General features: G+C 42.9%; 8 protein-coding genes across 12 annotated transcripts; 6 read left to right on the top strand and 2 right to left on the bottom strand.

Moving 5' to 3' along the window:
* Positions 1-7,521: 7,521 nt before the first annotated feature.
* Positions 7,522-8,735, bottom strand: LOC108652300 (uncharacterized). Its single transcript, XM_018102449.3, has one exon. The coding sequence runs from the start codon at positions 8,108-8,110 to the stop codon at positions 7,763-7,765; it is 348 nt and encodes a 115-aa protein (XP_017957938.1). The 5' UTR covers positions 8,111-8,735; the 3' UTR covers positions 7,522-7,762.
* Positions 8,736-14,380: 5,645 nt separating this feature from the next.
* LOC108652491 (putative serine hydrolase) lies at positions 14,381-17,072 on the top strand. The gene is made up of 2 exons (XM_018102687.3): positions 14,381-14,666; positions 15,885-17,072. The coding sequence occupies exons 1-2, from the start codon at positions 14,589-14,591 to the stop codon at positions 16,899-16,901; spliced, it is 1,095 nt and encodes a 364-aa protein (XP_017958176.1). The 5' UTR covers positions 14,381-14,588; the 3' UTR covers positions 16,902-17,072.
* Positions 17,073-18,726: 1,654 nt separating this feature from the next.
* LOC108650821 (uncharacterized) lies at positions 18,727-20,956 on the bottom strand. The gene is made up of 3 exons (XM_018100112.3): positions 20,580-20,956; positions 20,260-20,505; positions 18,727-20,194 (listed from the first exon to the last, which is right to left on the bottom strand). The coding sequence occupies exons 1-3, from the start codon at positions 20,812-20,814 to the stop codon at positions 19,047-19,049; spliced, it is 1,629 nt and encodes a 542-aa protein (XP_017955601.2). The 5' UTR covers positions 20,815-20,956; the 3' UTR covers positions 18,727-19,046.
* A 12,458-nt stretch (positions 20,957-33,414) lies between these two features.
* LOC108650824 (putative serine hydrolase) lies at positions 33,415-34,743 on the top strand. Its single transcript, XM_018100116.3, has 2 exons — positions 33,415-33,701; positions 33,773-34,743. Exons 1-2 carry the CDS (start codon positions 33,687-33,689, stop codon positions 34,691-34,693), a joined length of 936 nt encoding a protein of 311 aa, XP_017955605.1. The 5' UTR covers positions 33,415-33,686; the 3' UTR covers positions 34,694-34,743.
* A 643-nt stretch (positions 34,744-35,386) lies between these two features.
* On the top strand, positions 35,387-36,432 carry LOC108650823 (putative serine hydrolase; the record flags this gene model as incomplete). The annotated part of the gene is made up of 1 exon (XM_018100115.3): positions 35,387-36,432. A coding segment is annotated over one exon (981 nt), but the record flags the coding sequence as incomplete, so codon positions are not given.
* Positions 36,433-36,745: 313 nt separating this feature from the next.
* Positions 36,746-38,172, top strand: LOC108650826 (serine hydrolase-like protein). 2 transcript variants are annotated; one of them, XM_089259470.1, is made up of 3 exons: positions 36,746-36,845; positions 36,926-37,006; positions 37,111-38,172. In XM_089259470.1, exons 2-3 carry the CDS (start codon positions 36,983-36,985, stop codon positions 38,113-38,115), a joined length of 1,029 nt encoding a protein of 342 aa, XP_089115596.1. In that variant the 5' UTR covers positions 36,746-36,845; positions 36,926-36,982; the 3' UTR covers positions 38,116-38,172. The 2 variants fall into 2 exon arrangements, with proteins under 2 accessions (XP_089115596.1, XP_030240179.1); XM_030384319.2 differs by having other exon boundaries at positions 36,749-36,864.
* A 227-nt stretch (positions 38,173-38,399) lies between these two features.
* Positions 38,400-39,819, top strand: LOC108650822 (putative serine hydrolase). Its single transcript, XM_018100114.3, has 2 exons — positions 38,400-38,589; positions 38,671-39,819. The coding sequence occupies exons 1-2, from the start codon at positions 38,557-38,559 to the stop codon at positions 39,676-39,678; spliced, it is 1,041 nt and encodes a 346-aa protein (XP_017955603.1). The 5' UTR covers positions 38,400-38,556; the 3' UTR covers positions 39,679-39,819.
* A 5,033-nt stretch (positions 39,820-44,852) lies between these two features.
* Positions 44,853-55,347, top strand: LOC149091395 (SEC14 domain and spectrin repeat-containing protein 1-B). 4 transcript variants are annotated; one of them, XM_089260133.1, is made up of 10 exons: positions 44,853-44,996; positions 47,036-47,262; positions 47,756-47,951; positions 48,020-48,133; positions 48,199-48,364; positions 50,120-50,878; positions 52,080-52,444; positions 52,557-53,032; positions 54,353-54,638; positions 54,732-55,347. In XM_089260133.1, exons 2-10 carry the CDS (start codon positions 47,096-47,098, stop codon positions 55,302-55,304), a joined length of 3,102 nt encoding a protein of 1,033 aa, XP_089116259.1. In that variant the 5' UTR covers positions 44,853-44,996; positions 47,036-47,095; the 3' UTR covers positions 55,305-55,347. The 4 variants fall into 4 exon arrangements, with proteins under 4 accessions (XP_089116259.1, XP_089116257.1, XP_089116258.1 ...); XM_089260131.1 differs by having other exon boundaries at positions 54,353-55,347; XM_089260132.1 differs by lacking the exon at positions 44,853-44,996 and adding an exon at positions 45,018-45,198 and having other exon boundaries at positions 54,353-55,347.
* The last annotated feature ends 2,585 nt before the right edge of the window (positions 55,348-57,932 follow it).

The following is a 57,932-nucleotide window of genomic DNA, read 5'->3' as shown; positions in this document are numbered from 1 at the left end:
ATTTACTTTGAAGAGTTGTGAATAGCTTCATATGTATATATTTATGTATGCCTGGGCCTTTCTGAGTCTGAAGAGTTACAGAGTTCGATAAAAAGTTATCGAAATCGATAAAAGTTATCGAAAAAGTTATCGAAATCGATAAAAAGTTATCGGAAAGACTACTACTAATTTAATTCAATTATCAATAAACTGATTAAATGATTGGTTGATTATTGTTATATATTCATTTAAAATATATTTAACAAGCCATAAATACGCCAGAAGACCTTAAATAAGAGAATATACCCACCGTCAAGTCTCGTAGCATTCAGCTTTTGTCATGCATCTGCCTTAACTCAAATTCAAGTTTCAAGTGTTCAGTTTCGTTTTTGTCACATTTACTTCGAAGAGTTGTTCATATGTATATATTTATGTATGCCTGGGCCTTTCTGAGTCTGAAGAGTTACAGAGTTCGATAAAAAGTTATCGAAATCGATAAAAGTTATCGAAAAAGTTATCGAAGCCGATAAAAAGTTATCGAAAAAGTTATCGAAATCGATTAAAAGTTATCGGAAAGACTACCACTAATTTACTTCAATTATCAATAAACTGATTAAATGATTGGTTGATTATTGTTATACATTCATTTAAAATATATTTAACAAGCCATAAATACGCCAGAAGACCTAAACTAAGACAATATACCCACCGTCGAGTCTCGTAGCATTCAGCTTTTGTCATGCATCTGCCTTAACTCAAATTCAAGTTTCAAGTGTTCAGTTTCGTTTTTTGTCACATTTACTTCGAAGAGTTGTGATTAGCTTCATATGTATATATTTATGTATGCCTGGGCCTTTCTAAGTCTGAAGAGTTACAGAGTTCTATAAAAAGTTATCGAAAAAGTTATCGAAACCGATAAAAAGTTATCGAAAAAGTTATCGAAATCGATAAAAGTTATCGGAAAGACTACTACTAATTTAATTCAATTATCAATAAACTGATTAAATGATTGGTTGATTATTGTTATATACTCATTTAATATAAATTTCACAAGCCATAAATACGCCAGAAGTCCTAAACTAAGAGAATATACCCACCGTCGAGTCTCGTAGCATTCAGCTTTTGTCATGCATCTGCCTTAACTCAAATTCAAGTTTCAAGTGTTCAGTTTCGTTTTTTGTCACATTTACTTCGAAGAGTTGTGAATAGCTACATATGTATATATTTATGTATGATTGGGCCTTTCTGAGTCTGAAGAGTTACAGAGTTCGATAAAAAGTTATCGAAATCGATAAAAGTTATCGAAAAAGTTATCGAAATCGATAAAAGTTATCGAAAAAGTTATCGAAATCGATTAAAAGTTATCGGAAAGACTACCACTAATTTACTTCAATTATCAATAAACTGATTAAATGATTGGTTGATTATTGTTATACATTCATTTAAAATAAATTTCACAAGCCATAAATACGCCAGAAGTCCTAAACTAAGAGAATATACCCACCGTCGAGTCTCGTAGCATTCAGCTTTTGTCATGCATCTGCCTTAACTCAAATTCAAGTTTCAAGTGTTCAGTTTCGTTTTTTGTCACATTTACTTCGAAGAGTTGTGAATAGCTTCATATGTATATATTTATGTATGCCTGGGCCTTTCTGAGTCTGAAGAGTTACAGAGTTCGATCAAAAGTTATCGAAATCGATAAAAGTTATCGAAAAAGTTATCGAAATCGATAAAAAGTTATCGGAAAGACTACTACTAATTTAATTCAATTATCAATAAACTGATTAAATGATTGGTTGATTATTGTTATATATTCATTTAAAATATATTTAACAAGCCATAAATACGCCAGAAGACCTTAAATAAGAGAATATACCCACCGTCAAGTCTCGTAGCATTCAGCTTTTGTCATGCATCTGCCTTAACTCAAATTCAAGTTTCAAGTGTTCAGTTTCGTTTTTGTCACATTTACTTCGAAGAGTTGTTCATATGTATATATTTATGTATGCCTGGGCCTTTCTGAGTCTGAAGAGTTACAGAGTTCGATAAAAAGTTATCGAAATCGATAAAAGTTATCGAAAAAGTTATCGAAGCCGATAAAAAGTTATCGAAAAAGTTATCGAAATCGATTAAAAGTTATCGGAAAGACTACCACTAATTTACTTCAATTATCAATAAACTGATTAAATGATTGGTTGATTATTGTTATACATTCATTTAAAATATATTTAACAAGCCATAAATACGCCAGAAGACCTAAACTAAGACAATATACCCACCGTCGAGTCTCGTAGCATTCAGCTTTTGTCATGCATCTGCCTTAACTCAAATTCAAGTTTCAAGTGTTCAGTTTCGTTTTTTGTCACATTTACTTCGAAGAGTTGTGATTAGCTTCATATGTATATATTTATGTATGCCTGGGCCTTTCTAAGTCTGAAGAGTTACAGAGTTCTATAAAAAGTTATCGAAAAAGTTATCGAAACCGATAAAAAGTTATCGAAAAAGTTATCGAAATCGATAAAAGTTATCGGAAAGACTACTACTAATTTAATTCAATTATCAATAAACTGATTAAATGATTGGTTGATTATTGTTATATACTCATTTAATATAAATTTCACAAGCCATAAATACGCCAGAAGTCCTAAACTAAGAGAATATACCCACCGTCGAGTCTCGTAGCATTCAGCTTTTGTCATGCATCTGCCTTAACTCAAATTCAAGTTTCAAGTGTTCAGTTTCGTTTTTTGTCACATTTACTTCGAAGAGTTGTGAATAGCTACATATGTATATATTTATGTATGATTGGGCCTTTCTGAGTCTGAAGAGTTACAGAGTTCGATAAAAAGTTATCGAAATCGATAAAAGTTATCGAAAAAGTTATCGAAATCGATAAAAGTTATCGAAAAAGTTATCGAAATCGATTAAAAGTTATCGGAAAGACTACCACTAATTTACTTCAATTATCAATAAACTGATTAAATGATTGGTTGATTATTGTTATACATTCATTTAAAATAAATTTCACAAGCCATAAATACGCCAGAAGTCCTAAACTAAGAGAATATACCCACCGTCGAGTCTCGTAGCATTCAGCTTTTGTCATGCATCTGCCTTAACTCAAATTCAAGTTTCAAGTGTTCAGTTTCGTTTTTTGTCACATTTACTTCGAAGAGTTGTGAATAGCTTCATATGTATATATTTATGTATGCCTGGGCCTTTCTGAGTCTGAAGAGTTACAGAGTTCGATCAAAAGTTATCGAAATCGATAAAAGTTATCGAAATCGATAAAAGTTATCGAAACCGATAAAAGTTATCGAAACCGATAAAAAGTTATCGAAAAAGTTATCGAAATCGATTAAAAGTTATCGGAAAGACTACCACTAATTTACTTCAATTATCAATAAACTGATTAAATGATTGGTTGATTATTGTTATACATTCATTTAAAATAAATTTCACAAGCCATAAATACGCCAGAAGTCCTAAACTAAGAGAATATACCCACCGTCGAGTCTCGTAGCATTCAGCTTTTGTCATGCATCTGCCTTAACTCAAATTCAAGTTTCAAGTGTTCAGTTTCGTTTTTTGTCACATTTACTTCGAAGAGTTGTGAATAGCTTCATATGTATATATTTATGTATGCCTGGGCCTTTCTGAGTCTGAAGAGTTACAGAGTTCGATAAAAAGTTATCGAAATCGATAAAAGTTATCGAAACCGATAAAAGTTATCGAAACCGATAAAAAGTTATCGAAAAAGTTATCGAAATCGATAAAAAGTTATCGGAAAGACTACTACTAATTTACTTCAATTATCAATAAACTGATTAAATGATTGGTTGATTATTGTTGTATATTCATTTAAAATAAATTTCACAAGCCATAAATACGCCAGAAGACCTAAACTAAGAGAATATACCCACCGTCGAGTCTCGTAGCATTCAGCTTTTGTCATGCATCTGCCTTAACTCAAATTCAAGTTTCAAGTGTTCTGTTTCGTTTTTTGTCACATTTACTTTGAAGAGTTGTGAATAGCTTCATATGTATATATTTATGTATGCCTGGGCCTTTCTGAGTCTGAAGAGTTACAGAGTTCGATAAAAAGTTATCGAAATCGATAAAAGTTATCGAAAAGTTATCGAAATCGATAAAAAGTTATCGGAAAGACTACTACTAATTTAATTCAATTATCAATAAACTGATTAAATGATTGGTTGATTATTGTTATATATTCATTTAAAATATATTTAACAAGCCATAAATACGCCAGAAGACCTAAACTAAGAGAATATACCCACCGTCGAGTCTCGTAGCATTCAGCTTTTGTCATGCATCTGCCTTAACTCAAGTTCAAGTTTCAAGTTTCAAGCAGGTAGGTAGTTATCGAAATCGATTAATGATTATTTAAATAGTTGGCGATAATTGGTTATTACTTATTTTATAGATTTACAGATTTCAAATGGTTTATGTAATGTAAGTCAGGGCTTCTGTGAGTCTGATAAAGTATTATCGAAATAGTTATCGAAATCGACTGTTTCCTATGGAACTGCATGCAAGTTTGCAGTTGAATGCCGGAAGTTAAAGTTGGAGCTAGGGGGTGGCAGAAAACAAGCAGAGAGAAAGTCAAGCAGAAGCCAAAAGGAAATGGCTGCATCGTAGTATGTGAGTGGGTGAGGGAGCGGTAAGCAGCTGCAATCTCAACTTCGCATGCATGAAAAATGCAGCTCATCTACTTAATGCGCGCGACGTGCCGTGCTGTGTTGTTAACGAGGAGGGGAAAGGGGGCGAGGGGGGGGGAGAGAGGGAGGAAGAGCTGATTCAGGATGAGTTGGGCAACCAGCTTACAAGCAAAATGAATGCTACTCACACCGCCAGCCCCCTTCTCCTGCCCAGCCCCTGTCTGACTAGCTGTTTGTTTGTTTGCTTGTGCGGATGTGATGCTGAGCATGCTCTTTTAGCTGCCTTGGCAAATTGCCGTCTAGCTGCGATAGTGTATATGTATGTGCATGTGTACGTGTATGTGTGTGCATTAACGCTTTATAAATTGTTAATTATAATGAGTCCGAAGCATGGAGTCCACCAAACAGAGCTGCTTAAGACCAACAATGTCGACATGATTTACATTAGAGCTTAGCAAATTTATGCTGATGCGAGTTATAGAAGAAGGTTATGCTATGCTCTATACATGTGTGTATCTATAGCAATATCTATATCTATCTATCTATATATATATATAAATGGTATATATCTATAGATAGGTGCTGGCAGTTTGCCTGCTTGCTCGCTGCTCGCGCTAATCCGACAGACATTTTCATTTTACACATGAACAGCAGACGCACACAACGAGAAACTGTCATTGATAAAAATGAAGCACGCGCACGTGCACACACACACACGCACACTGACACACACAAGCTGCCACGTAGCGTGTCAGACATGGCGTATGTGTAATGTGGGGCCCCTCGCTGCGCCGCACGGCAATGCATAATTAGAATTACAACAATAATAATCATGATTATAATGACAACTTGCCAGGCAAACAGCCCTCAGGCAACAACATTGTCAACATCTGTGTACGTGTGCTGGTGTCTGTCTGCGCGTGTGTGTGCGTGTGTGTGTGCGCAAATTTATATGCAGCTCAAGCAAAATATAGCTCACAACTAAAAATTTCTGTTCATTTATAATGCAAGGCAAAATGCTGCAGAATTTGCACAATATCTTCAAGTGCACAACACCCACACACCCACACACCCACACACACACAGACACATACACCCACACTCACGCTCGCTGCCACGTGCTTAAGAAGATGATGATAGATTTGCTAACAATTGCCAGACTCAGTGAACGGCGCTGCGCATTCAGCTTCATTCGCGCTCGCTCTTATCTCCTATCCTCCTATCTGCTATCTGTGCCAGCGGAACAATAGACGCCAGCCAAATGGCCGAGCCACACTCGGGCTGACACAAGGATGCTCTATACTTCCATTGAGGATGCTAACAGCCAGGCATTAGATGTACCGCAGATTTGCGACATTTACGCACTATTTGTGTGTAATGAATTTAATTAGGCGTGGCTTAAGTTGAATATAATTAAGTCCATAGAATAGTTGACTTAAATGTGCAAATTATTGGATTGGGCATAGAGGAATATAAATCCATTTATACGTAATATAATATTATTAGGCATCTTAATTAGGTGTCTATAATAAGATTATTGACATTGCTGCTGGGCAATTCCTTGAAATAGTATTGATTGTGCCTAATGTAATGTTATACGAGTCAGAGATTACTTGAAGACACCTTTTCATTGCAATAAATAGATATTATGCAAAATGTTATGAAAGTCTGAAAGCAGGTATTATTATATTAATTTAGATTATTATTGTTGTAGCAGAAGCTTTGGCTATATTTGTCATATGATGAATCTGCTTTTCATTTCCTCTCTTTTTTGTATTCTATGTATTTCATTCTCAACAATATTTATAATGATGCTGAGAAACACAGTCAAGTTATTCTACTGAAATTCACAATTAAATTAGAGAGTGCTTCACTTTTCATTTGACGACATTCAGTTGACATCATTAGCAACGCCAGCTAAGGAATTCTGAATGTGTGACAAAGTGTTTGTTGTGAGTATTTACCTAGTCTGAATTATTAATTTAGTCAAACTCAATTTTTAAAAAATATATTTTTAGCTTTTGTATGTCTCTGTTAGCGATATACTAGACATACATAAATCTAAAAAAATAAGAGAATAGAAAAACTAAAGAACTTCTGATACTAGACTAAGTAGGCATTTTAAAAATACTTTGAAAATTTGTGTACAAGTCCTTATTTTATTCGGAAGACATACATATATCGATAGATAATTCATAAATAAGTGAAATGCACTGATGGAAAATATGAAATATACATATATTATGAATATAAATATATTAGCAGACATTCTAATAAAATATGAATGTTGCAAAATATGAGTAGATAAGCTAATATTTGTATACAATAATATCGATATATATCAATTCGATTGATATGATAGCGATAGACTGAAACTATTGGTAATATTTGTAGACGAGCTGATATTAATCAATATAATAAATCAATAATTTATTTTCCACTTGTAGGTCTGTATTATTTATTAATCTATTATTTGTATACACACAAAGAGCTTACGAAAATCCAAATACCTCTAAGCGACTTTCGGGTAGAGTATTAAAAAATTACTTCAACATATTACCTGACAATGTTGTTGCCGTTTAGCTATATCCCCCCCCCCCCCCCCCCCCCTCTCTCTCTCTCTCTCTCTCTCTGCTTTTGGCTACTTTGTGATAAATTTGTAGCCATTTAATGGCTGCAGCAACTCCCACGCGATCAGCTGACAGTCGTCGCAGTCGCTAGATAATTTTTCAGGCACAGCCAGCGGCGTCTTTTCGTGCCCTCCAATTGTGGGGCTATAAGTGCTGCAGATCACAATTTGTGTGTGTTTTTTTTTTGTCTCACAAAGAAAAGGACATCAATCAAAAGGCCTGAGGTGGCGGGATTTAACTTTTATAATTTTTATTAATGGCCAAGTATGCGCTTCGATATAAAAAGAAATGCTGTTGAATGCTTATAATTAATTAAGACATATTTATGGCAGAAGACATTGGACAAATTTTGTTGTTGTTGTTGTAGTTAGATATTGCTATTGTTGTTGTTGTTGTTGTTGCTGCTGCTGCTGTTGTAGTTGGCACATTTTGTGGGCTCCTTGAGCTGTTTAGCTGGCTGTCAAGCTGGACCGCCTAATTGGGATTCAGCTTGAGTTCAGCGTTGGCCGCATTGAGGCGCGATTTGGTTGGCAAATTGCGCTCCTTCTTCTCCACGAAGATCTGATAGTGGCCCTCGCCATAGCCAAAGCTGTGCATGGTCTTCCTCATGGCATCCGGTATGAGCTTGAATCCGCCGCGTCTCTCCATCACTGGCGAGTCCTGGCAGTCCGTTTGGCCGGGCTCGCAGCGGCAGTCGGGCTGCTGGCACGCCTTGTTCTCGATGATGCAGAACAACTGCAGGCACTTGCGCATGATATAAATCATGAGGAATATTATCAAATTGGTGGCAAATAGATGCTTGCGCGGCGCCAGAAACAACATCCTGACTGGTTAGACACTGGGCACTGACTATCACAGCACGTGTGCGGTAATTCTCTCGGTGGCGTTTGCTTTCGGTGCGAGACGGCTGTCCGACGGAGGGCTAAACATGGACTGAGTGAAGGATGCAGTCCTCGCTTGGGCTTATATAGGAGCCATGCTCTTACCTACTTAGGTAATTTTCTTAGGGTGGTCAGGCAGGCGCATGCAGTCGCCGGGTACAGTCGACCGGCGTTAGTCCTTCAGATTAGGTCGGTTTGCCTGTGGGACAGCCGGACAGCCAGACAGCTAGACAGCTAACGTCTGCGCTGATGTGTTTATGAGTTTGTGGAAAATATTAACTCAGAAATTGGTTTATCGCACACAGGCAACGGCGCTTCTAGCGAAGTCTCAGCTACAGTTGGCAAACACAAAGCGGCGCACTCACACACACACTTACACGCAGACAGCTGACGGAAAAGTGAATTTCCCGTACGTCTTGATTCCTAAAAAAAACGAGAAGAAAATACTTGCATAAATTCACAAATTGAATATAAATAAATTTCCTGCAAGGAGGCGAGCGAAGGAAATCAATATCTATGCTGTGCATATGGCACGTGCCACGCCCACTGCATGATAGAGCGCCCAATCTGCAGTCAATTCAATTTGACTTTCAAATGCCATGAATATGGCAAGTGAACCAAAATATATATATATATAGAGGGAGAGAGAGAGAGAAAAAGTCGGTTGGCCATTTAGCAGCTGGCGCTTGGGCTCTTGGCTAATCAATGTGGCCAGCGCTCATTAGGACGTCAAAAAGTTGGCCACTCTTTTTGCACCTGTTCGCAAAATGTTAGTTATATATAGTCTCACCTTGCCCTCTCTCACTCGCACCCTCGCCCTGCTGCCGCTCTATCTCTCTCTCTCTCTCTATCTGCGCAAAGTTGGAAAAACTTTAAGGCGAAGCTTCGTTCGTTGCTTTTCATTTATTTGTATTTGCTTGTTTTCAATTGATTATTTTTTTATTTAATCTATGCTTTATTTGATTTTATTTTTTATTTTATTTGCAGCTTGGCCCAAACAATTCGGCTTCATTTATTGACTTAATCATTTGATTGCGTTTTTCTGCATGCGCTGATTGAATTCCTGCGCCAGTTCGTGTTCAGCCCGGGCGAGTCGAGCTAATTAGTTTAATTGATAGTTTTGGCCTGGCTGGCAGCATTCCACACTCTTTTCTTTTGGCTTAGACGGATGGGAAACTTTTGTGTGGCTAAAACGAGTGTGTGCCGAATTAGAGCCAGCTTAAAGAGCAGCTGGCTTTGCTTTAAGTTCAATGTCTGCAGGGAATCCTGCTAAGCGGATATTGCATCAGTAGCTGAGTGAAGGAATTTCTTTTTAAATTGAAGCAGCGCGCTTTATAGCCGCACATAAAGCAAATATTTCAATCTACGTTTCGCCACATTTTATTATGATTTTACGATTTTTGTTTTGATGCTCGTTAAACTCTTTCAAAAGTGTTTCATATTGGTTTTGCTACAGGTTTACAATTGAATACTTGTGAGAGGGGGAGAGGGTGAGCGAGAGAGACAGAGAGTGTGTGAGATAGAGAGACTTGTTGTGGGCAATATTTATGTGCCGCATGTGTTGGCATTTAAGATGAGTTTTTGATGAAAGTAAATATACATATGTGCATATATATATATGTATATACGATATATTGGTTTGAATGGCGGCATATAAATCGTGGCACGGCACACGGCGCACGTGCTGAGCAGTGGGTCTTGAGGAGCCCTCACGTCCTTGCACTTTTTGGCAGCTTTCATAAATATTTATGATACGGCGGCGCTCCATGCCACAGCTGTCCCTCTTTATAACACACACACACGCACACAAGCACACACACGCACAGTTATTTATAAAGATATATTTGTGTATCTGCGAGACGTAGCAACAAAAGAAAGGTGCGTTGCCTTAACCCGCGACTTGACCCAGGCTTGGCTGGGCCAACTCCAGGCCACGCAGCCCCCCGTCCCCATTATAAATTATGCATTAAAAAGTTCAGCATTCAACTTGATTTTGATTGTGTTTTCTAGCTTCGTAATTGTGGCAGTCGCGCGTGCCGCAGTAAATCTGCAACGGGTTCAGCCTCCAGCCCCAGCTCCCTGTCTCTATCATTGGCAGACAGCTCTATCTCTCTCTCTCTCTCTCTGGCTGGCTACCTGTCGCCAAAGTTGGCCATTTTAAGCACATTATCCAGCAGAGTCGACGGAGCCAAATAGAATTTACTCTCAGCGCGATTTGCATTTATTTCGTTGCGCAGCAGCCGGCCCACTTGGCTGCCAGCAAATTGTGGCCTCTAATTCTATTGAAATTGCGATTTCGCGTTGCCCAAGAAATGTGCAGTGTTTGGGGCCACAACACATAATGCGTCTGCTTACTTGGCCAACTGATGGCCGAGGCCAGACAGAGAACGAGAGAGAGCGAGAGAGTGAGAGGGGGAGACCATTAGGCAACGGTATCTCAAGCACACTGAGGATGGGCTTTTTGCAACATCAACAACAACAACAACAAGAATATCAACAACAACAGCAACAGCTATAACAACAGCATCTGCATCCATCAGACCAAACAATTTCCGTCAAATTTCCATGCGCTGACAAAAGCTTTTCACTTGAGTGCCAGACAAAAGCCGAGAGCAGGGCTAAAGGCAGTGGCAGGCCGAGCAGGCTGGCTGAGAAATGTTTGCATTACGTAGCCAGAAATTAAATGGCCAACAAGTCGCAGCTTCAATGCGCTTTCCAAGCCAGCGCAATGTGAGGCCAGGCATAAGAATCTTAACTACTTATCAGAGAAATAACTATAAGAATTTCGAGTGCAAAAACTTTGACTATAAGAATATGAATAAATAAAGAATAATAATGAATAAGGCAATATTTGGTTCGCATTAAAGTAAGGAATGAAGAATTTATTAAATTAATCCTTTAATCATTATCTGCGATGAGCAATTGGAAAAGGTTCCAGGAGACAGTCATGTACATATATGAAAAGCGGAGCATCAATAAAATAACTTCGAGAGAAACAGAAAGGATTCAGACGTAACTTAAACCTTCATAACTCAAGCGCCTTGCCCCAAAGTTCCATAACTGAGACCCCAAGCGAACCTTTAAGGTAATAATTCAACTAAAACATAGAGCAAGCCTTCATCTGTCTCTATCAGCATTCTCTTTGGTTTTTAGGCTTTGCTACCTTCTCATGCGACATCCGAATGCGAGCCTTAAGCGAGTCAATGCCTTTCTCTTTCAAGGCTCTCTGCTTGGCCCCAGCCTAAGCCCTAACCCCGTTTAATTCCAAAGTTTCCCAAAAGCCGCTTTTCATGTAACTATTCTCCAAAAACTTGTATAGATTTGAATGCAGCTTAAGCAGCTGCTGTCGGTGCCCTTGCAGTGCAGGTCTGGCCAAGCGCTTGGCTTAGCTGAGATACTAGAGGCTCGTGTTAGGCCCGCTTAATGCGCAAAGCCAGTTAGGTGTCTGCCTGGGATCTGCGCCTGCCAGCCTCTTAACAGACATATTCAAAGTCATTACTTTGCATTTTACACCTGACAACAAGGTAGCGCAAAGGCTGAGCCGCCAACAAAGGGCCCAGCTAACCATGTCTTTTGGCATGGATCCAGAAATATTTACATAAATGTGTATATGTCTGTCTATGTATGTATATATTCGTGTAGGTGCGCTGGTCGAAATGCTGCGCCAACAACATGACTGTGGCAATTGTTATCTCAGCTGGCGGCTGGAGTTCGTGACAGCGTGGACAGCCACCGAATTGAGCCACTGCCGCCAGCCAGCACCCGCTAACGGTCATTAGCCACTTGCAGCTGCAACTGGCTCTGCCGCTGCCGCTGCCGCTGCTGTCATTCAAATGTCATTAGTCCATGGACTGGGTCAAGCGTAGCTCCAGCCCCAGTCCCGTCATGGCCGGCAGGAGAGGTGGCAGGAGGCTGCAGGAGACGGCAGTCTCGTAATTTCATTTCGCCAAACGAGCGCAAATTGACGCGCGTCGCATGTGAGCAGCGCCTTGCCTTGCCACGCCTTCCCCTGGCTTGGCTTGGCTTGGCTTGCCATCTGCATTTGATTAAATGCCTCCAGTTGGCGCCTCTTAGGCTCGCTTCATTCTCTCGCTTTAATTGCAACGAAATTAAAACGCTCTGCATACTTCTCTGCATCAGATTTATGATTGCAATTCGTTATTTATCACACAGCTGCCCCACGCTGCGTTGCCAATTTCAATTTTCAATTTTCAATTTTCAATTGCAGAAAGATTTATGCTTTTCGCTTGCTGCACTAAATTTCGCTTTTCATTTTCGTTTTCCGCTCCCCGTTCTTCGCCCCACCCATTTTCATTGTCGAGTATCAAAATTCTAACCGCCGGCTGCAATTTTCCACTGTTCATTTTGATTTTGGGTGGGATTTCGGGCCCCGCAAAAACTAGTCTAACAAATTTATTGTGTAAACTGTTGTCGACATCGGCATTCGACGCATTGCTAATGGGTTTTTGAATATGTTTATACAAGTGCGGCCGTCGCGTGGATCTCGGCCAAAGAGCTCTATAAATATTTATTGATATTTTATCTCGTTTTGCTGTTTGTTGCCTTTTGCCATGCCGCAAAAACTGCACAAATGGCAAAAAGTACAAAAATGGCAAACGCAATTAAATTCAATTAAATTGATTTGAATTGCGTTTTTTATTGCCAAATATCGCATGAGATTTAATCACATTGATGCTTGCTCTCCTCTCCCTCTTTCGCTCGCTCTCTCTCTCTCTCCCTCTCTTTGTTTTTTTGTCGTCTATTCATTTGGGAGAATATTGCTAACAAATTGTTAATTGAATTCATTTGGCTGGCATTATCAGCTATATGAATTATTTTTGCGGCCATTTGGCAGGTAAAGAGCCGACAGCATAAATAATACAAATGTTAATTGAGTTTTTTTTTCGCATGGCTTTTTGTGCACTTTGATTTTTGTGATTGGCTAATTTAGTGGCAGAAAAATATAGATAAAACAGTTTTATAATAGATACACATATATGTATGTGTGCGTATTTGTATTTAGGCAAATTTGTGTAACAGTCAGTTATGTGACAAATATGATCAAGCTATTGTGATTTGTGGATGTTGTCAAGGACGTTTCTCAATCTTCAGGATCTCGGTTGAGCAAGAAGCGATAAGAGAGTTAAATATGTTTATCACATCAATGTAAGTTTATTATAACTCCATTTGCCTACATATGATAGTCGAATATTATTTTTAATTCTGCCTAAAAACGCGTAAAATGAATCGAGTGTTCATTGTTATTCATATGCCATATTTATACTCATTCAGATTCATTTTTCACAGTCTATTGGTATGTAGAGGTATCCAAGTTAAGGTTCAGGCATCCCCTGCAAAAGTAGAACTGTTCGCTTCTGGCTTCAATTTAACAATGACAGCGAGCAAACAGAGTGCGAGCGAGCAGAGCGAGAGCAATCGTAGGTTAGAGAAAGCAGAGAGAGAGTGAGAGCGAGAGAGAGTAGAGTAAGAATGAAATTCACGCTCTTACAAATGCAGCTGTATACGCTGCTGCTCTATATAATACATTCAATTTGGGAGGTATATAACATCTCTTATCAATCACCCTACCTCTAAGAGAGCCATTTTATATTTCTTAATATTGCTGCATTAATATTTTAATTTTATTTTTATATTAATATTCATATTTTTATAGAATTATAATATTATATTTATATATTGTTATATTATTCTATTAATATAATATCCTATATACTTATTCAGTTTTTATATTGACATGTTCGTTGTTGAATCAATGTCAAAACGTAAAAGTTCTCTTTAAAACGTAAAAGCTTTTATCGCAAGACTCGCTCGCTCAAGATCACACACACAGTCACACGCACACACGCATAATAGGGGCTTCTGTAGTCACAACAATAAAGTTGCCTTTGCATTTGAAGCTTTTGTGTTTGCGATCCAGCGACGGAAGATAAAGTTTTGTTGTTGAGTAAAAGCTCGTCGCTCACGCTAGCTTTAGCTTTTTAGAAAGTGTGTGATAATTGACAGCTGTTATAAACCCGCATCAATACGATCAACGATGACAATCTCTCTCTCTCTCTCTCTCGCTACTCTCACACTCTCAGCTCTTCAGGTGTTTTTCAGCTATTGATTAACTCTGCTAATGAGCCTGATTAAAGGTCAGTTCGCGCTCTTTGCTCACATTTCCGCAGAATTTAATGTGAGCGGCAAAACAAATTATGTTTTAGTTTTAGTTTTGCTGGCGAGCTGTTCGCGTTCATTGCTCTGCGCCAGACTACTACAAAAAGAAAAAACTTTTGCGCAAAACAAAATAACATTCGGCTATATTAAAACATATATGTAAAGCAAATAGAAAACATTTAGTATATGCTTTAGCGTATGCCCAGATTATATCACACTCAACGACGCGTGGGGCCAGCAATATGACAGCAGTTCCAGCGGACGCCAAGCTAATTGGACACAATGAGCAACAGCAACAGCAACAACAACCACAAGAACAGGTAATTAATTAAGCAACAACTGATTGAGTGGGGATCATAAATGGCATTGCAGTGCGGCTTATCTCAGCCAGATACAAATCCCGCTGTCTATGGCCGCAAGAGAGTCGAGAGTACCTTTGAACCGGTTCGATTGCAATTTGAACCCTCTCAGCTTATCGCCGGCGGCCACTATGTAATGTCTGCCTGATAAGAATTTGAAGCCGCACGAATCAGAAATCAATAGGAAATTAGACAGTTGCGGTAGCTGAGCGAAATTCTGAAGTTGAAATTCCGATTCCGATTCCAATTCCGATTGCGAGAGATAAGTGGAGTTGAGAGTTGCTCGGTTGCCCTTCGCTGTTATTAAGCTCATTAGAAGTTCATCAAAATGTTGGCAGGAGTGGCAGGAGCTGGCAGCGGGTCGAAGGGCGGTGCTACTTTTTGGTATAAAAACTTTTGCAGACACTGTGTCACACTTGAAAGCATTTTGCGCTAATTTTCAAGTTGAACGAGCCAAACTCTTCGGCAAAAGCAAAAGCAACAGCAACAACAACAACAATAACAAAGACAATTGAAAAGTGTCGTGAAAAGTTTTTCCTGTGGCGCAAAACTACGAAAATCCATTTGTCGACATTTAAAGTTTGCATGCGCTACAAGTCAATTGCAGACGGGGCAGATAGAGGGGATAGCTAGCTCAGCCTTCCCCTTCTCCCTCTCCCTCTCTCCATCCCTGGCTATCAGCAAAAAAAGAAGCTAGATGATAAATTGTCGGCTTGCTGCGCACTGACTGCTGGCCATCAATCTGCAGCGGTGCGCGGCTCAGTTTCTCGTGTGAACCAGACGATTGATCAAACCAATATGAGCACAATGCGCTTGAGACCGGCTAGCAAATACCCTTACACATTGTTATCATAATGATAATGTCAAAGTTCATGTATTTGTCTTGAGTGATTTGTAAGTTTTACACTCCTGATTAGATTAGGTCTAGATTAAAGTCGAACAATGGTTTAGTCAGAGCGTAACCGTTATCAATTTCTGTTTAGTTTTTCCCTCAATATTTGGTATTCCTAGCCAAACTGCCATCCTTTTGTCTCGCTGCCGCTGCGAACCCTTTTCGACTGTTTGAGCACCCTCGGGTTATTCCGTACACTATCAAGTTTTGGCATGTCAATTAGCTGTGTCTGTGTGTGTGTGTGTGTTTGTGTGCGTGTGTCTCACCTACCTCTGCTACCTTTGCAGCCGATGGACGTGCGCATCAATATGCCCTGGGGCTATGTGGTAGGCCGCTGGTATGGCAATCGACAGGTACGCCCGATACTGGCCCTGCACGGCTGGCTGGACAATTTGGGCACTTGGAATACGCTGCTGCCGCTGCTGCCCAAACACCTGGGCGTCCTCTGCATTGATCTGCCTGGCCATGGGTATTCGTCGAAGCTGCCGGAGGGGATTGCCTATCATTTTGTGGACTACCTGTGCGTGATACTGCGCATCATGGAGGAATATGGCTGGCAGAAGGTCTCGCTGATGGCCCACTCCATGAGCGCCATGCTGTGCTTCATCTTCGCCTCGCTCTACCCGCACCGCCTGGACATGCTGATCAGCATTGACATTGTGAAGACGCGCTACCGCAAGCCGCCCTCGCAAATCGATTACCTGCGCACCAACATCGAGCGCTACATGATCGAGGACGAGCGGTTCGCGAACGCCAAGCGCCAGGAGCCGCCCGCGTACACTTGGCAGGAGCTGGAGCACGTGCTGCACAAGGGCTCAGCGGGCTCGGTGCCCCTGGAGAACTGCCATCACATCCTCGACCGCAATGTGGCCAAGTCGACCAAGTATCCGGACAAATACTTCTTCTCCCGCGACGGCCGCTGCAAGTACTACTTCGAGTTCCACACCAGCCCCCCCTTCGCCGCGGAGCTGGCGCGCACCATACGCAACGTGCCCTATTGTGTGATCAAGGGCTCCGAGTCGAACTTCATTGACGACGAGAGCCAGGAGGTTATTGACATACTGCGCTCCAATAATCCACACTTTGAGCTGCACGAGGTGCAGGGCACCCACCACGTGCACCTGAACAATGCGCAGGGCGTGGCCGAGGTAATCAATCCGTTCATAATGCACCACAGACCGCCCCACCTGGAGACCTGGACGGTGGATGAGAAAGAGGAGCTGCCCGAGGTGGTGCAGCAGTTCGCCCTGGCCGTCGACGAGGCGGAGAACGTGAAGCGCCGCAAGAGAAAAAGCAACCTCTAGCTGTTGCACCCATCTCTGAGGCGAGGCGACAGTGCGAGCCGGAATCTATCTAGAAATTTAAATCAATCAAAGCGTAGTTAAGCCCAAACAGAAACAGAAAACAGAAAATCATAATTTAAGCGTCGACAAATGAATGTGAGTTAATATATATTGATTACCGCAATAAATAATGAATTTGTCTTGCCCTCCGTTGCAGTTGGCCAAATCCAGACACAATTTTATCTTAATTACTTTCGCGAAACCTGAACTTTTAAAAGCTTATCTAACGTCTGCCTGTGCTTGGGATTTCCACAGAAATTGATATATACAAATACAGCTACACATATGTATATACGGTATAGTATATTACAGAACATGCACCTTTTTTTTTCTGTTTCGCCCCCATTCGATCAATCAAGCTGGGGCTGGCATTTAATTTCGCTTTAATCTTTGGGTCGCAGTTCATTGGCCACTTCATTAGTGATAAGGGAGCAAAGGATGTGCGGCATCCACTTAAAAACAATGGCGTTGCAGAAAAACAAAAGGGGCCACCAGAGACAATGTGTGTGTGTGTGTCCCTCTCTCTCTCCCTCCCCCACTCTCTCTCTGTCGCTGTAAACATTTTGAATGTGTGCCTCGAGCCACACTAAATAGCAAAGGCAGTCGGAGCGTATCGATATTGAATGCGAACCACACCCACTCGCGTAGGTCGGCGAGGCTCGGCTTCGGGCTTCAAAAAATAAACAAATTTAACGTTTTTATTGCCATAGCACGTTGCGGCCGGGTTTTCTACGTAAATTAAATTAGGTAGGAGCCGGAAAAATTGCGGCAACAACACTCGCATTGGCTGTAGATAGATAGACAACGTTGCTGCTCCGACTGCCCCGACTGCCAGCGGCTGCAATGCGATTACGTTTTTCCGACGTAACGAAATTGATAGCAGATATAAATGTTTAATGTTTCGGCAATAAAATTGTGGCAAAAGGCTGGTGAATCACTGCGATGTGGGCGGGGCAGGGTGCCGGGCCACTCTGTCAGTTCTGTGGGCAGCAGCCCAAGTTCTGGCCGCCGGACTGATAAAACATCTTTATGATAAATTCGCTTGTGGTTAACGCGCAATTTCATTTGTTAAAAATCAATAAAAACGAAAATCATTTAGGCGAGCCGGCGAGCACTGGCCGAGCTCAACTACTTTTGGGTCGCAGCTAACCTGCACTTAAACTCTTATCATAATATTTACATTAAAATTCAGCGGGCACTTTTAGTAAATTGCATTGCATGAATTAGTCTATTGAGCGGGGTCAAATGATGCTTGAGAAATGGAGGACTTGAAGTGCCTCAGCTATGAACGTTTATGCGGGTTTTCAGCTTCATTGCATACATTAAAGACGATGGACAATATTAATGGAAGAGCAAGTTTATAGAATATATAAATTATATGTAAATAATAATAATAACATTATAATAATAAAGGTTAGATATATATTTAAATATATTTTATATATTTTTATGGTAAATATAAATATATATTTTTGTGGAATTGTATGAATAAATATTTTGTACATATATATATTCATAGCAGTATTTTGAAATATATAATTATATAAATTTTCAAATTTAGTCAAAGTAAAACAGTTTTAAGTAAAGTAAATAATAAACTCTGTAGCTCACTTAGCTTGAAAGACCTTCATATGGAACCCATTTTAGTTCTTACTTATCTCAGTTAAAAGTTAAATCCAATTCCAATTCCAACTTAAAAAAGCTGGGACAGTTTTATATTAGGAAAAAATAAATAAATAAAATTAAAAAAAAAATTATTTTTACTCTATTTTTAGCACATATTTTCGAAGACATTCAGATTTTTAAATTTATTTAACACATATAATTATTAAATGGCTGACCCCAACAGCTTTACCTTTGAACCTAGCAGACCTTGAAGCATTGACCTTTAAGTAAATATATATTTATATAGTAGTGTTAGTTTTAATTATATTCGCTAGTTAATAAAAGTTTTAAAACTTTTCTCTCTTCGATTTTTATTGCTACAACAAAATTGTATTTGCTCGATTTTTATTGCTAAGCAAAAACACATTTGTATATAATTTGTTATACGCGCATCTGCACTTGGGTAAACAATATATTGATAATACCTTAACGCTAGGAACCTCAAAACTTATTCGCTTTGTCACTGGCAGCGGCGGAGTTAATTGGAAACTGTTGAAAGACGCGCGTCTTATCCAGCTGCACGGCCTGCAGCTCGTGCGGCTGCTTGTCGTGGGCGAGAAAGTGGTTGGTGTGCCAGAACTGGGTCTGGGCAGCGGGCAGATGGAGGCGTCGCACGCCCAACAGGCGATTGCGAACATCGACGAGGCTGGCGGAGCGAGGCTGCAGCCAGAGCGTCAGCACGATGGCCAGCAAGGTGAGCAGCAGGTAGGTGAGGCTGCTGGCCAATAGCGCTGTCCACACATTGTCCACGCCCACCTCGTACTTGGTGGCCTCCATGACGGCCAGCTGCAGCACAAAGCCGACGGCGAGCGAGAGCTCGGCGTAGAGGAATGGCGAGCACTCCAGCAGCCAGTGCAGAGCCTGCGTGGACAGCATGCCGGCGCTGGCGTAGATGAGGCAGAGGAACAAATAGCAATGCTCCGATTGATCCTCATTGTAGATGCAGAGCAGGGCAGCCACCAGTGTGAGTTGAATGACGCCCATCAGCAAATACAGCAGCTTTGGGGTGTAGCGCAGCAGGAGTAGGGCGCTCAGGGCACAGCCGGCGGCGTATAGAGCGAAGGGCGTGAAGAGCTGGTAGTCTTGCATAAATCCCCGGGTGGAGGTCCACATCAGCTGCAGGTGGACGGGCGAGTGCAGCAGGCAGCCGCTCTGCAGCACCAACACAAGGCCGCCCAGCAGCAGGACAAGCCATTGGCGACTCTGCTGCAGCCGATAGTCCTGGCGGTCCACGAACTGCGCCAGCACGGCCTGGCGTGGCAGAAAGGCCAGCCGCTCCTCGTTGAGCAGATTGAAGACCAAGTCACGTGACTGCTTGTAGTTGTGCACGCCCAGATGCTGCAGCAGCTCGTTGACGAGCACGAGCAGCAGCAGCAGCAGGTTGACGCCCAGCGCGACGAGGCCGCAGCGCTGCGGCTCGAACTCGTTGAACAGGACAAAGCCGGCGGCCAGGCCGCAGGCATGCGAAGCATTGGCCATGGCAATCCTTGCCGGCCGCAGGCCCGAGGCATCGCTGCGCAGGCTCACATAGCTGAAGCCGGCCAAATAGACCACGCTCAGGCCAATAAAGCTGAAGTAGTAGCTAACCGCTGGGCAGAGGAGAGAATGTGGATAGTTAATTTCAATGTGAAACAAAGTAAACGGCCGCGCTTACCCAACTGCTTGCTGAGCAGGAAGCAGCTGCCCAGGAGCGAGCAGAGCAGCCCGTAGAAGATGATGTAGTAGTGATCAAAGCTATAGCGTTGCTTGATATGCTTGCGCACGGTCCAGCCGATAGCCAGGACCAGCACCACGATGCCAGCCATCAGGGCGTACCAGTGTGGCCACAGATTGTCGTAGACGAAGGCCGACTTCAGATAGTAGCCTAGCGAGAGGCCGCTGCCCCAGAGGCAGCACAGAACTGTGGAGCAAACACACAACGCAACAAGTCAAAACAAGCAAAGCAAAGCTCGCTCCAAGGTCAGTTCGACTTACCTAGCACATCGGGCAGCTGGAACATGCTGCGCACTGCCTGCCACAGGGAGTCAAAGGCCAACGAGCGGAGCTGCATCGATGGGCAGGGACATCTGAGCGTGTTGAGAGCGTTTCCACAAATGATATCGAATGCATTCGCCGAGGCGGGCAGAAACACTATCGGCGGCTGCTGGCAGATAGATAGCGCGATCTTGTCATTGTCGAGCAGGCTGATAAGATAAATGCCGCCGAACATGAGACGCTCTAATTAAACGACTCTCGAATCAATAAGGTCTAGCTCCACTGATGACTGTGAATCAGCAGCCAAGCAGCTAGCTGGCATTCTTTCCTCAGCTCAGTTGCAACATAAACAAAGCAACAATTGTGGCTAGAGATTTTATGAATGAGAAAGATTTAAAGAATGAGAGATTTAAATACCTAAAAAAATAAATTAATAAAAATTAAATTAAAAAAAAAAAATAATAATAATAAATAGTAATTAATAATAAATCGATAGTAATTAAATTAATTTTATAAAATAAATTAACCAAAAAATATAAATCATTAAATAATTTTGTTGTTAATATTGGTTAATTTTGATGAGCAATGATTGTTCTTTTTTTATTGTTGTTATTATCATTTCCTTTTTTAATTTAGTTCATTTCTTCATTCATCTCCTTTTTGTTTGTATTAAAAAAAATATCTATTTTTTTTATCTTAATTAATTTTATTTTTAATCTTAGCTCAATGATTTTTATTATTATTCTTTTAAACTTTAGCTGATATACTTTTATGTATATCACTTAATAAATATATTATTTATATTACCTAATTTTATTTACTGGTGAATATATACTCACTTTAATATACTCCACTTATATTATCTGTGTACATTTATAGCTTTTCATAAATTTCAAGCTCTGCCGAAAATCTCTAAAAAGAAATTACTTCCCATATTGCATATAAAAATATTGATATAAATTTTCATGCTTCTGCCTCTTCCATTCATTTGCATAAAAACAATTTACCGCATTTTGGCTATTTTCAATGTGTTAAGGATATAAAAGTTATCTCTTAATTTATAGCCATAAAATATTTATGGCCAACTGTCGATAAACTTTGAGTGAAATCAATTGAGGGCTTCGGCTCTATTCATGAAATGAATTGATTTCACTTTAAATATTGATAGAAATCTTCAGAGCAATTTCTTGCAGTCGCCAATGTATTGCATTGTGTCAGCATTTGGTTGAGGATTGCGAACGATGAAATAAATCAAATTCAATCGGAAAAGCAATTTGTACGACACTTAAAGCAAATATTTGGCTTTGGCCGGTGCAGGGCAAGGTATGCTGGCTTGCATATTTCATGGCTAATGAATTGGATCTAAGATATGCAATCAATTGAAGTAAACGACTCCAAGTACACAAATCAAAATATTTGCAACAATGAATGCGATAATTTCTAGCCAAATATTGAATTGTGACCAGAGTGATGTAGATATGCGTGCTGGGATGGGCTGCAGCCAACTAAATGGCAACTAAATGCAACATGCCACCGAGTGGCACATAAACACACACAACACTTGACACACACACACACACATGCATATCTAGCTACGCTTGCTACGTGAAGTGTTTGTGGAATTCTAGGCAGCGCCTAAAAGCATGCAACACTTTTTTCCTTCCTTTGGCCGAGGGGCTGCTAAAGAGCCAGCCGCAGCCCTTGAAGCCAAGCACTCGCTAATTAGTTGAAGTTGTTGCCAGTGTTGCCAGTAAATTGACTTTTGACGATGCGGTTGTTGCTGCAGTTGCAGTTGCCGTTGCTGTTGCTGTTGCTGTTGCAACTGCCATTGGTTCTTATGCTTATTTTGGTATTTTGCACGCATTTGCTTTTGACCTTTTTGTGCGCTTGGAGAGTTTTCTATAGACTGCAGCGAGACAGCAAGAGGGGGAGCGACTGGGACGCTTATGAATGCAGTGAAGCAAACACTAAGCTGCTTTCATACAATTTCCATTTTACATTCTCCATTTCGCTTTGGCCAGCTGAGTGAGTGTCTTAGCTTAAGAAGATTTGCGCTGTAATTACGCATTAAATAACTCAGTTGCGGGCTGAAGAATGCAGTTTAGTGCATTAATATTAGGCGTCTTATGGGCCATAAAACTAAACACATTGTGTTGCCATAACAATAAATTGTATTTAAAAACAGCAGCAGCAACAGCAGCGACAGCAACAGCAGCAACAGCAACAGCAACAACATTGTTGACTGCATTTAATTTTACTGAGGGCGGCCACTTAGTGGCTCTCGACAGGGCTTCCGCTCATTGTTGCTGTTGCTGTTGCTGTTGTGGCATAAATTAAATTAAAGCTGCACGAGGCACAGAATCAGTTGTGACCAGGCCAAGAGCGAACCAATGGCTGCCGTGCAATTACTCAGCGGAGGGCAGTGGAGGAGGAGCAGGCGCCTAAATCATGCCACACACACACACACACACACACGTCTCCTGTTTGACCTTCAGACAGTTGCAAATGTGTAAACATTTTTCAGCAGCAGCAGGGACCCACATGACAAACAGGGAGACCTATGTCACCCCCGGCTGGGCCTTTGCGTTGTCACAGATACTTTGCGCTGATTTATGCAAATTGCTTCGTTCCCGCACTGAAATCATGAAAAATCGTTAATTGCGGCAAGTGCTGGACGCTCGTTTGGCTTGAAAAACTCCTTGGCTGCATGTGTTGCATGCAACGGCAACGGCAACGAACAGCAACAGCCGCAGCACATAACAATTACGAAAAATCCTTTAACTCCCTCGCACGCTCTTTGACTCGCGTCTGACTCGCGGCAATTATGCAAATTTTAATGCCGCCTGCGCGGCGAGAGTTAATGCAACTTGCTGCATGTTTGCATTATTAAATTAATGCACTTTAAGGCATTCGCTCTTGCGTTTCACTTTATCGCTACAAATATTTTCCCATTATTTCCATCCCTCCCTCTCTCTCTCACACACACACACTCAGTTATCGCTGTCTCTCCCTCTCTGGTGCAAGCAAAGTGCATTTTAAATGCGCGCATGAAGCGAACTTTGCTGCTGAATTTTTCATGCAGCTCCTGCAGCTGGACGACTGTCTATAGTGTGAGTGTGTGTGTGTCTGTGTGTGTGTGAGAGTGTGGGCTGGGCTGATTGACATTTTCTAAAATACAAGCATATAAATTACTTTAGTTGCCAAGGTGAAAGAAAGGAATGCATTCAAATATACTATAAAGAAAATTGTGAATGCAAATTATATAAGCCAAAAGCTCAACTGCATCAATATATCAATCAGGCAACACAATTAAATGTTGAGTCAAATATCAAATGTGCAAATTGAGTAAGTTAAACAAGTAAGAAGACTCTAGTCGAGACTGCTCGACTAGGAGATACCCTGAACCCTCCAAGCTGATATTCTTATCATTCTGCATTTCTTTTATGCACGCACACATACATACACATGCATCCACCCTCACGCGCCCGCGCTCTGCTAACTGCGCAGTAAGCAGCGACTGCGCTTGGGCTGCGCTGCAGTGTGGGCAATAGTATGAGAATTTATTTGATGAATAACTTTTTTTGTAGACATGCAATCCTAATGAAATTTTCAGACCGTAATCATATGGTCAAAATGTGTGTACATTCTAAAGCACAAGTCTCTAGTACTTGAAATACGTTTTTTGCAAATTGGGGGCGAAGGGGGCGTGGTATCCAAAATCTGTTGATTACAAAATGTTTGTATTCATCATATATATATACACAGTAAATCTGAAGTCTCTATGTCTAATAGTATTCCAATGAGGCTCAAAAAACAAAATCAATTTTTCAATTATTCTCGATAAAAAAGTTATCGGATGAGTTATCGAAAAAATAAAGCAAACTCGTACTGCGTATGGTATACACGAGTATGCACAACAAATTTCAGCTCTCTAGCTCTTATATCTTCTGAGATCTCGGCGTTCATACGGACGGACGGACGGACGGACAGACGGACAGGGCTATATCGACTCAGCTCATCGTGCTGATCAAGAATATATATACTTTGTGGGGTCTGCGATGATTCCTTCTGCCTGTTACATACTTTTACACAAAAACATTATACCCTGATTTCCCATTTTCAATGGGTTCAGGGTATAAAAAGAAGAAGAACAAATTGGAAATCTATAAGAGAAAAGCAAATGCAATTCGAATGGAATTTCATATATAATTTGAAAGAGAATATGAAATGAAAAATATTAAAGTGTAAAAGAAATGAAATGGATTGCAGTTAAGGAAACCGAATTAAAGCAGAATTCAGTTGAAATAAATTGATATGGATATAAAAATAATATAAAATGAAATGGAACAACTGAAATGGAATATTTAAAATGGAATAATTACACAAATTGAGCAAAGCAATTGATAAGGCACAGATGAGAAAGGGAAATTAAATAAGACTTTATAAATCTAGAGCAGCGAAACATGAAGACGAAACGAAACAAATTAAGTGAATTGTGGAATGAAATAAAATAAATGAAAATGAAAATTTTATCATAGAACGTATGTCTTGTTAAATATACTATGTACTACAAAAAAGCCATGAAAAAAAAAATATATATATATATATTTATATTTAATAAAAATATATGTATATATGTTTATTTAATATATAAAAATATAGTACACAAATAAAAAAATTAATAAAAATAAATTTAATAATTAAATAAATAAAATTATAATAAATTAATAAGTAAAGAATTATTATAAAATGAAAATAAATATATAAAAAAAACATTTACAAAAAAAAAAAAAAAATTATATAATAAATAAAAAACCGAAGAGTTGAAATTGAAAACAAAAATCATATGATATATTGTAGTAGAATTTGAATGAAATGAAGCCAGCATATTTATTATTCACAATAAGCAATATTTTTGTTAACAATAATTGTAGTGCACATGAGTCGGGATATCAATAATATTATAGACTGAAATGCTCATAGAATTTTATGCATTGCCACATACATTGTTGATGGCCATGCTTTCGTATTAAAATATAAATAATGTGTGTGTATAAAGGCAAAATATAAATAAATTACTGTCGTCGCTTGTTTGGCTTCTGTTTGTTGGTTTTGTGCCATTTGAGTGCAACATAGAATATGAACGTTATTTGATGTTGATTTCCGACAAGGCAAACAAACAAACAACGTCCGCTGGCAATTACTTAAATTCATGGTGTTTGTCTTTTATGAAAATGATGAGGCACTCGCTCGCTGCAGCTTTATTAGCCAGCATTCAGGCAGGTGGAGCTGCAGGTGTCTCAAACAAATGGCAGCTGTAAAAGTGCGAGTGGTGCAAAAAACTACATAAAAAAGGTTATGTGGCTCGCTCACCGGAGACATGGGAAACTGAAACCCAAACCCGGAGCACGAGCCCGAAAACCGAGCCTGTACACTAAACCAAAGCTAAGCCAAAGCCCCAAGCGTTGCCAGTTTTTATGTGGCGCTATAAATAAAGCAATAACATCATTTTGAAGTATCTCATTACGTGTTACGGCGGCTATGAGTATGTCAATTTTTTACGACATTCAACCGAACACCAGCCAAAAAACCGACAAGACATTGGCAGCCAAAGAGGGAAACTTGCGAGTAGTTTCGGCCTTAAAGTATGCCACACAATTGTTAGAGTGTGGGTGTGTGTGTGTGTGTGGGTGTAAATGTGTGAATGTGTAATTGTGTGTGTATAGGCAGGCATTTATGCAAAAGTTTGCTGGCTGACCTCAAATCCTGACGCTCGGGCAATTAGTTTTTTCTCTCTGGCCAGCAGCCCAACGCCATCTGTGTGTGTGTGGGCGTGGGCGTGGCATGTGACAGCCTGAAAGCCATCAAAATGATGGCAAACTATCAAATGGCCAAGGCACACATTTGCACAGCTGCCGCAATTAGCACGTTTCGCACATTGATTTGACCCAAAGCACACACACACACACACACAAAATCACTCACACACATACACCCACACAGTGTCAATTTAAGAACTTGAGTAGATAGTGTGCTTGGGCATGAGTTATTAAAATACTTTTCCCACCATAATTATTAATTATGTAATATGCCGAAATGTGCGAACATTTGCCCAACTGCAGCCGAACTTCCCTCTTGGCCTCAAGTAGTTGGCCAAGTCAAGAGCCATTTGCACTTGTGGTTGTGCTTTTGCCTCGGCTAAGTGTCTCGAGTGCAAGGCAAGCCAAAACTTTTATTTCTTTATAAATTCCATTGTTCATGTCTTGTTTGGCCGAGTGAGCTCTGAGGATACGAACTTCAAAGTTGCAATCGGATTATTTTTGGCAGCTTTTCTGGAGGATATATAATATATACATATAAAGATATGTACAAAGTTTGCTATGTATACATATATATATTCTTTTTCAGCTGTTCCGACAGCCTCATTTGCCTCTCTGCCTATTGCCTCGCCAACTCTAAGCTCAGCTTAGACTCGGAGCTGCTAGACTATTATTTGCCAACTTTATCTAGATTGTAGTACACAAATTGTCTCTATATAGCAGCTAGGCATAGTCAGCATCATTCAAGTTAAAAATTCTCTTTTTGAAAACTTTCTCTCTCTCTCTCTTCATATCTCTCTCTCATTCATTTCCTTCATTGATTTAGTTGAGCCTCGTGCACTTTTTCATTCGCCAGCATAAATATATATTCTCTTTGCTTTTTAAATTAACTGTCCGTCGCGCCTGGCATTTGTGGGTCGCTCGACTCTCGCATTAGCATAAAATGTCAATTTTATTTATTTTATCGCATAGCACGAGCAGCCGGAAGAACAAGCGAACAGCGACTCATTTAGTTTCGTTTGCTTTGCTGGCAGCGCATTTTTCACTTGCAATTTACATTTCTATTTCTTTTATCGTGATAAGAAATGACGGTTTGTTCGCCGTATCACTCCTAAGCGGCCATCGAAGCTGGCCATAACAGTGGGAGGGAGACTGAGAGAGCGAGAGAGACAGAGCCTCTGCTTTTGGCAACTTCTTGGTGTGCATTATGGGCATGCATAACTGTTATTCGCCTGCAAATTTCAATTACGATCTTTTGCCATTTCGCAATTACCGCGAGCTCTTCGACATGGCGAAGCCATGCAGCGACAATGTCTAGACTAAATAGGGGCAGCCAGCACGTGTCTGACAGCGCCAGACACGGCCAAGATTGGCCCCCGCTCGAGCTAACTGACTGGCTGACTGACTGGCTGACTGGCTGTCAACGCGCGTCAGCGGCAGTTGCGAGCTGTTTTCCTTAAAACTGTCGCTTGAAGAAACTCTAAAGTGAGAGGAAAAAAAAAATTACAAATTGAAAACAGGCTGTCAGAGCAGAAAGAGTAAGCAAAACACAGCGGGAACTGCACCCACCCACACCCACACACACCCACACACACACACACACATACACATACATGAATGCCTTGCTAACTGACAGGACGCTGGTGGTGAAGGCTCGTAATGTCCTGGCATGCGTGCAAATGCTTCGCCACTTAGTTTTGATCAAGTTGAGAACTTTACATTTTGCACTCAAATGTTCCGACAATCAAAAGTGAAACAACTTTTTGCCTCAAGAATCTTGGCCCACTGCATTTAGTCTAACGTCTATAGGCGGCACTATGGGTGTACCCTGTAAAGAGGAGTTGCTAGACACTCTATTATATATAGAATAATCCAATGAGTGAACAAGAAAAGATATTACAGGGTATATATGCTTTGATGAAGTGTCTATTTCCTTTATCTGAGTAAAGCTGCACTTAATAAAAATACATATAGATATATATATACATATACTTTTATATATTTCCATGTCATTCGAATTTCAATAATAATCTTCTCTGCTTGGCTAAGCTGCTTAGCTAATCTGCATTGCAAGTGCATGGCAAAGTCCACTGCAAATAGAGAGCAAAGCCCGAATCGCATTTGCTTGTATGTAGGTATGTGTGCTTATAGTTAAATGGCTTGCTGGTTGGTTTATTTGTATTTGAATTTGTTTATGGGGCTCGTTCATTTCGGTTGCGGCAATTTCACGGCTCAATTCATGGCACAGAATGTTGCCAGAAATATATTTACCAAACAAATTAAAATTTACATTGATATCGGAAAGTTGTTGCAACAAATTACACGGCATTCGCCAATGGCAAACAGCAGGACAGCAAGAGAGAGCGAGACAGAGAGAGAGCAGCCAGAAACTGAATAAATACTAAAATGCAAGTGCAAATAAACAGAGCGAAGGATGCGAATGCAAATGACGGCCAACAGCAGCAGCGGAGAACAAAGAGCAGAGTCGGCAGGCGGTTAGCTAACGGAACTGCGTGTGGTGGGGCACAATTTTTAGGCACTGTACGTGCCGCGTTGCCAACTCCCGGCTTTGCTTTATTCTTACTTTATTTGATGAATTTCTTTGGCTTTCGCTGGCAGACTGGCAGGCTGGCAGACTGGCACTGTGGCACGTCGTCCGCCTGGCAAATTCCAGCAAACGGCAATCAAATTTCGCTTGGCTGCCGTTGCTGCTGCTGCTGCTGTTTAAATAAACCCAAAGCCAACTACAAAGCTTATCTGGATGAGAAACTAATGTGCACATGTCAAGCTGTCTGGCAGCTGGGATATTTATCTTGATTGCCCTTTTTCAGCTGTTGTGGCAAGTTGGGGACAACAGTGCGTATGATTTATTTGAATTGGTTAGATAAAAAGTTTAATTGGATTTCATGCAAATTGCAGCATCGCATTGCATTTATGCACTCTCGTTTAATTAAAAGCTGCTGCATTATTTGACTTTCGAGTACTTGCAAAAATTATGGTTAATTGTGTTTAGCCAGCCAAAGAGAAAGATAGAGAGAGAGAGAGAGAGCCATAGAGGAGATAATCTCTTTTCCTGGATATATATGAATATTCTGGATTTCGAATGGCATAAATTAATACGCACAAGTTGCTGGGCAACCGAATCGAAATGGCAAGCTCTAATTACGGACTGCGTTTGAGCTACTGCGACAGTTCGAAGTTCAATTACTGGCCAAAATGCCAAAAACTCACACAGACACTGGGGCACAAGCACAAATACAAATGCAGCAACTATTGTCTCTGTTTGCCTTGGAGTAAAATCAAAAATAAACTTTTCAATTACAAACTTTTTAACTACAATTTCCAATTACAAGGGATACGGCCAGTTGCATTTTGGCCCAATTCAAACACATTTGGACCAAAAACAAAACCCCTAAAAAACACAACAACAACAAAATGCAAACTATCCTCTTTTGTTGCTGTAAATTTCCCGAGTGTGTTAGCTCACTTACTGTGTAAATCGTGCTCTCTGTGGAAATTGTTGCTCGCAAAGCTGGCAACAAACACTGGGGACTAACAACAGTTAACCAAGAACGCAAATTTATGACCTGGCTAACACTAAGCATCGATACATACAACTGCCAGGCAGTAAATAGTAGTTGGAGCCGAGCAGTCACTGCCAGCTGGCGGTCAGGTGTGCTAGTCTCTGCACTTGTCTTAGCACACACACACACATACACACACAGATGCATACCAGTGGATTGCGTTTTTGTGGGTAATCGTAAATTACGATTGGCATGCGGCTCAAGTGGCCAAAATGGGAGAAATTCTTGTCCACAGACAACAAAGCAGGCAACTCTACAAAAAGTTCCGGGCACATAAATCGAACGCATTGAATTATGAAATGCTGTGCGGTTGGGGCGTGCGGCACATGGATTTACGCTTGACAAATGCTCAAATATATATGAGCGAGCATTATGACAATGCATAAATTGGCAACATTAATTATTAACTGGGCAGCGAAGCGCAACTAATAAACGAATGAACAAAACAAACGAAGCCAATCCATTGGGGAGGGCGAACAATGGAAAGCAGAGCTGAATAAAAAGAAAATAACTCAGCTCGGGCGGAATCATAAATTTTGTGGCTAATTAATTTATCGGCACTGGGATTTCCTCGGTTTGCCGCAAAATGTGGCTGGCGCGTGGCATTAAGTGGCCAAGCATTGAGTATACGCCCCGTGCCTCAGCATGAACACCAACAATAAGGGACAAACAAAAATGCCTTGCACAACTTTTGGGCGACATAATTTAATTACATGCCATACAAATTTAAGCACTCAAAAGCATTGCATACTTTTGTGCGCCGCCAATGAAATTATTGTAAGCCGTCAAAAACTGTTGCATACTTTTAGCGGCAGCCCAAAATGTTAGCAAACAAATTGCTCGAATGACAATAACATAATACATGCATTTAGGACGCATGTTTTAAATTAACACAAACACACACACACACACACTCACACACACTCACATATACGCTGCTAAAGCGCATTTTCAACATGTGTTTATGTTTATCGACAACTTCCTTTTAAATAAATTGCTGCAGTTCAGCTAAAGGCCATCAGCCATGTCGTGCGCCTGTCCGAATTGTGGTTTTTGTGCGCATTCAAATTAGAAATGCAGCCAAAAATGTAAATTTGCCTGGTTTTGTATAATTGCACGGCTCATACAATTCTAAACACACACCACACACATACACTTAGCCCACACATTCACGTGCCAAATGCATCAGGAAAGGCAACAACAAACCATAAAACGACACCACAAAACGAAACTTTTTAGCTTAAGTAATTTTCGTGTGAAAATAATTCATTAAAATTAGATTAAAACGCTGCACGGAAACCGAACAAACCGAGAAAGCGAAAAAAAAAAAAAAATGAAACGAGAAAATAAGAGAAATAGAGAAGAAACGTAAAACTCGAACGTGCTGCACATTTTGCCAAATGATTTCTTAATGCAATTTCTTCAACGTTTGTTTTGGGGCCGGTTCATGAGACCGGATGCTATTGTTGCTCTTAAAGCCCACACGCACGCACACACACACACACACACACGTACACACATACGCTCAGTTTAGCCGGAAAATTCGGGGTAGAAAAAAGCAAAAGCACATAAAGAATAATAGCAAAGGCAAGGCAAAAAGTTGTCCCATTTCGTATTGTTGTTGTTGTTGCTCTTTGTTTGGCTGATGTGCGTATCAGAAGCAGCAGGCAGCTTCCGGCGTTGTCTTTTGTTGAAACATCCACCTAGCTGAGCCCGTCTCAGCGCTCCATGCACACATACTTAGCTGGCAGGTTGAACGCGTCAGTCCATGAATTGAGCTGAGCAAAACTTGTACAGTGGCGTACAGTTGAGTGGAGTGGAGTGGAATGGAATGGAATGGAGTGGCATGGAGTGGCATGGAGTGGCGTGGAGTGAAGTGCACTATTCTATAGATCCTCGAGCATTGTTTATCTACCGTTGAGCAAAATGAAAAATAAACGCCATGAATGTGGCTCTAGGAAATGGCAAAGCTCCGGTTAACCCTTTTTTTATTTGTCACCCCCATCCATTGTAGCTACGATAAATATTTATCAAACAACTGTCATGGGGCTGGCAGCACTTAAGGTGTCAAAAAGGACACACAGGACAATATGCTATAGCCGCAAACGCAAGTAGGACACGCTCAATAATGAAAGCGAAGAGGAAAACCAAAAGCGAACAAAAATTGAAAAAAAAGAAAAGGAAAATTAATTTGCATATGTTAAGTGGCAGAAGCAATTAAAGGCGAAAGCACAACAAGGCTGAGCAGCAGCAGCACCAGCAGCAGCAGCAGCAGGAGGAGGCGGAGCAGTTGCTGTTGCCAGGACGCGGTTGATTGAGATGTGAAAAGGCGCAAACGATGCCAAACGGCACAAAGAACGTCGAGGGCCCCAAAGCTTGACTGCGCGACCCTTACGGTGGCAAAAATGGAAAATGGGAAATCATAATTGGCTTCCAAATGCTTGAGCTCAATTATGTGAGCAAATTGTGGGTGGCTGCTGTCGTTGACAGGCAAATTATGGATTCAAGGCCAACGCATAAGCATACAATATAATATGTACACACACACACACACACACACACACACACGCACGCACACACAGGCACATTTGTATAAACATATATGTATGTATGTACGTTTGCAGGGAAATCGCACTTTCACTTTGGGCTTAGGTGCCCAAGATAATTTGCATAGCATATCCAGAAGGGAAATGCCACTGGGGCATGAGCAGTGCCTTGCACTTGAGCGGAGATCACAGCCAGAGACATGATAAATTGCTCAAACACAAATTAAATATATAAATCATAGCGCTCACATACAGGAAATTCAAGCAAACGCATTCCGAATTGCGGCCAGAGTCTCCAGAGCAGTCCACATTTAGTCTAAGCTCCAGCGCTGGCACATTGCTGCGTCATTCGCTTGCAAAGGTGCTAATAGTATTAGCTGCATATTTAGTTTATAAGGCACTTGGTTAAAAAAAGAATGGCCTTACAGATAAGAGAATTTCGTCAGTGCAAAACAATGAAAATGAAATTTATGCTAAAAAAACCTCAAGGTGAAGCTAAAGTTAGCCTATGTTTGGTAATGGTTATATCAGAGAGAGAGGGGGAGAGAGAGAGAGAGAGAGAGAGAGAGAGAGAGAGAGAGAGAGAGAGAGAGAGAGAGAGAGAGAGAGAGAGAGAGAGAGAGATAAATACTCTCTCTTAAAAGAGTTCATTGAATTGCATAATATTCACCTTCACCTTCATGAGCCCCATTGACAGCATTTATCCAATAGCAATGAGCTATCAGTCAGCATCAGTTCTGCTAAAGAGCTTATCATTATAGATACCATATCATATATCGAATATGCTCATAATTATATGCTATCGATAATTATGCATGCTCAGCCCAATAAAAAGCTCAAATAAACATATACAAGTAAAGTAAATAAATAAAGATAAGTAAATTACAAAAATTCACAAATCCTAAATTGAGTCATATTTCAAGCTAATACGACTAGGCCCCATGGATAGGGTATTCTTTTGTACAAATATAGTTTTATCTACACTTATCTACATTGCCAAACTGTGAGAATAGTAGAGAGCGAAGCCTCTGCATATTTTGGACCGTCACAAGTTCAAGTTTCGAGCATTTGAAGGCCACGCCTAGGCAGAGGCTGAGCAGGAGTGGAAAGTACGTGTCGTTCAGTTGTTGCGGAACCAGCAAACCGAGTGGAGCCACGATGGACAGCAATGAGGTAAGTGAAGTGGAAAATTCGTTTCAAGAGTCACGTGCTAATCGCAGCGCATTCCGTAAACCTCCCGGCAGTTTATTGACTTTGACATAGGCGCGCCGTGGGGCCGCATCGCCTGCCGCTGGTACGGCAGCCGTCAGGTGCGTCCGCTGCTCGCCATTCACGGCTGGATGGACAATATGGGCAGCTTTGCACGTCTTGTCCCATTGCTGCCCGGCCATCTGGGCGTCCTGTGCATCGAGCTGTCTGGCCACGGCCGCTCCTCGCCGTATCCGGCTGGCATGCAGTACTCCGTCATTGAATGGACCAGCATCATTCGCTGCGTGGTGTTGCATTTCAAGTGGGAGCGCGTCTCGCTGATGGGCCACTCGTTTGGGGCCGTCGCCTGCAATCTGTATGCCTCGTTATATGGCCGGGATCACGTGGATATGCTGATTGCCATCGATCTCCTGACCATTCCCTACAAGAGCAGCAGCTTCTACATCAACTACCTGGCCAACAGTGTGGAGCGCATGCTCACGCCCACGCCAGCGCCCAAGCTTTATACGGCGGATCAGCTGAAGGACGCGCGCTGGGGCCCAGCTCCCACGATCAGCAAGGAGCAGGCTCATCTGCTGATCAATCGCAGCGTGCGGCAAGTGCCCGATCAGCCCGAAAAGTTCTTCATATTCCGCGACGCGCGCCTCATCCACTACTCGCTCTTCCCGCTCGGCGCCGGGCTGGTGAGGGAGCTGAACCGGCGCATACGCAACATACCCTACATGGTCATCAAGGCAAGCAACTCCAACTTCATCAACGACGACTGCATACCGACCTTCGCGATTCTGCGCAAACAGAATCCCGCCTTCGAGTATCATTTGGCACAGGGCTCTCACCATGTGCTCATCAGCGATCCCCGGCAGCTGGCTGCCTGGATTGTGCCATTCATAAACAAACATCGACCGGCCACTCGATGGGAGCATCCAGGCGAGCTGAATGTGATCAGCAAGCTATGAAGACTTTAAGTATTGCAGCCAGTTTCTTTCTCTTTTCGACACAAGTTCTGGGAATAAGTGATATACATACATATATTCCAATTGATATTTATATTATAGTTTACATATCCATAAATATTTTCTACCTATTTTAACAAATGTAAATCTCTTCAATCTTTGGTCTGGGTTCATATAGACTGACTTGCGGTAGGTTTTAGCATCTGTAGATTATTTAAAACAAGCTTTTGGTTTCAATTCATTCCTAGAGAGAAAGTTAGACAAGCACTTCTAAAAAGCCCCTCAAGATAAACCTCAGATGATTCCATTTCTTTTTACGTTCTTTTTGCGATCAAGTTTGAGCTTTTTGAAGCTTTCGCACTCTGCACAAGCTATGAAAAGCTTTTCATCGTCAGTATATAGCCAATCGTTTGACTCAAAGGAAGCAACCGGTTGGCGAATATATTTTGCAAAAATTGTTGAACCAATAAATATACATATTTACATTTATATATGTGTGTATGTAGCTCTGTAAATGACAGCGATAATATAGCTAGAGCTAGCAAGATAATTTGGGCAAATTTTTATTGTTGCCGAAAATTTTGTAGCAGCCGAGACAAATCAGAGATTTAATGGGAGCTTTGTCACCAAGCGACGTGAGTAAAGAAATTGAAATGAATCGTGGCAACCTACGAGCATTTCCTTTGTAACATTTGACAGTACGAGGATGTGCGCATCTGGGTTCCTTGGGGTCACATTGCGGGTCGCTGGTATGGCAATCGATCGGAGCGCCCCATCCTGGCCATCCACGGCTGGCTGGACAACCTGGGCACCTTTGACAGACTGATACCCTTGCTGCCGGACTACCTGGGCGTGCTCTGCATCGATCTGCCCGGACATGGACGTTCCTCTCGGCTGCCAGCGGGCATGCAGTACAGCACGGCTGATTATGCTTTTGTCATAGCTCGGGTCATGAAGGAGTACGGGTGGAGAAAGGTCTCGCTGCTGGGTCACTCTCTTGGCGGTGCCATTAGCTTCGTTTACACTGCACTCGCGCCGGACAGTGTCGACCTGGCCATCATAGTAGACAATCTGCTGCCATCCACGGAGTCGCCCGAGCGCCTCAAGAGATTTGCCTATTCCGTGGAAAAGCATTTAGTGGAGGATGGGGACGCAGAAGACGAGCCAAATTCCTATACGATTGACCACCTGCGAAAAGTTCTCAGCAAAGGCAGCAGGAATTCCGTTCCGCCAGAGCTCGCTCATCATTTGCTCAACCGCTGCGTGGCCCCATCGCAACTATATCCGGACAAATTCTACTTTACAAAGGATAACCGTACCAAGTTCTACAATTTCTTTCCTGCCACTGTTGCATTATTCAGTGAAATGGCAAGACGCATCAAGAACAAACCCATTCTCATCATAAAGGGATCAAAGTCAAACTATATAAGCTCAAGAGATAGCGAGGCTATCTCCATCCTGAAGAAGCAGAACCCGCTCTTCCAATTCCACGAGGTGCCAGGCACCCATCACGTGCATCTCGTTGACCCCGAGGTGGTTGCTCAGCACATAGTTCCCTTCTTGAGGACTCATCGGCCGCCCAAGGTCTCCAGCTGGTCACTGGATGGCGAGAAGTTGGGCACGACAGAGCGGGAGAACTTCTTTGCAAGAGATGTCAGCCGTCTCAGTAAGATCTAAGTCTGAGAGAATCTCAAGAATACGGCACAGTATATGCTGATAATAAAGTGAAACAATTGTGATTTAAGTAAAGATAATAAGTAAAACTTATATTGGGATATTTGTCTTGGTAACTGGATAAATAAATTTGCTGACAATTAAATGCACTACATGGTATAGCCCTATTTCAAATTTCGAATTCTTTGCAGTTACAAGATCCGTTACAAGCTTTGAAGTTACATTTTACAGCTTTCGAATAATACAAATACTTTGTAACGCAAAGTGAGCAACAGCTGATTTAGTTTGTTTATAGCATGGCAAAGTAGATCAGCTGTTGCTCGAAAAAGCTTTGCGCCACACGCGATCGAAAATAAGCTTTCGATTGGTACACAAACGACGCAAAGCTTTTGTTTTTTGTTTAGTACGCGACGAATTGTGTTGGCGAGAAGAGAAGGCGGATTAACTGTGTTGCTTTTGCAGCATTCATTAAGTGGGCATGGTACGATGTTCATTAAAAAGTACTAATTGCTCGTCGATAAGGCAATCTCGAGCCAGATAATTAGGAAAAACGTTTCGCAGCTCCGAAACAAGCAGCCAAGACATTTATAAAGAGACGGCCAAAGTTCAGGGAGCCACATGGGAACTTTGTCACTGAGCGACGTGAGTAAACACAATTAAAAGCTTCAGCCGGCTGGCTGGCAATGCAATTTACGTTGTTTATACACTGTTCAACATGAAAACGTTTCCTCTGTGACACTTGATAGTACGAGGATGTGCGCATCTGGGCCCCTTGGGGTCACATTGCGGGTCGCTGGTATGGCAATCGATCGGAGCGCCCCATCCTGGCCATCCACGGCTGGCTGGACAACCTGGGCACCTTTGACAGACTGATACCCTTGCTGCCGGACTACCTGGGCGTGCTCTGCATCGATCTGCCCGGACATGGATGCTCCTCATGGCTGCCGCCGGGCATGCACTACAGCACAATGGAGTATGTCCTCGTCATAGCTCGGGTCATGAAGGAGTACAAGTGGCAGAGGGTTTCGCTGATGGGCCACTCCCTTGGCGGCGTCTTAAGCTACATTTACACCGCACTCGCGCCACACACTGTGGACCTGGTTATCGCATTGGACATTCTCTTGCCGCCACTCGAGACGCCCATGGCCCTCAAGTATTTCGGATATGCTTTGGATAAGCATCTGGTGGAGGATGAGCGTGCGGAGGAGGATTCGCTACATGAGCCGCCGTCCTACACGCTGGCACAGCTACGCACTGTCCTCAGCAAGGGCAGCAACAATTCGGTTGCCCCAGAGTTCGCTCAGCATTTGCTGCATCGCAGCGTGGCCAAGTCGCAGCTGTATCCAGAGAAATTCTACTTTTCAAGGGATGGCCGCACCAAGTACTATAATATTCTACCGGTCAACGGTCCCCTAGCCGCCGAAATGGCTAAGCGCATCAAAAATAAACCCTACCTGGTCATCAAGGCATCCAAATCCCATCATATCAACTCAAAGGCAAACGAGGCCATCTCCATCCTAAGCAAGCAGAACCCGCACTTCGAGTACCACGAGGTGCCAGGCACGCATCATGTGCATCTGATCAGCCCCGAGCTGTGCGCCCAGTACATAGTTCCCTTCCTGAGACACCATCGTCCGCCCACGGTCTCCAGCTGGTCGGTGGATGGCGAGAAAAAGTTGAGCACAACGGAGCATCGCAGGCAGCAGGAGAACTTTTTCACGCGACACCTGAGGCGTCTCAGTAAGCTTTAAGTATTGTAATTGTAATCGACAAGTAACCTGTGCAGTATATACTGAAATTATAAAATACTCTGAGAAATTACTTGAAAGCTTTTTCTTCAAGTGTATGCCCTCAGCTGAGACGAGGGCTGCAGATATGAGGTTAAATCAAGTACCTACATCTGATAAAGGTACTCGAACAACAATACTATATAAATAGGCACGAGCTGTGATAATCATCGTCAAGAGGGCAGCTTTTTGAGTTCGTTTTGCTGTGGCATTGTAAAAGCTTGATTAGTCAGCGTTTTGGGCTAAGAATAGTCAGTTTCATTGATTTAAACGGGCATTAGATATTAACTAATTAAAATCCAGTGCTTATCGAATCCATTGTTCTTCATAGTACAGATAATAGAATAGACCCCGGGCGGTTTCCATATAAGCAGCTAGTATCAAACAGTTAGCAGAGGCCATCGCATGGGAACCATGGGAACGCTATCACTGAGCAATGTGAGTAAGGTGCACTGAACGGAACCCCAACTGTTTTGTTGGGGATGCTTAACAATTCAATTGAACTTTGGTATTCCGCAGTACGAGGATGTGAGCATCGAGACGCCCTGGGGTGAGCTCAGCGGTCGCTGGTACGGCAATCGCTCGGAGCGTCCCATACTGGCCATTCACGGCTGGATGGACAACCTGGGCAGCTTTGATAGACTGATACCCTTGCTGCCGGACTACCTGGGCGTGCTCTGCATCGATCTGGCCGGGCACGGGTGCTCTTCTTCACTGCCGCCCGGGCTGCATTACAGCGCGGACGATTGGATCCTAACCATTGCACGGGTGATGAAGGCGTACAAGTGGCAAAAAGTATCACTGATGGGCCACTCGCTTGGCGGCATACTGAGCTTTATTTTCACAGCCCTGGGGCCGCACAGGGTGGACCTGCTGATCACACTGGACGTACTGGTAGCCCCATTGGAATCTGCTGAGAGCATCAACACAATGGCCTACTTCATGGAAAAGCATCTCGTGGAGGAGGAGCGCACTGCCCTGGCTGGCATGATGGAACCGTTAACCTACTCCCTGCCTCAGCTGCGCCATATCCTTAGTAAGGGGAGCAGCAATTCGGTGCCGCCGGAGCTCACTCATCACTTGATGTACCGCACTGTGGCCAAGTCCAAGCTGTATCCGGATAAGTTCTACTTTACAAGGGATGGGCGAACTAAGTTCTATTCCCTCTTGCCCATGAATCCAGGGCTGGCAGCCGAGCTGGCACGCTGCATCAAGGACACACCCTACCTGGTCCTTAAGGGCTCCAAGTCGCACTTCATTGGACCAGGCAGCGATGAGGCAATTTCCATCCTGAAGAGTCAGAATCCGCACTTTGAAATCTACGAATTGCCTGGGGCTCACCATGTGCATATCACCTGTCCCGACCTTTGCGCCAAGCACATAGTTCCCTTCCTGAGACGCCATCGGCCGCCCAAGGTGGAAGGCTGGTCGCTGGCTGACGGAGATGCCGCCCTCAGCGCACGGGAGCACCGCGAGGCACAGGAGAGCTTCTTTGCACGGAGTCAGAAGCGACAGCATAAGCTGTAAGAGGACGCAAGGGAAATGCCCAATCGGCAACTGCGAAAAGCGGCGATAATGTGGATGATGCTAGGAGAGCACTGGAGAGTACATAAAGATGCACAGGCATGTAAGGAAACATGAACTTAAATATATAAAATACCTTATTAAGATGCCAAGCTTTTCACTTAGTTTCGCTGCATTCCTCTGTGTCCTCTACAATTTGTTGGCTTTTCACGATAAGTATCGATGTGTGTGTGTGTGTTGCAGCAAGTTTAAGCTGCTAAGCGCCTTAGAACAATTAGCCAAGTCAGCTTTGAATGGCAACGCTTTAACTTGCCCAAGTTAAACATGAAACAAGAAATGGCTGACAGCCGGCTTAACACATAAGCCCAGAGATATGAAATTTTCGAATTTTCCGAAGTCTGACAGGATAGACATTCAACAATTAACCACATAGACCTGCAGGCACTTAAATAACACGAAATGTAATCAATGGCTGGCTGATGAGCATTCGAGAATCATTTCATTGTGGCGTGACAACAAAAGCGTTGCCTACTTTTCGGCAAATATTAATTTCTCACAGCCGCAGAACATTTTCGTTGCCTTTTAGCTGCTGCATAGTAACGTAGGCTAAGAGCAGAGAGGCGCGCATATCTTACTTAATTTAAGCAACTGCGGTTATACGCTGTAAAATGAGTTTAAATTAAGGCATATTCGGGTTGGTTAATTTATATACCAAGTCAAGAGTTGTACAAATAGTTGAGAATAGTTCATGTCAAAGGCTTCCTTCCCTATCTTCTGCTTGTTTAACTAGCAAATAACTAAACTAAAGTTTAATTTAGTCAACTAGCCTTAACTGACAGAGTATTTACCATTCGCATCATTAATGTGCCTCATATGCTGCCTGGTGTCCTTGGAACATCTGCTGTGCGTGTGTGTGGCAGCGTCTGGCGCGGCAACAGCTGCCTCAATTGCTGAATTTCAAATAAGTATTTGCTTTCGCAGCGCATAATTTTCTTGTCATACATTTTGATTGCTGATATTAATATTTATGCTTAAAGTTCCGCCGTAATTGCACGGAAAATTCAATCAATTAACAGACAAATTTCTCGCATATTTTGCGTACGTTGATTAAACAACAACAATATGAAAACACTATCGATTTTACAATTTGCCAGCGTCTCTCTCTCTCTCTCTCTCTCTGTTACTCTCCCACTCTCATCGCCGCAGGAGGTCGTCGTGTGTGCCTAGCTGAAGCCATAAACGCTTAGGCATGGCACGGCATATGCCCAGATTTTTAATTTAAGGGCCCGCGGCAAGCAAACCTGACGGCTTTTATGACGAACAGCGTTTTCGTCTACATTTCGTCGAAACTCACGCAGCATTCTTTTAGGCGCGCGTGTATTATATTAAGTTTGCCAAAAAAGGAATTGAAAATTTGAGGCTCAATTTGCTAAGCGACTAAACGACAGCCAATCAGGCTTAAATCGAAAGTTCAATAGACCTTGCCTGGATTTGGCTTGCAGTAAAAGACATTTTCAAGTAGAGAAGGGATCTAAACACAGCAGGAGTGAAAGAGATGGCGAGGGAATGAGGAAGTAGCTGAGTAGAAAGCTTATTAACCCCACCTACATTATTTGAGAGAGAGATAGAGTGAGTCTACGTGTATATAGCTCTCTACACTCTAGGATTAGATTATTGCAAGTTCTACTTATTTAGCTTACTATTACAAGTCTATAATGCAGGATCTATAAAGAGTGAGGGAGATAGAGAGCTTCATAAGCAAATCTCTTTTCATTTCACAACCATATCAACTCTTTAAAGAAATTCAATTAAGCCTAGGCAAAGAGCATTAGACTTTTAGCTCTCTCATACACACACATACATACACGCACACGCATACTTGCTCGCACACGCACACTCGCTCGCACACACACGCATCGCTGCCTTGCAATGAAATGGAAAAAACCCTTAAGCCAAATGAATTATGCATGTTAAGGCCATCACATTGAGCAGCGAGCAGCAACAGCGATAGCTGGCCGCTTAATAAACTGCAACTGGAGCCGCTGCTGCTTAAAATTCTAGTTGTGCTGCTCTCGACGCAGCAATAAATCTGAAATTGCACTCAATTGCTGCAGCGCATGCAACGCAGTTGCAGTTGCAGTCAGCTTCGCTGCCAACGTCGACGTCAGCGTCGTTGTTTAAAACGTGCGCGCAATTTTCGCAATTTTCTAATAGCCGCTAACGCATTGAGCCAGAGTCGGAAACAGTTGGGCGTGCAGCGCTGCTATATTGGGGCTTGGTTATTAAAAAAAGGAGAGAAAAACTGTAAAAGGAAAGGGAAAACAAGCCGAAAAACATTTCACGTTTGCCGAGCTGCATATGGGGAGGTTTTTGTTTTGCAACTTGGCCGGAAGTGCTTTCGACGCCATTTTGCGGTCAGCTTTTATGGCCAGTATGCAGTGCAATTGAGAGTGCAATGTCGGCTACAAACTATACGCCGGGCTCCTTGAATGCCCTTTATCAGCTACGTGCCCATTTAACCCATCACGCGCTCTAACATCCATCTCCAACCAAAACGAGAAAGAAATACAAAAAATGGCAAAATAACGCGCCTATGCTAGAAAATTGCCAATAAATTGTTGCTAAGCAGCGACTGCGACTGCGGCAGAGGCAGCAGCAGAGGCAGCGACTGCGGCAGCGCTCCTGGCCATGGGCTTAGGCAACAGCTTTGGCTGCGTCACGGCCTCGTCCTTGCCGTCTGCTTGCTGACGCAGCAGCCATTTGCCATTTGCATTTTCTCGCCATCCATCGACCCACATTCCGGGCCGGCCATTAAGTCCTGCTACAATTTACTTGTGATTGACATGTTTATAAGGGTCGCACAGCAGGACCTTTGCGGCGCTGGCCGTGTGTCCTTTTTCCGTTTCCCGTTCTTCTAAGGGGATTGCTGCTCGGTTGACGCTGTTGCCATAACAAGTGAAGCCTACAAACTGGTCTTCGATGCCAGCGCCATAAATCTTTGATATTTGCACTGTCCAGAGCATACTAAATATCCTTTTGCATTTGCAAGTGCTTTATAGAGACAGCGGCGGCAAGACTTCGAATTCCACGAATCCCATACGCAAACACAATTAAAAGTTCCCACGTTTGCGGCCGCATGAATAAAACAACAAGGGAGAAATGCCAGATGAGTGAAGTTCATACAGACGATTGCATACGCTAACCATCCAAGAGAGATGATAAATGGAAGATTGAGATTGGGAATTTTAGTATGATGGTATGGTGAATGTGAGGAAAAGGGGAAAGTATATATGTTTATTATATATACATAAGTAAGAAGTACAAAGAGATTAGCAGTAATAGTAGTAGTACAGAATAATAGTAGTAGAAGTAGTAGTAGGTAGTAGCAGAAGTAGTAGTAGGTAGTAGTAGAAGTAGTAGTAGGTAGTAGTAGAAGTAGTAGAAAAATTAATAGTAGTAGTATTAGTATTAGTAGTAGCAGAAGCAGTAGTAGTAGTAGAAGTTGTAGCAGTATTAATAGTAGTAGTATTAGTAGTAGTACTAGCAGAAGAAGTAGTAGTAGTAGAAGTGGTAGAAATAATAAAAGTAGCAGTATTAGTAGTAGTAGTAGTAGAAGTAGTAGTACGTAGTAGCAGAAGTAGTAGTAGGTAGTAGTAGAAGAAGTAGAAATATTAATAGTAGTAGTATTAGTACTAGTAGTAGCAGAAGTAGTAGTAGTAGTAGAAGTTGTAGAAATATTAAAAGTAGTAGTATTAGTATTAGTAGTAGCAGAAGTAGTAGTATTAATGGTAGTGGCAATAGTAGTAGTATTAATAGAAGTAGCGGAATTAGTAGTAACAAGTAAGAAAGCTCTAGTTGAGACTGCTCGACTACGAGATCCCCTGAACCCTACAAGCAACTGATATTTCAATAATAATTAGAAAACACACACGCACACACACACACTCGCATATACAGGCGATTGCGCTTGGGTTGCATTGCAGTGTTGGCAATATAATGAAAACTTATTTAATAATTTAATTTCTAGACGTACGATCGTAATGAAACTTTCAGAACGTAATCATAATGTTAAAATGTATGTGTATACCGAAGCTCAAGTCTCTAGTATTTGATATACGACTTTTACAAAGATGAGGGTGAGGGGGTGGATTTAGGTGTGGGGGGTAAATTTTAACAAAAACCGAAATTGTATAAAATTCATCTTAATATACATTTTAAATTTGGAGACTCTAGCTTGAAAGATGTGGGAGATATAATTATTTAAGTGATCTTCGATAAGGTTTTTTATCGATAAAAAAATATCGGAATGAGTTATCGTTTTTTAGTGATAAACTCGATCTGCGCGTGATATATACGGACATTTTAAAAAAAAGTTGAAGTCTCTAGCTCTTATATCTTCTGAAATCGACGCGTTCATACATACGGACGGACGGACGGACGGAGGGACGGACGGACGGACGGACGGACGGACAGACAGACGGACAGGGCCAAATCGACTCAGCTTGTCGTCCTGATCAAGAATATATATACTTTGTGGGGTCTGCCACGCCTCCTTCTGCCTGTTACATACTTTTAACAAAACCATTATACCCTGATTTCCCATTTTCAATGGGTTCAGGGTATAAAAATAGCAAAAGTAGTAGTAGTAATGCCAGTAGCAATATTAGTAGTAGTCATGGTAGTAGTAATAGCAGTAGAACTAATAGAAGTAGCAGTAGTAATAGTAGCAGTACTAATCAAATTAGAAAGAGTAGAAGAATAGTAGTAGTTTAATTATAAAAATCTCTGATTGCCCTTTAACAGCTTTCATCAGATGTTCGCAGTGCCTTTTCCAAGCCAGCTTCATAGCTAATCTATCCTGCTCAAGCAACTTTCAGCAACTGCACACACTCCGATAACAACTGCAGCAGACAAAACGCATGTTTTGCTTTTAATTTAGCAGACAGCGAAGAAACCACAGCTTCGACTCACCTGCGAACAGGTTTTTATGTGCAGGCAGACAATAAAAATAAAAACAGAAAAACTGAGAAAAGAAAAAGGGCAATCGCAGCAGCAACTATCCAATTGATATGCAAGCGAGAGCCAAGTGAAAAACAGCTGAGCCGACACGCAACGCCCGGGGGCCAACAGTCAGCAGCCAGCAGTCAGCAGACATCCAACAAATCGCTTGCAACTCAAACTCAAACTCAAACCGGGTTGCAAAGCGCGCGACGCAGGCGCCAAGCAACCTACGAATCGACGAAGCGAACTTTTAGTTGAGCGCGCGAGCTGTTGGCCGGCGCACACAGACGACTCCAGCGAGCGAGTGAGATCTGTTACGGGTACGGCTGTGGGCACGGGGGCGCGGGGGCACGGTCTTTATTACGGGTTTGCCGTCCAGCGACGGAGCAAGTGCAATTTTGAAAGTCAATAACTCGAACGGTGCCGCAAAAAGCGCTTAACTGGAATTTAATGTCAAATTACAATTTGAGTGCCGCATAAAAAGTCCAAAGGCAAAGCAAAATAATTAATTACACCAAAATTGTAATGAAGCCAAAAGCCAAAAGCCAAACAAAAAAACAAAAAAAAAAAAAAAAAACCAAACCAAACAGAACAAAAAACATTTGTCAGCTGTTAAAACAAATTTTTTGGTCGAAATGCTAATGGGTTTCGTGTTGCTGTTGTTGTTGTTGCTGTTGTTGTTGCTGCTGCTGCCAGTTGAACTTTTCAATTAATTTAACAGCTCAAACAGAGACGTCGCTCATTTTCGCTTGGCCCGCATAGATCTTATCGCCATATCATAAAAGCAAAGTAAAAGAGTTCTTAACAAAGTTACTGAAAAACGCCACAAAACGGTTTCTCATTTGTTTTTATTTTTTTCGGTTTGTTTGTTTGTTTTGTTTTTTTTTTCTCCTGTCTATTTTAGTAGCATATTTAACTTGCCGCAAGGCCTAAAAACCGCCTGCTAAGGTGTGCCCCAAACAAAAGCGGGGCATTAAATGCCCAGCAGGGCCTAGCTAACCGTCTCTCTCTCTGCCCCTCTCTCTCTCTCTCTCTCTCTCTGCCTGTCTAGCTCTTTCTAAATTACTTCTTTATTTTTGAGTATTTTATTTCTCTTTATGAATTTTTGCCGCGTTGCTACTTTTTGCCTCTGCAAAATTATTCAATTTGTATCTGACATTTGAAACTTGAAATTCATGTTGCTGCTGGAAGTTTATATCGCTGCTGCTGCTGCTGCAATTTTCCTCTGGTTTGTTGTTGTTGTTGTTAATTGTAATTCGATGCGGAAGAAGCAGCGAGCCATAACCGCTAGTCGACTCAAAACTCTTGACAATTATATTGCTGGCAACAGGTTGGCAACTGGTGCAAATTGCCCACGGGCCGCATTGAACATTCTTGGCCATAAAACGGAGCAAGTTTTAGACTCACTTAACGCATAACTGTAAGATAGACAACGGGCTGGCCAAACAGAAAACAGGATTTCTGCACAAGTGAAAGACTACGGGAGTGTATACGTCTGTGTGTTGTGAGTGTGTGCCACGCCTCTTATCAGTCAGCAACAAATTAAGCCAAAACTGCAGCTGCCGTTTGGCCTGGCATAGAAAAAGTTTAGCGGCCTGCCCGTTGACTACAATTTGTGTCAAGTAATTTTCCAAAAAAAAAAAGAAGAGAAAAACGCAAATGGCAATGCTCTAAACAAGAGTGCGCGATTAGCAAATACCCTGTAAGAGTAGTGAAGTGAGAGAAACGAAAGGTAAAAGTGAATCGAATTTGCTTTCAGTTGAGCGGAACTAGAGTGTAGGGTATATGCCCTAACAATATACATATGCATAAGGAATGAGGAGGTATATATATGGCTAAAATACTCCTTAAAGATAGCTAAGCAACTCGCCTTTCAAGTCAAGCATATGCAAATTCCTTAGCCAGCTCTCAGCTCAAGTCAACTGAAATTCTTGCGGCGGCATTTAAAAATGTGCAGGGTATGTGGAAAATTGGTATTTTCCATTAGTGGAAAAAAAAAACAACTGGCTAGCAGGCAAAACGGGCAGCCCTGGCAGCGCTTAAACTAACATGAAAATAGTGAAAATCATGTGTGCAGTTCCAGTCTTCAGTCTGCGACTTGTCAAACGTGTTCCACAACGGCAACGGCATTGGAAATGCATTGTGCAGCAGCAGCAGCAGCAGCAACAGTTGCTGCAACAGCGCTAACTGTGACTCGTATTAATTTTCAACAACAACAACAATAATCATAAGCAGAAGTAGAAAAGTCAGCCCCAATGAAAAACAAATAGTCATACGTACAAGTTTTTGCCTCTTTGTGTTCTTTCTAAATTTGTGTTTTTCATTTATTCGAACGGACGCCCGGTCGGCCCGTTAATAGAAATGACGTTTTCTGAAAGCTGAAAGCCCTCACAATTAAAAAGTTCTTTGCGGCCGACTCATGGAGGAGGACGTCTTGAATGCGCTGCAGATGCGCTGCGCTTATCTGTGCGGCGGCTATGATCGGGACAGGCGAATCATATTCATTGTGAATGCATTCAATGATCAACAATTGTGGAATCGCCGCTGCCTGCAACTGACGCTCGACTATCTCAAGCGTTCGCTCAGGTGAGTCCGAAACAGGCCGCTCAAAGCTAATCGAACTAATTAGCATAGACCAAGTATGCAAATGGCCCGCAGATGATTTAGGCCTCGTATCAAACTCTTTTCATTAGCTCTCTGCACTGGGCGCTCCACGCCCCGATATGCTAATGCCATTTTAAGAACTTCTTAGCCTTTTGTAGTCGGATCAAAGCGAATGACCTGCCGCAGGCTGACTCGCGAGATACGTCAAAGATAGATCACTCTAAAATATCTAAATTTGTATCTCAGCTGTTTGGACTGAGTCGCTTGGAGAAACTTTTGGAGTCACAATAAAAACAAGAAATCAAATTAAATATGAGCTAAGATATTGATGTGATCAATCAACTGGCATTAGGCCCAGAGATTCAGCTCCAGCTTAAGTTAATCAACAGCAAAACGAGATTTCTGTGAATAGTTTGTTAACTTATCTACACGCCCTTCTCTCTCTTCTTCTCTGTTTCTTTCTGTCTCGCTCTAGCGCGTCTGTCTTGCAGCATGGGGTGAGCGTCGTTGTCAACGCCCAGGAGATCAGCTCGCGCATATCCAGGCAGCACGTGCGCCAGATTTATGCGCTCTTTGGCGGCGACATCAGCGTCGATGTTTATCTAGTCAGAGCGGAGGGCTTCTGGGAGAAGCACGTGGAGCCTTGCGCCAAGTCGCAGACCAAAGGCGAGGTAAGCCACCCATGCCCATGCAAATGCAAATGAGCCGCACAATCAAATCGTGTCTGTCTGCCCCACAGCCCCTGGTGCTGTCGAAGGCACGCCTGGCCAAATTCATAGAGCTGCACCAATTGCCCGAGGAGCTGGGCGGCACGCTGCAATTCAATTATGATCTATGGCTGCAGCAGCGCAAGGTAAGCGCCAGCCCAACACTAATCGACTGTCAGCTAACCAGTGCCCTCTCTCTCTCCCGCTGCAGTCCGTGGACGAGTTCAGCAAGACCCACGCGCAAACTCTGGCCGGCATGGAGCAGCTGTTGGCGCTGCTGAAGTCGCTGCGGCCAGCGGAAGCGGATGTCGAGCTTAAGAAGTGCGCTCAGCTGCATACGCACGTGCAGCGCAGCATTGAGTCGGCGATTGAGATGGGTAAGCGAAGAGGCCTTTAGCGGCGGCGGCGGCAGCAGCCGCAGTCGCGGCAAGTTCGTTGCCTGAGTCTTTCGTTTTGCGTGGTGAGCGAAACAATTTACATAATTTCAATGAGCAGCGTCGCCGTCAACGACAGCGACAAACGAAACGAAACGAAACGAGTTAACAGACAGCAAAATGTGACAAGTAATTCACAACAACAACAACAAATACTACTACTGCGTGCATAAGTCGTGTGCGTGTTTCAATTAGAAATGAAAATGTTTGGCAAACTTGTTTTGTGGCTTTGTGGGTTGAGTTTTTATTACACTGATTAACATTGAAATTGGTTTCTGTGCTCTTGAAATTGTGCGTGATCTAGAAAGTGTTTTCTTGGCCATTTGATATATGACCAAAATTAAAGCTTCAGCCAAGGCGTAATTATAATTTTATGCATTTTAAATGCGCCATTTGTAGATTTTCTCAGTTCCCACTGCCCAAACTTGAAAAGTTTCTTAAAAATCTGATAAACACATAAGTGAAAACTTAGAAAATCCAGATAAATTGTGTTGAATAGTTTTCCATTGTTTCAGTTTTCAGTTTTCAGTTTTCGGATCTCGGTTTTATAAGCCTCTTTTGGGCATTCACACGAGGTTTTACTCAAGCTATTGTAAGTGTTGGAAATTAGAAAATATAATCCCAAAAATTATCATAAATATGTTAGGTAAGAGTGGGAGTAGCACAGAACGAATGGTAATATTATATATGAAAGTTGTGGAGGAACAGCTATGGATATCTTTTGCTGGGGTAACTAATACTAGCCGCTCGTCGGGGCAATCTATGCGGAATAGCTGATGCATGAAATGTTTAGTAACTATCACTTTGTATACGAATTGGCTTGATATTAGGTAACGCTTGGAATAAGCCAACAGCATTTGTTTAGCAGGAATCAGGTTATTTGTTTAAAAAAGTTCGTTGACTTGTGGAGTGTGGATACGGAATATTGATTGCCATGATGTTAGTTGAGATTTCTGTTGTATTTATTGTCAGTCTCTTGTCTTTTCGCCTTTGTGTATTAATTTAACTAAAATATTTTAAGCAAATTCTTAGGGATGTCTTTAGTTGTCATTAATATATGTATCTTCTTGAAGTTACGAACTTGCTCTCTCACTTCTGCTTAGCTTGAATGCTGAATCTAAATTGTATATTGATATGAAGATCATTTAAGTTTTTAGACTGCTTGACCTAAATATAGTTCGACTAATATACTATGAACGTATGAGATGACTATAATTACTATTATATATTTAGATTGTCTATGTAAATATCTGTATTTCAATGGATTCCCTCCTTGCAAACTTCAAACACTTCCGATGCAGCCATTTCACACCTCTGAGCAGCGCATTGGGTTTCGTTTGTTGTGCTGTGTCTGCGACGAGTGCTGAACAAATGGAGAATACCGCAGAAACCACTGAACCACTCGATGCTCATGTCAATGCGGCGCGTGTGTGGGTGACTGCGACTCGTGTGTATCGTGACCCTTCACTTAGACAGCCATGATTTGATTGTGTTTTGCTTTGCTTTTGCCTTTGTCAGATCTGCGCTGATGCGTGAAGAAAAAGCCACGCAGACAATCTGAGCGCAGCTTTTCACTTTTTTTTACATGAGGCATAGGCAAATAGAAATGCTGTGTTAACTAGGCAAACAAACACACGGCTAATAAACAGATTTTCATTGAAACTTGAACCCTTTTGCCCATTTCACTTTTTGCCGCAGGTAACGCGATCTTGGCGCGCTTTAACGAAGTTTACGAGACGCAAACGGCAACGCCACATGCCGCACCTGCTGCTGCCAGCTCAACACACACAACAACAGCAACAACAACAGCAGCAGCAGCAACATCGTCAACTGCAACTGGCAGTGGTCAGTGCCCTGCTAAGCCGCTGCTGCCGCCCGACCTGAGCTGCGAGCGAGCCCGCATCGAGCTGCGGCTGAATGAGATCGAGAAGAAGCAGACGGCCATACGCACCGCTTGGCTGGAGCTGCTGCGGGCGCTGCGTGAGGCACGCGAGCTTTGCACCCTGGCCGAGGGCGTGGCCTTTGTCACCAACTGGATTCTGAACCAGGCCGAGCAGCTGCTCAGCCGGCAGCGCAGCGTCGGCAGCGATGTGCGCGCCTCCGAAACGCTGCGTGCGGCGCACGATCAACTGGAGCTGGAGTGCCGCGACACCTACGGCTGCTATGCAGAGCTGCTCTACAAGATCGAGCAGTTTGCCAAGGAGCGCGACGCCGCCCTGTGCCAGGACCTGCTCTCGCAGCGCGACTTCATGCAGTTCGTGTGCCGCTCCTTTGCCGAGCGCCTGGAACGACGCCGCAAGGTGCTGATGACGGCGCTGCGCTTCCACCGGCTGCTGGAGCAGTTCGAGGAGCAGCTGCTCATAGCCAACCAGGCAGCCGATGCCGAGCCCAGTGAGCTGAGTGCCCCACAAGCGGAGGCCATGCTCATGCAGCTGAAGACCAGTCAGCAGCTCTTGGGTAAGTCTCACAGTCTCATAGTAGAGCCGATCTATGTGCCGCCGCTTTATGTGCAATCGTAACTATTTAATGGCCCCAACAGATTCCAAGTGAAAGTCTCTAAATTGTCGCGCTTGATGTAAATGAGTGGCTGTTACAGATATTCCAGCAGACATATAGATTGACATAGCTAAAGATTACACCTAAGCGTGAAACATCAAGCCCAAACTGTTTAGATGCCCCTTTAGAGTTTTCTCAATGGAAATTTTACTTGACGAGCTGCGATATCTTGAGATTGTCGTTCACTTGATAATGTTTGGCTTGACATAGTTTCGACAGAGATATCACTCATGTGACCCATATCGATAAGGCAGCGCATAGCAAATGAGTATTTCAAAATATTCTATACAGACATAGATGTATGCAGACTATATCAAAATCAATAAATAAATAAAATAGTTTAAAAATAAAAGAAAAAAAAAAAACAAAAATAAAATATAAATACAAAAAAAATAAATAAATAAATAAACAGAAATAAGCAATAAGAAATAACCAAGCAAAATTTAAAGCAAAATTTGATAACATTGCTATGAATTAAAAAAAATATATATATATAAATAAAAAATTAAAATAAAATAAGAAAAATATTTTTAAAAATACATAAAAAATACATAAAAATAATAATAAAAAAATTAAAATTAATAAAAAAAATTAAGAAACTTTAGGAAAGCTTTTATATTAATCTTATGAATTTTTCTTTTCTAAAAATTAAAATAAAATAAGAAAAATATTTTTAAAAATACATAAAAAATACATAAAAATAGTAATAAAAAAATTAATACTAATAAACAAAAATCAAGAAATTTTAGGAAAGCTTTTATATTAATCTCATGAATTTTTCTTTTCCATCTGTTCAAATCGGCTCGATAGTTTTTTCCCTATTTAATGCAAACACGAAGGAACATTTTCCCTTTACTTTATATATAATATAGTTAGGGCCATCCACTTGAACTTGTAGCATATAGCCACGCTCTTCTTATTAGAATATCTGCCCCTACCCCCACTCCATCAATGCTTATCAACAGAGCAAAGTCTACCCGCACCCAAATAAGTTTGATTGTGTTGGTTGCATTTACAACCAGCGCTTGCAACCGTTTGATTCCAACATTGATCACAATTTCCCCACTCACACACACGCACTCCAACACACATGCATACACAGGCAACATCGAACGCGAACTTGTGCGCGAGGGCGAGAAGCTGAGCGACATGTTGGCCATGCCAGTGAAAGACGCCTTGGGCCGTGACCTCCAGCTGGACTACAGCAACGACATTGCCCAGCTGCGTCGACAGATCGACGCGAGCCGCGAGCGCCGGCAGCTGTGCGGACAGAGGCTGGCGCTGCAGCGGCTCACCTTGGAGCAGGTGACCCACATTCACGGCTACGAGCAGGAGGTGCGCTGCGCTCTCCAGTGGCTAAACGAGCTGTACGCGGTGCTGCTGCGCTGTCACTCCCATGTTGGCTGCAACATACACGAGATTCAGCTGCAGAAGGACGAGCTGCAGGGGTTTGAGGAAACCGGACGGGTGAGTTTTCAGCGAATATAGTGAGAGAGCGAGAGAGAGAAAGAGAGAGGGAGTAAAAGATACAATTTTTTTTGGTGCAAACTTTTGATGCCTTCTTCCATTTCCCTTGCAGAGCATTTTCAACTACGGCTGCCAGCTGCTAGAGGCCGCGCAGACGCTGCGCCTCTGCTGCAAGCTGGAGCAGCCGGAGTCGGAGCAGTTTCAGCTGCAGCTGCAGCGCACCTGGCACAGTCTGCAGTCCATTGCCCAGGAGCAGATGACCCGGCTGCGCGTCTCGGCGGTCTTCCATCGCAGCGTGGAGGCCTACTACAGGCAGCTGCGCGACCTGCGCCCCCTGCTCACCCAAGAGCTGGCCTCCCAGCTGCAGCAGCAGCGCCAGCAGCACAACCGCAGCAGCAGCGGCATTAGCAGCGATGCCGAAGCCTCGCCAGAGCTCTCGCCAGCCGACGGCCTTGGCGCACGCCTGCAGCGCCACCTGTTGGCGAGAGAGCAGCTGCTGGTTGAGGTGGGTCGCATGGTGCGCCTGGGCCGGCTGCTCAAGAAGCGGCTGAAGGAGCCCTTTGTGCTGGATGCGCTCACAGGCAAAAGGTGAGTGAGCTCCCAGATTTCGACAATCCCATTCCAGCTGAGGCGTCTGCGAGAGTGCACAGCGAGAGCGAGATACAGAGAGAGTGAGGAGAAACCACTCAGAAGCGAAAACCACTCAAATATCTGACTAATAATTTCTTCAGATAAAACCAAAATAAAAGCTGACAAAACTAAAACAAATCAGCTCGGCGAAAAGTGCCGCCAACTAAATAGAGAATTCGGGCCTCAGCAGTCTATTTCGGTGCGTGATCCAGCGCAGAGCGTCTGATGCTCGACAAGAAGCGTCTTTGTCAGTGTCGTCGGGAATACTCATAAATACATACATACACGAGGCGAGGCAACTTGTCAAGCTGTCAAGTGAATGAAGCAGCCGGCAATCGTGCTATACGTACAGTATATATAGACTGTGGATATCTTTAGTCCCAACCAACGACTGGAAAACGGAAAACTAAAACGAGAAAACGTGTGCTTGTGTGTGTGCGTGTGCCAACAAGTGGGTCAAAGTGGAACTTTCCTTTTGTCGTGTGCTTAAAATAAAAGTGTCATACACCAATTACTGCACTCCCCCCTCCGTCAACGGATCGACCCTTGTCTGGTGGGTGATCCTGCATAGTCGAGCACTTGCCGCAATTGACATTTGGCCGACTGGCTCGGAGCCAAACGCGTGTGCGGCTATTGCGTCAAACTACTTAATTGTGTGCGGCGCCAAGAGGCGGAAGCAGCAACTGAATCTGAAATGTTTGCCAGATTTCGGAATATCTTTGGCAGGTCCAGAGCCGACGAGGTGCCCACAATTGTCGTGGACGATCCACCCGCCGAGGAATCGCCTGGCGCGCCCTTGGCCAGCGAGGAGGAGGACCTCGGCGGTGGCCTGGAGCAGCCGCTGAGTGCCTCCACGCAGGAGCTGTCGCAGCTGCTGGATGCCATTAATCTAAGCAGCCAGCTGCCGGACATGAGCAGCGACGATACGGAGCTGGATGAGCCAAAGGAGGGCGACGACGAGGAGGATGACGATGAGACGGCGAGCACTTCAAGTGTTAAGACCAAGATAGCCAAGGCTTCCATAGAGCGCGACATCATTGTGGAGGACGCCTTAGAAGAGGAGGAGGAGGAGGAGCCAGATGGGCCGCCAGAGCAGCCTGGCCAGAACAGCCTCGACAAGATTAAGGCGCTCATACGCAACGACAGCGAAACATATCCGCACAGCGACTACACGGACACCGATGAGCCCTCGCCCCTGCACTCGCGCACCGCCTCAGTGGACTCGACAGCCGAGCAGCCGCAGTTGAGTAAACCCAATTTGTTTTCATGTGATTACAGCGTTGTGCCGGATGAGCTGCCGCTGGACAGCAGCCCGAGCCCGATGCACGACAGCGGACGCAACAGCAGCACGGGCAGCGGCGAGTCCGTTCAGGCGGAAACACCAGCCACGTTGACTGTGACGCCGACGGGCAGCAACGACCTGGCCTGTGCCGCCATCTCGCACAAGCTGAGCGCCATTGCCGAGGTGGCCGAGTCATTGGATGCGGTCATACGAGACTGCAGCGGCGCCGAGCTGGACCTCCCCACCAATGCCAGCCACAAGAAGCTGGGCATGGCCAGCGAGGTAAGTGACACGGGGCAGGGGAGGGTGAGATGTGGCTGTCGCTTACGTTTGTTTTGGGGCCTCTTTCATTTGGTTTCCATTCGATGCACGCAGGACTGGCAGTCGCGTTCGACGGAAGATGAGTCCTTTGCCACGGCCTCCGAGGGCAATTTCACGCCCAATTCGCATTCGTCTTCCTTTCAAACGGCCTCGGGCCGCACCAGCTCCTACATTGGCTCCGCCAAGAACTCCTTTGACGAGGCGGACGACTCGACGCTGAGCAACTTTGAAATACCCGAGCTGCCGCAGTCGCCGGTGAACATGTCCTTTGAGAGCTCCGAGCTGAGCTACTTCTCTGCCCAGCAGCCGCTCAAATCGGATGATCAGGATAGCGTGGTGGGCGTGGCCGAGCTGCACAGCCAAAGCGTAACGCCCACGCCCGAAGAAGAGCAGCTGCTGGCCCAGCCCATCGAATCGGACAGCGAACTAGAGGCCTACGGCCTGGACGCGGCCCACATCAGCACCGAGCTGCTGCCCAGCGCCTCGACGGCCGTCACGCCGGAGGTGAGTGCCCAGTGCGCTGCCACGGCTGACAATGCGCAGCAGACGACGCCGCCGCCAGCAGCGTGGCGCCGCAGCAAATACTACGAGAACATAACGAAGCAAACGATCAAGGGATTTCTCTGAGAGAGTCGCCCGAGCTTCCTGCGATTCTCCGAGAGCCCCCTAATAGAGCCCGCCTAATTAATACGCGCCATTCGCCTTCGCTTTCTTCTTTGTTGTTTGTTTTCTCTTTTTTCTTGCCAAAAACGAACTTGCTGGCATTTTATTTGATTTTATGTCTAATTTTAAGTTATTTCAGCGCATGAGCTAAACGCATGTCTTTGTGTTTATTAGTTTTTAAGTGAAATGCATGTTTTTAGTTGTATTTATTTAAATTATGAAACTAGCCTAATTCATTCGTTTGTTTTGCTTGCGACAATTAGAGAATTCCAAAATAATTTCAACTCTATTTCTAATTTATTTAATAGCACACAAATTATATATATGAAAATAATTTTATTTCTTAGCTATAAATGAATTTTTATGCATTTATTAAACACACTTTTTTAGTCACAAATAAGTCAGAGAAATAGCTGAATTGATAATTGAACAAATATACGTTTGCATTTTAGCGGTAATTTATTGTTGCATAACTTTTGGCTGCAGCTGTAAAAGCCAAAGCTTAACCCTTGTGCACTCGAGCGGTTGAATGAGAGCCCACAACAATTGCCTCGACCTGGTCTGCTCATAAATATTTATCAAATGCTTTTTAAGTGATTTTAATTAATGTGTGAGAACTGTCATGAGGGTATCTCACCCACACTCACACATGCATATGTATGTGTAAGTATTTCAGCTACTCAAATGTCTCATTAATCTCAATCAAAGAATAAACATTATAAATAATATATACACAAAGGGAGGGTGACTCTTCTTTGCACATGCGAGTTTTAGTTCAAAGTTCTTATGAATTGCCCCACCCCTCCCTGGCTCATCTATGCACAGCAGTCAAGCGCCATGTAGCAATCAAATCAAATTGCTAGCTGCTCGAAGCTGGCCGCCAAGTATAATTCAATCAATTTTTGGTGCCGTTGATAGGCTGCAAAATAATAACAGAATACGTTGATTGGATGCAGCAACACGAACGGCACGAACTAGCTAGCCCCCCCGCTCTCCGCCACGCTCGTGCTGCATGCCTTTGGTCAGCGCTGCTCGAGCAGAGCCTGCCACACGCATTTTGAACGCTCAAGTAGCGTAAAACTGTGAAGGGGCAGGGGAGGACGGGGGGAGTGAGTGGCGAGAGGGTTAGCTGTGAATGCGGGCGGCCGCCTGTTGCATTCTATTAAGACACGATGCAGTCAGGTTGCTGATGTTGTTGTTGTTGCTGTTGTTGTTGTTGCTGCCTCTTCGGTTGTGTCTGTTATTAAAGTACAAGCTATGCTTGAGCACATTGTTGCAATTGTTGTTGTTGTTGGTGCAGTTGCTGTTGCTGTTGCCGGCGCAGGGCATTAAAAATTGAAATCATGAATTAACGACGGCAACGAATGCCAAGAGCACTTGTTTATTTATGTCGTCACCGCCTCCCACTCTGCCAGCACCCGCTCTGAAGCTCACTCTCTCTCTCTCTCTCTCACGCCCAGCTCAGCCGGCATGCGAGCTGCGTCATTTGAGAGCGCCAAAGCTGAGCGAATCGGTTAAGTGCCGGGCTCCCCCGGTTTTGGCACTCGCACTCGCACTGGCAATCGACCCGATCTCGTGGCGATCCGGCGGCTGCTGCTCAGTCTTGTTCGAAGTTCGCGTCGTTCGGTTGTGGCGCAAGCGGCGCGCGCGTTTTCTTTTCAATCTGTTTGCTCATCAATTCGTCGAATTCAAGAACAACATCGAAATGTGCGAATAAAGTTTTTGAATAATGTAAATTTGGCATCGAAATGTAAATGAATTTCTGACGCTCGTAATAAATTAACAACTAATGGCATTGAATGCTAGATAAATTATATTTAATACAACAAACACACACACATTCGCATATTTATATGTATATACAAAATTGATGCTGAGGCACAAATTGTGTTCTAATTTAGTTATTGTTGTTGGCCGTCGTCAAATCAAGAGACAAGCGAATTGCAAAAAGCAAAAGACACGGAAAATAAATATCATTTCGTTGACTAGCATTTCGGGGCTGTCAGCTCAAATTGACATTTGTCGGGGAGTTCGCTAGCGACAGGCTGGCAGGCAGGCAGGCATCCAAAAATTCTGGCAGCCACGTCCCATTTCCAGGCATCTGCTGCATCTCTCTGTCTCGCTCTCTCTCTCTGCCTTCCTCTGTGTGTGTGCATCATTTTTATAGTGGCTGTTTATTTTTAGAAAAAGTACAATTAAAAGCATTTACATTGGCCCATGCGAGAAATCGCTTCAAATGTTTTGGCCATAAAAATCAAGAAAATAATGAAACTAACATGAAATTACCTAATGCCACAGCCGGGCGCACACACACAGGGCAGCAATAGCAGCAGCAGCAGCAGCATCAGCTCACATTGCGTATGCGTAATATTTCAAAAATAAATGAAAGCTGCCATAATTTCTGCCAAACCGAAACAGTTGCAATTGATTGAGCGAGTGAGAGAGAGAGAGAGAGGGAGAGGGAGGGCAAAGGCACACAACAGCCAAAAGGTTAACATTTTCAGACACTGCAACAATTTTTGGCTCATGTGCGCGATTGTATCTCGGTATCTCGCAGATACAATACAGCAACAATGATTAGCCTGACGCACA

Source organism: Drosophila navojoa, chromosome 4 (genome assembly GCF_054131105.1).
Source record: "Drosophila navojoa isolate 15081-1374.11 chromosome 4, UAZ_NAV_1.0, whole genome shotgun sequence".
NCBI classification, from domain to species: domain Eukaryota; kingdom Metazoa; phylum Arthropoda; class Insecta; order Diptera; family Drosophilidae; genus Drosophila; species Drosophila navojoa.
Note: the sequence above shows the minus strand (reverse complement) of the source record. Positions and strands in the feature narration are given on the sequence as shown.

Coding starts and splice junctions, on each gene's coding strand:
- LOC108652300 (XM_018102449.3), bottom strand. CDS start 8,110: ATGTTGTTTCTGGCGCCGCGCAAGCATCTATTTGCCACCAATTTGATA.
- LOC108652491 (XM_018102687.3), top strand. CDS start 14,589: ATGACAGCAGTTCCAGCGGACGCCAAGCTAATTGGACACAATGAGCAA. Junction 14,667..15,884: donor AACAACAACCACAAGAACAG/GTAATTAATTAA, acceptor CTACCTTTGCAG/CCGATGGACGTGCGCATCAA.
- LOC108650821 (XM_018100112.3), bottom strand. CDS start 20,814: ATGTTCGGCGGCATTTATCTTATCAGCCTGCTCGACAATGACAAGATC. Junction 20,506..20,579: donor CCAGCTGCCCGATGTGCTAG/GTAAGTCGAACT, acceptor TTTGCTCCACAG/TTCTGTGCTGCCTCTGGGGC. Junction 20,195..20,259: donor CCTGCTCAGCAAGCAGTTGG/GTAAGCGCGGCC, acceptor TCCTCTGCCCAG/CGGTTAGCTACTACTTCAGC.
- LOC108650826 (XM_089259470.1), top strand. CDS start 36,983: ATGGGAACTTTGTCACTGAGCGAC. Junction 37,007..37,110: donor GAACTTTGTCACTGAGCGAC/GTGAGTAAACAC, acceptor GACACTTGATAG/TACGAGGATGTGCGCATCTG.
- LOC108650822 (XM_018100114.3), top strand. CDS start 38,557: ATGGGAACCATGGGAACGCTATCACTGAGCAAT. Junction 38,590..38,670: donor GAACGCTATCACTGAGCAAT/GTGAGTAAGGTG, acceptor GGTATTCCGCAG/TACGAGGATGTGAGCATCGA.
- LOC149091395 (XM_089260131.1), top strand. CDS start 47,096: ATGGAGGAGGACGTCTTGAATGCGCTGCAGATGCGCTGCGCTTATCTG. Junction 47,263..47,755: donor TATCTCAAGCGTTCGCTCAG/GTGAGTCCGAAA, acceptor GTCTCGCTCTAG/CGCGTCTGTCTTGCAGCATG. Junction 50,879..52,079: donor GACCAGTCAGCAGCTCTTGG/GTAAGTCTCACA, acceptor ATGCATACACAG/GCAACATCGAACGCGAACTT.